Source organism: Clarias gariepinus, chromosome 17 (assembly GCF_024256425.1).
Source record: "Clarias gariepinus isolate MV-2021 ecotype Netherlands chromosome 17, CGAR_prim_01v2, whole genome shotgun sequence".
Lineage (NCBI taxonomy): Eukaryota > Metazoa > Chordata > Actinopteri > Siluriformes > Clariidae > Clarias > Clarias gariepinus.
The window spans coordinates 25,177,406-25,249,494 of record NC_071116.1 but is presented as its reverse complement, the minus strand read 5'-3'; the positions used below and the strand labels follow the sequence as shown (position 1 = coordinate 25,249,494).

General features: G+C 39.6%; 2 protein-coding genes across 2 annotated transcripts; both read right to left on the bottom strand.

The window, feature by feature from the left end:
* Nucleotides 1-21,817: 21,817 nt before the first annotated feature.
* Nucleotides 21,818-24,811, bottom strand: LOC128545511 (beta-microseminoprotein A1-like). Its single transcript, XM_053515823.1, has 3 exons — nt 24,720-24,811; nt 22,117-22,234; nt 21,818-21,932 (listed from the first exon to the last, which is right to left on the bottom strand). The coding sequence occupies exons 1-3, from the start codon at nt 24,808-24,810 to the stop codon at nt 21,818-21,820; spliced, it is 324 nt and encodes a 107-aa protein (XP_053371798.1). The 5' UTR covers nt 24,811.
* An 18,845-nt stretch (nt 24,812-43,656) lies between these two features.
* On the bottom strand, nt 43,657-49,920 carry LOC128505732 (beta-microseminoprotein E1-like). Its single transcript, XM_053476301.1, has 4 exons — nt 49,849-49,920; nt 49,025-49,118; nt 46,280-46,397; nt 43,657-44,695 (listed from the first exon to the last, which is right to left on the bottom strand). The coding sequence occupies exons 1-4, from the start codon at nt 49,849-49,851 to the stop codon at nt 44,584-44,586; spliced, it is 327 nt and encodes a 108-aa protein (XP_053332276.1). The 5' UTR covers nt 49,852-49,920; the 3' UTR covers nt 43,657-44,583.
* Nucleotides 49,921-72,089: the final 22,169 nt, after the last annotated feature.

The window sequence follows — 72,089 nt, the reverse complement described above, 5'->3', positions numbered from 1 at the left end:
TTTAAAACGAATTAGTCCGAGCAGACCTACATGAAAGGTGAGCATTGAGTAACTGAGCGCGCTGTTGCGGTGTATATACTGTACAACACGCGTTTATCAACCTTTTGATAAAAATGCTGCCTTTTGTAAAGTGAAAGAACTTTACAAAAGACAAACAGCTTTATTTCAGTCATGAATTCACAATCACATCACATTCCAGCTATTATTTCCTGCCGTGGTTAAATAATGGATGAACTAATTATTAAATGCTGGACACAAACAGCAAATATGATGATTATTATAAAAAGCCAGAAGAAGTTTGTGGTCATAAAATAATATTTACTTAATATTATAATATATATAGTTCATTTATGTTTTCTGATGATGTCGACACATTTTTACGTTTTAAATAAGATATGTTGGCATATTCACAAATCAGGACATTCGCATAGTTAAGACTATCAGATAGCCTACTATCAGGAAATTAAATTAATTTCAACACCATGTAAACCAAGACATTGCCATGTCTTTCACTGTTTTCACTGTTAAGACATTACAAAAACTATGTAAGAAACTTTTAAAGCACGAATTTGGGCATCTCATTTCATCATTGTGAAAATAATATGAAGCACACATACACACATCCATCATGACAGATCTGTTGTAAAACAAAATTAAATTCATGTTTGCTTCAGCATTGGAAAAAATATTGTTTTAGGCTAAGTAATTATACACAGTTCTTCGTTGTACAGTAGTTGGTCCGGCTTTTAGATAAAATCCTTCCATGCGCCATCTGGCGGATATTCAGTGAAGCGCAACACATTGCGGCCTCTCGCGGGAAAACATGCGCAGTCTTAATGGCCACATCTGTATATATGCTGTATCTAAGAGCATTCGTGTGATGTGTGTATTTACCCATCACAGCATTGCATGGAATCAGTGTGCACGAGCAGCTTTGACACCGTTTGTTATTTCAGGTGGAGTCAACTAAATGCCACTTTTCATCCAAATCATCCTTACAGTGAGTCATATATTAAACAGAGTCAGTGAACAGCATTACAGTGTTATGTGAATTAACTGGACACTTTATGATTGCACACATTATGAATACTTATAAATACTTACTCATAGTAATTATGCATTATCCATTTAACTTAGTATGGGGCAGCAGCACAATGCATAAAAATAATACAGACCCAAATAAGGCACATACATCAAGATGGAAAAAGCAGACATCACATCTTTTTTTTTTAGTCTGTAACTGTCTGGTACATGTATTGTTGAGCCTGTGTTCACTATTGCCTCATATTCATATTGATGGCTGACAAGAGTGGATCTCAGGTTGGTGTTCAGCTCTGTGTTCAACACAGTTATAGAGTGTTTATTTGAGTTACCATATGGATTTTTCTTTTCTTTTTTTACCACCCTTTCTGGCATTGTCAACCCTATCACTTTTTGTGAGGTCACATCAAATTAGATATTACACCTTATTTTGTTTTATTTGAAATATGCATATTTTAAAATTTCTGTTTCAATAAGGTCAATTTTAACACAATCCCTGAGAGATAGTGGGATGAGACGAGCAGTGCTGGAGAATCTAAGGTAACAGGGCAAGTGGTTGCTGGGCCATTTTTAGCTTTGTAGGCAAGCATCAGGGTTTTGAATTTAATGCAGGCAGCAACAGGAAGCCAGTGCAGGGAGTGGAGAAGTGGGGTGGTGTGGGACAACTTGGAAGTCTTGAAAACAAAACGTGCAGCTGCATTCTGGATCAGCTGCAGAGGGTGAATAGTGGACAGAGGAAGACCTGCCAGGAGTAAGTTGCAGTAGTCCAGTCTTGAAATAACAAGAGACTGAACAAGCACCTGATTAGCCTGTGAAGAAAGAAATAGGTGGATTCTTCTGATATTGTAAAGAAGAAATCAACAAGAGCAAGCAAGGTTAGCGATATGTGGGGAAAAATAACAGATAATTACCCCAAGATTGTGGGCAGTTGCTGAAGGAATTATCTGGTTGTTGTCCAGGAAGATCACAAGGTGTTCACTGGGGGATGAGTCACAAAGGATGAACAGCAGTTCAGTTTTACCATGATTGATCTTAAGCTGATGAGCTGCCAACCAGAATGAGATGTCTGCCAGACATGCTCAGATCTGGGTGGAAACCTGACTGTCTGAGGAAGGAAAGGAGAGAATAAGTTGCGTGTCATCTGCATAATAATTGTATGAAAAGCCATGCGATGATATGACCTTACCAAGAGACCAGGTATAGAAGAAGAAAAGAATAGGACCAAGTACTGAGCCCTGTGGGACACCAGTAAAGAGTCCGTGTGGGGCAGCCATGTCCATGTCACCTCATTGGACCTATCTTTTAGGTAAGAGGCAAACCATTGCCATGCTGTTCCACAGATTCCAAGGCTTGAATGAGATAATAGATTCGTGTAGTTCACTGTGTCAAATGCAGCTGACAGGTCCAGGAGGATAAGGACAGATGATAGTTTAGTTGATCTAGCAGCATGACTGTTAGTGATGACAGAAGGGCAGTCTCTGTGGAATGTGCCACTTTAAATCTGGATTAGTTGGGATCACTAGGGTTGTTTTGTAAGTGATAAAGAGACATTTGGTTAAAAACAGTCCTTTCAAGCATTTTGGAAAGAATAGGGAGGGGGCTTAGTTGCTGACATCTTTTGGATCCAGGGAGGTTTCTTAAAGATTGGAATGACCCTTGACTTCTGGAACATGACCAGATGATATGTAAAAAAAAAAAAAAATATATATATATATATATACAGTGGAACCTCGGATTACGAGCTTAATTCGTTCCGGAAGTGGGCTCGTATTCCAAAACACTCTTAAACCAAATTTAATTTTCCCATAGGAAATAATGGAAACTTAAATTATTCGTTCTACAGCCCCAAAAAATAAATACATAAATATAATTAATACAAAATATAAAGTAAAAATAAAACAAATTAACCTGTACTTTACAAAATGTAAAATGAAACCCCGACAGATAAGGGTTTTCGTTTGTGCATGCAGAGTGTATGTGTGTAAAATGTGCGCGCGCACACACACACACACACACACATTAACGGATAGACCGTTTTTAAAACCATTTAAAAATTAGCAAGGAACATTCCTAGTCACACTCACGTGAGCGCATACTAACAGGATCACTGCTGTAAGTAAAACAACAACAAAAAACAAATTAAACAGCTCCTCACCTTTGAAAACAATCGCGACAGAGAGAAGTTTGTGTGTTTATTTGGCATCCTGAGAGGAGGGGGGGATGAAGGGGGGCTCGCTCGCGTTTACGGCCCCCTTCTCTCAGGTTGCCAAATAAACACACAAACTCTCTGCCTTACACAGACACAAACACGCGCATGCAAAAACACTGCAAGCACTAAGACCCAGCAGGGGAGACGATAGGTCTCGGCTTTACAGCTCCCCTTCTCTCAGGTTGCCAAATAAACACACAAACTCTTCTCTGTCGCGACTGTTTTCAAAGGTGAGGAGCTGTTTAATTTTTGTTGTTGTTGTTTTACTTTACAGTAGTAATCCCGTTAGTATGCACTCACGCGAGTGTGACTAGCGATGTTCCTTGCTAATTTTTAAACGGTTTTAAAAACGGTCTCTCCGTTAATGTGTGTGTGTGTGCGCGCGCGCACACGCACATCTCACACACACACACACACACACACACACACACAGCGTGTGTGTATTCACCCAGCAGGAGAGACGATTACCTACAATTCTGCTGCAAGAGAGAGAAAAACCGTTGGCTCACTTGTGATGACGTAACGCTCGTTGTTAAAACAAGAAGCGCATGCGTGAAACATGATACTTGGTGCTCGTTAACTAAAACAATGCTCGTTTTTCAAGTAAAAAATTATTAAAAATTGTTGCTCGTCTTGCAAAACACTCGTAAACCACGTTACTCGTAATCCGAGGTTCCACTGTATATTTATATATATAAGTTGTGCAATAGTAGTGGGTAATATTGGTGTTTAGTCAAGCTGATGCAGAAGGTCAAACAGGTAAATGTAGGTACAGTACAGATTTTTAAATGTGATAAGTTTAAAATGTCATCGTATATTTAAAAAAAAATATGTATATGTGAGTGTACTTTAATATGTTAGGACTTAAGGGTAATATATGGCATTCTGTAACAGATATGTGATTTTATAAATTGTGAAAATGTTGCATGTATTTTAAATTTTTTTTGTTGTTGTTGTTGTTGTGAATTCAGGTGTAAAACCGACTGATGTTTACAGAAGTTATGCACAGTAAAATGATTGGACTCTTAGTTGCTTTAAAACATTTGAATGGTGCAAAGTTTTAAAGATGGCCGAATGTCCGTAAATCCCAAAGCCCACTGCAACCATTTCCATGAACATTCAGCAAGTGGATAACTCACAGGAAAAAAAAACTGAGATTTTTTCTCCCACATACTGGTAGTTGGATTAGCTACATTAAATTGCCTATAGAAGTGAAGGAGTTTGTGAATGTGTACTTACATGTTGCTCTGTAATGTCTTGATATGTTATTTTTTTTACAATGTTCCAAAGATGGACTTAATTAAATTATTTGTTATTTTTAAATATAAGTCTAAATGTAAATGTCAAATGTACAGATGTTACTCATGCAGTATTCTGGTTTTACCGTCACGCCTCACGGTGGCAGCATTTAGATTTGTGCGTTTGCTGGCTTCTACCGCTGAGTGGCGCTATATAACTATAGACTGATACCTCGGGCATCAGTTCATTCTATCAAGGATTAATGAGCCGCGCTCCGTTAGAGCTGCACGTAGTAGTGGATAAAAGCAAGTGAAATATTGTAGTTAAATGAATTCATAATCACAGTATTAAAATTACAGTACAAATGTAGAATTTAAATTAAATTAAATCTTATTAGGATCGAATTTAAGCAAAGTAAACATTACCACAGCCTTTAGATTTTATCATGTGTAATTAGAAAAGCTACGCATGTATGTTTTTTGTCATCGTATGTTTTGTGTTCTTTAAATTTGTAGTAGATTTATTAACTGAAATTAACGAAAATTAATGACCATAAAAATTCTAACATTGTCAGGACGTGCTACTGCATCAGCAGATGTCGATGTGTTTTTGTATTATTATAAAAATTAAATGCAGTAGGCTGTTATGATAATCATAATGTTCTTTAATAAATTATGAAAACATTTTAACAAATTACATTTTTACATCCCAGCACCCCCGTTGCGCTGTATCACCGCCGGCAAAAACCTTATAAAATACAAGTGAAACATTAAACAAATTTATCATCACAGTACTAAAATTACAGTACAAATTTAGAACTTAAATATAGGCATTTTTTTGTTCCATCGAATTTAAGCAAAGTAAATGTAAACACAGTGAGCCTTTATATTTTACCATCTGTAACACTCGCGTAGCCAGAAAACTGGCTGTGTGTATCAGAAAACGTGGCTAAGTCACAGATGTTGTCAGATTAATGGGCAAAAACTATATAATAAACCTATATAAGCTACATAGCCTTTATAAGACTTTACTTTTATTTAAGTGCACGCACAATGACGAGAAAACGTTATGATTCTGTAAAATAATGAACGCAAACAGGGATACAGCGCTATTCAGTATCGGTTTCTGTGAACTTAAGCGCATCAGAAAATAAACCGAAACTTCATTTATACTCGCCTCACAGACGTGAAAAATATATACTTACAGAAAGCAAAATGTCTTGTAAGGGCCATATTTCATTCTTGTGATTTGTTGTTACGTTTATCTTATTTCAGTTTATTAGTTAAGCATTAAGCATTGAGTATCATAAATATAATTTGTATTGTGACATCACTTCATGGGTTGTTCTGTGACATCATCCCACAGTTATGCAGTTCCATGTCTATCACGCACGTTAGTTGTAGTTGTTGTTAAGACACGGAAGGATACAGAAAGGTGTGGAGCACACAAGCTTTTGACCGTGAGACAGTAAGCTAAAAGGAATACAGTAAAATAAGTTGTTGTAACTGTAATCTATCGAAGCTACAGAACACAGCAAGCGACTTGTCGTGACCACAGTGGATTCATGCAAGAAACTGTAACAACCGTTGTTTTTGATGTTGAAAATAAACAAGAGACAAAGAAATCAACGAAACGTCTGATGTCGTCAGTGACACTGTGTAACTAAAGACACGCGTCAGAACTTGTGAATAACATGCACCTACATTAAAGTCAAAAGCTTGGCTCCGCCGCAGAAATGAAGATAAGTGACTTAAGATTGTGAAGAGCGCGCGTGCGACTTCAAAAACGCGCATCAACCGAAACCGAAAGCGAGAAGAGGACTTGCCTGCCTTAAACTTCACCATGTCACACGGCGAGGACAACGCCGCTATCGCCGAATCTGAGCAGGTGATGGTGCTCGACGAACTGAAGAGCGCCAGAGAAGGCAAGTGGAGTCAGTTGACTGTATTATACAATGAACTAGAGGCGCTTATGGACAATGCTTGTAATTTGCATGACGTTAAGGCCAAGAGCCGCCAATACAAAGCGCTGCTAAACGACTTTATTGAAAGTAATGTAACAGTGCGATCGTGCGTAAAGGATGAAGAGCGTGAAACCGATCAGCACCACTGGTATCACCCTAGATTAACGCGCTGCACGGAATTCATGATAAGAGTGGAGTCGTGGATCGCGGACACTAGTAACCGCTTTAAGCCGTCTCAAACAGTTGACGATGGAGTTTCGCCAAACGACAGTGTGTCAATGGCGGAGCGTAAGACGCCCGCCCCCCAAAGGCAAGGAAGCGTAACGTCATCGGCATCCAAGAGGTCCTTAACGTCAGCAGCATCCGAAGCTCGACTAAAAAAGGCAGAAGCCAACAGAGCAGCTTTGCTGGCTAAAGCAGCAACTTTGAGAGATCGGCAGGCGCTGGAGCTGGAGGAAGCACGATTAAAGGCACAAAAGGAAAGGCTGGAAATGGAAACGGCGCTTGCAATGGCCGATGCTGAACTAAATTCCTACCAGAACCGCAAAAAACAACATCCTGCCAGACGGAGCGTGGTCGTCGAAACGAGTGGTGCACGCCCCTCGGAACCAGAGCAAAACGACCACTGCAACCACAGTTCGGCAACGGAATACCTCGAGCTGCCATCACGCCTCCGAGCAACCCACTTAAGCATGCCAGTGAGTGCCAAACCCATAATGTCAAGCACCCTAATGGAACGGCCCACCCAAGGTAACGAACACTCACTTTACAACACTGACATAGTGGAGCCTCAGGGTAGGATGCCACTTCAGGCAGATCTTACAGAAATGTTTGCAAAGAGTCAGAGGCAACATTCCTTACCCTCGCGCAACGTTCCTCCATTCTATGGTGACCCTCTTGAGTTCACGTCCTTCGTAAGAGCCTTTAAACACGCCATCGAAACCAACACTGATAGCAATCATGATAGGCTGTTCTTTCTCGAGCAGTATACTGAAGGACAGCCTAAGAACCTAGTGAGAAGCTGCCTGCTCATGCCAGAACATCGTGGCTACGCAGAGGCTATGAAACTGTTACATGACAATTTCGGAAATAGACAAATAATCGCTACAACGCTGATGCAAAAAGCACTCAACTGGCCGGAAATAAAGTCAGAGGACGGAAAGTCGCTAAAAACCTTCTCCCTGTTCCTAGTAGAATGTTACAATACCATGTCAAGCATCGACTACATGGATGAGCTAGACAATGCTACCAACTTGAGAGGTGTTGCCTCAAAACTGCCCTACAAATTGCGTGAAAAATGGAGAAGCCACGTATACAAGTACGAGGAGCGCAATCAGGAAAGAGCTAAGTTTGTGCAGCTGATGAAATTCGTAGAACGAGAAGCAAAGGTAATGTCCAACCCACTCTTTGGAGACCTGAACGTTTCAACTAGTGGTACAACGACTAGTGGTAAAAAACACAGCAGCAAATCCTCTCCAGGATTCAAGCAAAAAACTGAAGAAAAGAGGGGCAGCAGCTTTGCGACCGGCGTAAAACAGGTTGGTAAAAATCATAGAGACTCAATCACAGTAAAGAGTAGTGGTGCATTAGTTATTAGTGCCTTCACTAAACCTTGTGCATCCTGTGAGCAAGATCACACCCTAGACGAATGCCACAAGTTTAACAATGAGACATATAAGGTCAAATTGGACTTTCTAAAAAAGAATGGATTCTGCTTTGGCTGTTTAGTAAAAGGACATTTAAGCAAAGACTGCACGAAGAAAATTACCTGCCAGTTGTGCTCAAAGAAACATCCTCGCATGCTACACATTGCAGCAAAAGACACAGCTCAAGCGATCGCAAAGGCTGACGAAACCGAACCAGTTCAAACATTGCCTGTTGCAGCGAGTCACGAAACGAGTGCGTGTATCGGGGCTGGAGATGACTGTATTCTCTCCATAGTACCTGTTAAAATAAAGTCCAAAAAAGGCAACAAGACAGTAAAAGTATACGCCTTTATGGACCCAGGTAGCTCTGCTACATTTTGTACAGAGTCACTAGCAAGGCGATTAAACGTACAAGGTAAAAAAATTGAAATCATGTTAAGCACCCTGAACGCGAAGAAACAAGTAAAAAGCTACGTGCTTACTGATCTAGAGGTTAGCAGTCTGGAAGAAAACACCTTTGTTGAACTCCCCAAAGTGTTCACACAAAAGAGTATCCCAGTCTCAGTGGAAAATATTCCACAACAGCACGACATCGATAAGTGGCCATACCTCAGCGAAGTAAAACTGCCTTACATTAATGCTGGCGTTGAAATTCTCATAGGTAACAAAGAGCACAGGCTCCTAGAACCATGGCGAGTGATTAACAGCAGGCACAATGGGCCATATGCAGTAAAGACTGCTCTCGGATGGACCATAAATGGACCTCTTCGAGAGTCGGTCGAGGAAGGCACATGTGACAATGAGCAAGTGAGCGTTGCAGTCAACAGAGTCTCCATCGAAAGTGTAGAACAAATGCTGATACAACAGTACAACCATGATTTTCCTGAACGGAACTGTGATGACAAAGCTGAGTTGTCACAAGAGGACTATCAGTTTTTAGACTCTGTAACTAACTCCCTGCAATTTACCGATAATCACTTCTACATCGGTCTCCCATTTAAGAAAGCAGCTATTCAAATGCCCAATAACCGAAGCGCAGCCATGCAGCGCGCTCTGAACCTCAAACGGAAGTTTAAGCATAACCGCTCCTTTCACAAAGAGTATTTAAACTTCATGAATGACATGTTTGAGAAGGGTCATGCAGTCAAGGTCCCCACACCCCACCTAAGTCGACAAGACGGGCAGGTGTGGTACATACCTCACCATGGTGTGCACCATCCTCAAAAGAAAAAGCTAAGGGTAGTCTTTGACTGTGCTGCTAGCTATCAGGGAATATCATTAAATAGCGAGCTTCTGCAGGGACCCGACCTGACAAACTCACTCATTGGGGTGCTCGCACGCTTTAGACAAGAAGAAGTTGCCATGATGGCAGATGTGGAAGCCATGTACTATCAGGTCAGAGTTCCGGAAAAGGACACAGACTTGTTGCGTTTCCTGTGGTGGCCGAACGGAGACGTGAGTCAGGACTTGGTTGAGTATAAAATGGTTGTTCATTTGTTTGGTGCAAAATCATCTCCAAGTGTAGCTAACTTCGCCCTTAGGAAAACAGCAGAAGAAAACCGCAGCAATGCATCTGCCGAGGCAGTCAACACAGTACTTAAAAACTTTTATGTAGACGACTGCTTGAAGTCTGTCTCTAGTCATAGCTAAGCAGTTGCGCTATATAGTAATCTCACCAAACTGTGCGCAAGTGGAGGGTTTCACCTCACCAAGTGGGCAAGTAATAGTCGTACATTGCTAGCTTCCATCCCTGAGGGTGAGAGAATTAAAGACATGAGGGACTTAGATTTGAGTAAAGACGTACTCCCTGTTGAGAGGGCTCTAGGGGTGCTGTGGTGTATTAATTCAGACACGCTCAAGTTCAAGATTAGCTTAAAAGAGCGGCCTGTGACTAGAAGAGGAATCTTGTCAGTCACTAGGTTAATTTAGGCCCCCTTAGGCTTCCTTGCACCAGTCATACTGCCAGCTAAGATCTTAATGCAGCAGTTATGTAAAGAGAGACTCGCTTGGGACGATGACATTCCCGAACAATTTATAAAAAGATGGAGGGCCTGGCTACACGAGTTGCATCAATTGTCTGAGTTTAGTGTAGCAAGATGCGTAAAACCAGTTGACTTTGGAGTCACAAATACGGCACAACTTCACCACTTCTCAGATGCAAGTGAAATGGGATATGGAGTCGTCTCATATATTAGGTTAGTAAATGCTGATGGACTTACACACTGTGCATTCATGATGGGGAATTCTCGCGTAGCGCCCTTGAAACAAACTACTATCCCCCGAATGGAATTGACAGCGGCAGTGGTCGCCGTAAACAACGACAAAATGCTGAAAGGTCAACTGGAAATAGAACTGCTGGACTCTGTGTTTTGGACCGACAGCACAACTGTTTTGAGATACATTGTTAATGAAAAACTTCGCTTTAAAACCTTTGTCGCTAACAGAATCTCCATCATACGAGAGTCAACCAAGCCACAGCAGTGGAGGTACGTCAACACTTTAAAAAACCCAGCCGACGCTGCTTCCAGAGGAGTTTCCTGTGAAAAATTCATGAAAAACAACAATTGGATCCATGGTCCGCCCTTTCTTAAAACACCAGAGAGTAAATGGCCTGAAAACATTCACGATCTGTCGACGAAAGAGGATGACATTGAGATTAAACACTCAGCCTCAGCGAACCTCGTAAAAACTACAGAGAGCACAGATGCCGTGAGTAAACTGATTAACTATCACTCCGACTGGTATAAGTTGAAAAGATCTGTTGCCTGGATTCTTTGCGTTAAAGACATGCTTAAACAGAGAACGAAAAGGATTAAGGGACAGGCAAACAACTCAATAATAGAAAACCATAAGTCTCTAACAATTAAGGACTTAACAAGGGCAGAAAACGAAGTCATTAAGTTCGTTCAAAACCAAAAATTCAAAGACGAAATTTCCATGTTACAAAAGGGTAATGCTTCCGTAAAAAGAAACAGTTGTCTCTCCAAACTAGATCCAGTACTGCAGGATGGAGTGCTAAGAGTAGGAGGACGTCTTGGTAGGTCTGCGATGCCTGAGCATGCAAAACACCCTGTCATTATACCCAAAGACTCACACATTACAACCCTAATCTTAAGAAACACTCACGAACAGGTCGGACATTGTGGAAGGAATTATATGCTTTCAAAATTGCGGCAGAAATACTGGATTCCGACAGCAAATTCCCTTGTGAGAAAGTTTCTGTCCAGTTGTGTGACATGCAGAAAGATCAGAGCGAAAAATAGTGAACAAAAAATGTCAGAACTGCCACCCGATAGAATAACACCGGATCACCCACCGTTCACTAACGTAGGGGTAGACTATTTTGGACCCTTCGAGGTCAAACGGGGTAGAAGTAATGTTAAAAGATATGGCGTATTGTTTACTTGTCTGACAACAAGAGCCGTGCACATTGAAGTCGCGCAGTCATTAGATACAGACTCCTGCTTAAATGCTATTCGACGCTTCATGTGCAGAAGAGGCCAGGTGTCAGTTATGAGAAGTGATAATGGAACAAACTTCATAGGCGCTGAGACTGATTTGCGTAAAGCTATCCAACAGTGGAATCAGTAAAAAATTGAAGGCGTCCTCATGCAAAAGGGGATACAATGGATATTTAATCCTCCTGCTGGGTCTCACTTCGGTGGAATATGGGAAAGGCAGATAAGGTCAGTTAAAAAAATCTTGAGGTCTGTACTAAAAGAACAAACACTAAACGACGAGAGCTTGCACACATTCCTGTGTGAGGTGGAAGCTATAATAAATGACCGTCCCCTTACCACTGCTACAGACGATCCCACAGACCTGGAGCCCCTGACACCTAACCACCTGCTGCTGATGAAAAAACAGCCAAACTTGCCCCCTGGTCTTTTCAAAAAAGAGGACACTTACGCACGTCGCAAGTGGAAGCAAATTCAGTATCTTGCCGACCTATTCTGGAAGCGATGGGTGCGTGAATATTTGCCCTTGCTTCAGGAGCGCCAAAAATGGTCTCAGGTGAGAAAAAACCTCTCGATTGGAGACGTAGTTCTAATAATTGATGAGTCTTCTCCAAGAAATTCATGGGTCGTCGGACGGATCACGAAAGTGTTCCCTGATAAAAAAGGACTTGTGAGGCGTGTACTGGTCAAAACTAAAACCAGTACCCTGGAAAGACCCATCGACAAGCTGTGCCTGATAGGTGAAATGGACTGTTAATTACCTTATAAAGTAGTCATGTTCCTTTCGTTTGGTACGCAGCAATATGAATACCTTAAGTTAAACCGTTAAAAAATGTTTAAAGTGTTAAGAAAGTTAATTCTAAAGTGTTAAAAAAGTTAATTCTAAAGTGTTAAGAAAGTTAATTCAAATTTTAATCCAATAGTAAATGTTGTGGCCCAATTGTAAAAAAAAAGGAAAAAAAAACAACAAAACAAAAAAATGTGTGTAATTGTCAGTCTTCCTGCCTGTCAATTAGGGGCTGGAAATGTAAGGGCCATATTTCATTCTTGTGATTTGTTGTTATGTTTATCTTATTTCAGTTTAGTAGTTAAGCATTAAGCATTAAGTATCATAAATATAATTTGTATTGTGACATCACTTCATGGGTTGTTCTGTGACATCATCCCACAGTTATGCAGTTCCATGTCTATCACGCACGTTAGTTGTAGTTGTTGTTAAGACACGGAAGGATACAGAAAGGTGTGGAGCACACAAGCTTTTGACCGTGAGACAGTAAGCTAAAAGGAATACAGTAAAATAAGTTGTTGTAACTGTAATCTATCGAAGCTACAGAACACAGCAAGCGACTTGTCGTGACTACAGTGGATTTATGCAAGAAACTGTAACAACCGTTGTTTTTGATGTTGAAAATAAACAAGAGACAAAGAAATCAACGAAACGTCTGATGTCGTCAGTGACACTGTGTAACTAAAGACACGCGTCAGAACTTGTGAATAACATGCACCTACATGTCTGCTTTATATTAACTAATGGAGAAAAAATTCAGCTTATGTAATTCGTATAAAACGTGGATTACTACAGCGCATCCACTCACAGCCGAAACAAAAAGACATCAACTTATCAATGAATTATTAAAATGTCCAGTCAGTTTCCTTGCTGTTTTCCCCGACGTATTTATAATCATTAGTTTGCTTCTGCCGGTGCAGTGTTTCTTATCCCCAGCTCACACAGACAGCAAAGACAGCGCTTATTTAACACATAAATTTGTGTTTGTAATATTTCTGGGACAGAGAAATCTTTTATAAATCTATCCGCGCGCGTTCATCTGACTTTAGATCAAAACTCGGCAAAGTGAAAGTGCGCACGCGCCCCGCGGGTTCACGCGAACATTTTACATTTACTAAAAAATTTATTCACAACCACATTTCGGCCATTTACACACATGCATTGTGCTATGTTGTTTATACACACTTTTACTTTTCCCCTTCTAATCTCCCCTTTGAACAAAATGCTCCCGATATGTGCTGACACGAGCAGCTTTAAAGAGAGGTGACATATAACTTGCTGATTAAACACTGCAATTTTTTTAAGGTAGGAACGTGATGTGAGCAGCTTTAATTATTAATAATTAATTAATTATTAAATGGTGGACATAAACAGCAAAAAGAACTATTATTTTACTTTTTATTATTATTATCATGTTATTAAATGATTATTTGAAACTGAAGCCCTTCGTGTAGATACATGCCATGAGTCATTTTATCATACTGTACAAAGATTATAAGATTATTACGTTGTGCTCAGACCACTAAGCGTCTATAGATTCCAAAATTGACATTTTTACCGTTTTTTAATCACTGGAAGAGATAGAAAACGTCCTTATCATAAAATGCCTTGTATTGTTTTTAATCGCTTGATACACATCCCATCATTTTTTGTCATGTTTTAAGGAGGAAGCGAACGCAAATGCAGGGTTAGAAAAATAACGAGGGTATTCTTTAATGAGTCCAAAAAACACAAAACACAACGAAAACCGGACGGGGGAAAGCTTCCCCAGGCCGGGTCTGCAGGCGGGAAAATGAAGATAACTTAGGTCACACCAAACTAACTGGATTTACAGCCTTGCGATGAACTCAGCGCTGCCTCTAGGTCAGCCTTGAACTTGAACTTTTCAAAGAAAACAAAAAGGCCTGCAGACTCCCTCAGTCCTGGGTCAACACAAAAGAAACACAATGATTAGACACAGGGGATACACAAGACATGGTACAACAGTGAACAGACGAAGGGCTACGGGTTCGACTGGAATAAATAGGGACACACACGGGGTAGACACAGGTGCAGGTAATTTAGGAATCAGGGAGGACATGTTACACACGCAGACACACTAAGGGGAGACAAAGCGATGGCTCAGTAGACAGGTGAGCCAGATCTTACTCCCCAGGACTGAGGTGGCTCAGATGTGACATTTGTAATGCTATTTTACTAAGGTAAATATTAGTATTTTATTAGTATATTATATTTAAAATTTTATTTGGTTTATTTATTTATTTTTTAATAAAATCTAAAATTAAAACATAGTAGAGTAATTTAAAACAGTGTAGAGTGATTAATAAATATCATGTACTAATAAGAAAAATATTATTCCAGGGATTAAAAACAGTCACAATGTCAATTTTAGAATGTAGAATCCAGAAGATTTTAAATTCACACAAATTTAAGATGAGGCCTGAAGCAAGATCAAAGATCCTCCCCACTTTGCTGAAACCATGCACAGTGGGGAGGGGTGCATTGTACTTTCTCTGAGTGTAAATGTGAGAACAGCTGATTCACACCTGGGGAGGGTGTATTATTTGCATTTGAATGTGTCTGACATTGCAAAGCACACACAGTAACACTGCAAGAACAACAGCCTAAAGTAAATAGGGATAAGAGGCCCTGATTATACTGCATAAATAATATTTAGTAAAACAAAATTCCATCCGCGATAAACTATACTCTAACCATATTTTACCAAAGATAGAAGTGTATATTTTAGTTACTTTGATGTTGTATTCTGTAGGTCTATTTTCCCAGTTATTTCTATATTTAAATTTTGATGTCTTTAAATGTAATTTCTTTTATAATAACAATAAACCGTGAGCCGACAGTAACACATAGATTATGCATAGTGTGCATAACAGCGAGTAGGCCTAGCCAAGTCTGTCTCATGTGTCTAGTATTTTGCTGCAATTAAGAAACACAACCTAAACCACACAAATAGGACATGTCTATATGCAAAGGACGAAACATTACCGGTGTCAAATTCTGTAAAGATAAGCGCAAGACTCACCTTAGAAAAGGTCCTTGGAAATGTAGTCCCCGGAACCCTCTGCTCTTAAACACAAAACAAACTCACACCTTCGGCATCATTCTGGGAATACTGGCCTCGCAATGGGAGGCAGTCCTTTTATTATTTTATACTGCAAACAATGACAAGTTAAAGCAAATAAAACGAGGTAGATTTATGGTGAATACAATAGTAAATACTAAGCAAAGGGTTCAATGGAAAATAAAAGAACACAAAGGTTTGTGAACTTAAATTAACAGCGTATGCTAACACTGCCCAGGTACCAAGTAACAAATCAGGAGTACAACAGAACTCTCTTATATCCTGGTCCTGTGACTCATGTTCTAACAGGCTTATGCTACTAACCAATTAGCAGGCCTAGACCTTATAAGGTAAATACTGGCACACAAAGCTAAGCTTATACTGCTTCTAACGAGACCTAAGGCACACATCAAAATACATATTTTTTATCTCAGGGCTGGCTTCTTGCCAAACTGAAATACATTGTACAGCAGGAGCAAACGTGACTCTAGACAGTTCATCGTTAGGTGAAAGAAACGTTGCTGGTCACGGCAGCCTTGAAGAGGTCAACGGCTTCCTCTCTACGTGTTATACAGCATGACTGAACGTTGAACTTTTGAGGGGCCTCTGCTGCAACTTCCCTAGTGGGGCCTCGGCGCGTCTTCCTGTGTTTTCATCCCTGAAAAATATTTAGCTTCATGCAATACATCTCCCAAAGTAAGCTGAGACATATGACAACTTATTATATTAGCTGGTTCCATAACACTAGTCCCTTGTAGGTCAAGTCCCTAGTGTGTTTTAGTCTCCCTGTCTGTTTAGTTTGTATGTATTGTATTCGAGTTTGTTTAGTTTTAAGTAACTGTATGTTTTAAGTCTTTTTTTATGAGTTCTGTTTATAGCACGCTCCAAAGTATAGCCAACAGCCTTTGTTCATGTTTTGTTTTGTTTGTTTATATAAAGACTTTGTTTGCCACCTTATCCGCTCTGTGTCTATGCCTTGCCACACCTTAGCCCACAGTCCAACACAGTCCAGCTTCGGGTGCAGGCCGCTGCTGCATCTGGCGTCCGGGTTCAGCGGCAATTCAGACTCACCCTCCCTCCCACCCTGCTTGGGGAGCTAGCTCGTAAGCGTCACAAGTCGGGTGAAACGACCCGGGACATTGGGAAGAGTACTCAGGACCTCTGTTAGCGCTCCGGAGCGTTTTTAAGAAGGCTGTGAGGGTTTACCACCAGAGGGCACTGTTTTTGGTTTTGTAGTTTTTGTTTGTACATCAGTTTGCCAGAAGGCACCTCGGTCAGGTGATGCAGGGGCTCACCTGAACCAAGGCAGATCACTTTATGAATAGCTGGTTGTTCTGGGAAACTGGGTCGAGCAATAATTTCAGTTCTGTTAAGTGGATATTTGTTTAGTCTGGGTATGTTCTGTTTTAGTTTGTTCTCTTTTAGTTGGCAATTGTTATATGGAGCTATCTGGTTAAGTTTACATTTGTTTTAGATTAAGTATGTGTAAATGTCTCTTTGTCTCCTAGCAGGATTAGCCGCTAGGAGAAATAGCCTTTTGTCTGTTTACCCTCGTGTGTAAGTAACCTCCCCTGCATGTTTAGTTCATAATAGTGGTGGGTGATACTGCAAAATTTTGTGTCGATCCAATACCAAGTACATACAGGGCCAATATCGCCGATACTGAATTTTTTTTTATTTTTAGCACACAATATAAATTACATTTCCCTTCTTGCATAGGGGATATCACTGTATCACAATTTATGAAGTGATTTTTGCTGAATCTGAATACATCTGTGATTTGTGATGTGATTTGAAGAATTGAAAAACATTTGAAACCTTGAAGAATTTCAGTCAGGTTTCAGGCCCCATCATAGTACAGAAACTGCACTAGTTAAGATTGCAAACGACTTGTTTTTAGCTTCGGACCAAGGCTGCACCTCAATTCTAGTCTTGCTTGATCTTAGTGCTGCATTCGACACTATAGATCATAACATTCTCATAGATCGCTTACAAAATCACATAGGTATTCAGGGACAGGCATTAAAATGGTTTAGATCATACTTGTCTGATCGATACTATTTTGTAGACCTAAATGGATAACTGTCTGGTGTAATGCCAGTGAAATATGGGGTCCCACAAGGGTCAGTTTTAGGACCTCTGCTGTTCTCAATATACATGCTTCCCCTGGGTAACATCATTAGAAGACATGGGATTAGTTTCCATTGTTATGCTGATGATACCCAATTATATATCTCAACAAAACCAGACGAAATACCTAAATTGTCTAGATTAACCGAGTGTGTCCAGGACATAAAAGATTGGATGACCAATAACTTTCTTTTACTAAACTCGGACAAGACAGAGATATTACTCATCGGCCCAAAAACCCGCACACAACAGCTTTCACAATTCAGCCTGCATTTAGAAGGATGTACTGTTACTACTAGCTCAACAGTAAAAGACCTGGGCGTAATATTAGACAGTAACTTGTCCTTTGAAAATCATATTTCCAATATCACAAAAACAGCCTTTTTCCATCTTAGAAATATCGCCAAACTTAGGAGTATCCTATCTGTATCTGATGCAGAAAAGCTAGTTCATGCATTCATGACCTCCAGACTGGACTATTGTAATGCATTACTAGGTGGTTGTCCTGCATCCTCAATAAACAAGCTTCAGTTAGTCCAAAATGCAGTTAGTCCAAAATGAGAATCAGGTTCTCACCAGATCCAGAAAATATGATCATATAACCCTAATATTATCGTCCCTGCACTGGCTACCTGTTCAGTTTAGAATTAATTACAAAATAGTATTACTTACATACAAGGCTTTAAATGGTTTAGCTCCCACATACCTAACCAGTCTTCTAAAACGCTATAATCTGCCACGCTCCTTAAGATCACAAAACTCTGGACTTCTGGTAGTTCCCAGAATTTCAAAATCTACAAAAGGGGGTAGGGCTTTTTCATATTTAGCTCCAAAACTTTGGAATAGCCTTCCAGACAGTGTTCGGGGCTCAGACACAATTTCCCAGTTTAAAAGTAGACTCAAGACGCATCTCTTTAATCTGGCAAACGCGTAACTCATCCCATAACTTCATACTTCAGTACATCTATTCTGAATGGCAACTACGCTAATTCTCTCCATCTGTTCTGTACTTTTCTACCCATCCCGAGGCATCTGGAGATTGTACCAGCTTCAGTAGATAAAGGCCAACCCTGTGAGGATCCTGAGGCATCCAGAGAAGGACCAGCTCCAGCTGAATTCTGCCTTATTATGATTGGAGCTACACATCCTGCTCCTGTGCTCCCAGTGATCCAGACCCCATCTGCCCTCTGCACCTACTGACTCATCCCTATGCTGAACTGGACTTTATGTTAATTTAAATAATTTCTGTTTATATTGTACTCTCAGCTGCATAACACACATGGTGTTATATTATCTCTATCTGTTATCACCCAAATGAGGATGGGTTCCCTGTTGAGTCTGGTTCCTCTCAAGGTTTCTTCCTATTGACATCTCAGGAAGTTTTTCCTTGCCACTGTCGCCGTCACCCTTGGCTTGCTCATCAGAGAAATTTCATTCATTCATCTCGTTATTATCTAGAGACACTTTTCTCACACATACACAATTTATTATTATTATTATTATTTTTTTTTTGTGAATTTCTTTCATCTTTGTGAAGCTGCTTTGAGACAATGACCATTGTTAAAAGCGCTATATAAATAAAATTGAATTGAATTGAATTTGCTCCTAGTGTGCCTGTAATTAGTCATGTGTGTGGTTAACAAAAAACAGGACATTTTCAAATATGAAAAAAATATATATTATTGTAATAAAGTCAATATGCAAACATCAAACTGCGTGAAAATTACAATAGTAGTAAAATTAAGAACAGAAAAACAGAATAATACTATAAAATATACATTAAACAATAATAGTAACAAATCCCTAAGCCCTATGATAGGGAACCCCTTTTATTGCTCTGTCATCCTGTTAAAAACTACTTAGTAAAAAGGTTTTTGTTAAGAAACAATAACATGTTTACATGTTTTCCTTTTAATGCACTTCTTCTGTGACTTATTAACTGTCCGGCCTTTGAGAAAATTCTTTCTGCAGGTACGGATGAAGCAATGATTTCCAGGTGTTTCTTGGCAAGCTTACTAAGAGAGGGAAATGCTGGCTCATTAATTTTCCACCAAAGAAGTGGATCTTGGTCACGTGGAATTGTCTTCTCTTCTATATAACGGCGCATTTCAAATATGGCATCAGTGCTAGTTGTACGATGCTGCTGGGATGCAAGGACTTGAGAATCAAATTCTGCCCATATCCCACATTTTGCTGCAGGAGGGAAAGCAGCTGCTCCTGCAGGGGAGCTTGAGGTAGTTGCAGTAGCTATTGCTTAGGTAAAGCTGGTAGCTGGGGTTGAGGTTAAATCAGCAGCTGACACTAAAGAGGTAGAGCTTTGTCTCAATAGCTGAATTTTTGTAATGAGTCGCCTTTTCAGAGATTTAACATATTCCATGTCACAGAGCCCCAGGTTTTTAAATCTTGGGTCCAGGTAGGTACTGACAACAAGGCCATAAAAGGTTTCAATACCTCTGAAACGACGTTGACATTGTGCTGACAGTTCAGCAGCTAAATTGCTACCTTGGCAATCATTAGATGCTGTTGATCTCAGAAGTAGTGACACCAGGGGAATCACTTTAGAAACTGAAACATGTTTTTCTGTTGATATCTCTCTTGTGACTTTCTTCAAATGGTTTCAAAGCTTCAATGGAAAGAGTTATCATGGACCACTTTTCCTTACTTAAGCAAAGGGATAGCTTTCCAATAAGACAGAGGATTGTAGTAACAGCTTCCTTCTGCTCTAACAGTCTCTTAAACATATAGAACACAGAGTTCCACCTTGTTTCAACTGACTGTATCAGTTTGTGTTCTGGACATTTAAGTTGGTTCTGAAATTCTTTGAGCTTCTCTGCTGCTCTTGTGCTGTGATGAAAGAAAGTTACAATAGCACTGCATCTCTGCTGCATGTGAAGAAGATCAGGGAGAGCCTTATTAGAGTCTTTCACTACCAAATTTAGGGTAAGTGCAAAACATGAATAATGTGCCCAACCTGCTTTGCGCACAGCTGCAACAAAGTTTGCACCATTATCTGTGATTACAGCCTGAACTTTATGCCCCTGTCTGTTATGCCCCATTCCTGAGTGACCTTTTTCAATTCCGAACAAATATTTTCAGCACTGTGTTGTCCTTGAAAACTACAGGTTTGTAGAACATATGCTTGCATTTGCCAGTTCTTGTCAATAATATGGAATGAAACAGTTAAGTAAGCCTCTGTGGCCCTTGATGTCCAAATGTCTGTTGAGAGTAAAACACTATTTGCACCATTTACAGCTTTTTTTACTCTTCATACAGTTTTGGTATTTTCTCTTTCATCAATTGTTTCCTACTTGGAATTATGTAGCGTGGGTCGAGTATCTTCACTAAATTCCTAAAACCCTCATCTTCAACAATGGAGACAGGTTGCAGGTCCTTTGCGATCATTTCAGCAAGGCTCCTTGTAATATTGATCGCTCTTGGGGAATTACAATTATTCATTTTACCAATCAAATAACGATTATTCATTTTAGTCTATAGCCTATCCACTTGTAGCTTAAAAAAGCAATTTTATAGTGTCCCTTTCATGGTTAAATTAAACACACACACACGCACCATGAACACAAACTCGGCGCAGTGCAGTTATTTGTTAATCTTAGTTTTCATTAAATAACATTAATGAAGATTCATAAATATTGTAACAAATGTATTATTTGTTTTTCCATGAATACATTGTTAACAAATGACACTTTATTTGTAAAGTGTCACCATTTTTCAACACCAGCAAAATATACACTTTAGATAACCACATTTTGTGGTGTATAAAACCGCAGTTTTACAAAAAAATACCACATTTAAACCATGGTTTTGTTTTGTTACAACAACTATGGTGATGACACTTGTTATACTTGCTGATCCAACACTAGTTATTCGCTATCATTGCTCCTGTGGATCCTACTAAGATAGACTGATGTGAGTGGTTTTATAAAGCAGAAAAGGTTTTGGAGTCAGCTGCACCAAACATTACAAGAATGACGCTAATCCTAAAGTGCACATGTTCTGTGACTTCCAGTTTCCATGTTGTCTTACTCATAAGAGCGATTTCTTTGTTGATATAATATTGATTTCTTTTATTATTTAAAAGAGCACAGTCAGGTTTCTTGACAAATCAGATCACAAGTCTTACTATCAGTAATGCTTCATCAAGGCTTTATTATTGCTTTAGATCAAAGTAACAAATGTCATATAATTTTGTGTCTCTGGCCTCTTAGTCCAGTAATAAACGTTTGTTCAATTCACCTTCACAATTACTTTCCAACCAAGCCACATGGAGCATGTGGATTTTTTTGATCTATCACTTTAAAAGTACAGGTTTTGTAATCATGTTTAATGATGCAGTCTCCAGATGTGCCTGTTGGCCACCTGTAAAATAAGAAAGAAAATGTAAGTGCATTATATTAAATACGTATTGTTACAGGAAGATGCTCAGTGATAGGGGTAATGTTATGTGACCAGTCAATTAAAAAATGTCCTTCCAGCAGAGAAATAAATCGTGGTTGTAATACTGTATATATTTTACATATAAAACATTTTGGCATGTATTTACCCATTACAGCAACGAAGGGCCTTGGAGGTGCATGAGCACTCGTCACACCTGCTGTTCTTCCATTTGGATCCAAACCGATGCTGGGTGTTATCCACATCATCCTGACAGTGAGTGGCATCTTGAGAAGACCAACATTTATTTTAAAATGCAATGTATACACCAATTAGCCATAACATTAAAACTTCAAAACATTATGCCCAGTATTATGTCTACGGTATATGTCACCCAAACACTTCTGATCCTTTAATCCTCGTGTTACCGCATGATCTGATTATCAAGACCTCCGATAGTGTGTTGTGTGATCTGGCACCAGGACGATAGCAGCAGATCCTTTGCATCAGATAACCCTCCTGTTATTTTCAAATTTCCTAATTTTTTTTTATCCTTGGGGTCAATTTGGCCCCAGCAATTTCAACCTCCAGAAAAGTATTAATAATTAAAATTGTTCCCCAAGTTTATGTATAAAAGTGACATATATATATATTTGCTTCATATTAAATCATTAGTTTTAAGACTTTAAACTTTGAATGGGGTCAAAATTACCTTACAGATAATAGGGGGTTTAAGCCGTTTAAGTTGCAAGGAGGGGCCTAGATTGGATTAGAACATGTCCAGCACATCACATGGATACTTGGTCGGATTGGCATCTGGGGAATTTCGAGGCCAGTTTAACAACCTTGAGCTATTTGGCTACTAAGCCTCATATACAGCAAGCTGTAAGGCACTAAATGTCCTGATACTTTTTTGTATCGTAGCTAGCATTAAATGTCTTTTATCAATTTTTGGTACATTGGTTTTCAGTGGGATTGAACTAGATACACACACACACACACACACACACACATACATACACACACACACACACACACACAGACACAATATCACTCAGATAAACTCAACTACCTCAAAATATTGAGACTGGACAGATTAAATTACCACATGCACAAACACACTGATCTACAGTATACTACCAAACTATTGTACACAATAAACCTGTAAAAAATAAAATTGTACAAAATAATACGAACCTGTAAATGTCTTTTTGCACAATATTCATTATTTGGTAATTTTCACTAACTATTTATTTTTACTGCTACTTACGTAATGTATACTGTTTACTGCCCCCACCCCCCATTACCTCAACTCATCACCTCATTACCACAAAGTATTGCAATGTTAATGTTTGTCACATTGTCAATTTGTTGCTCTTGTTTTTACATTTGTATGTGCACTTTATGTTGTCTTAAAATTAATGTTAACTTATGTTAACCTAAAATTCCAATCTGTCTTGTCCCAGCTAGCCAGCTAATTAGGTTTCTTAGTTAGCTAGTGATTTTTTGTTCATTTTTGTTGTAAATTTATGCTGCATGTAGCACCTTGGTCCTGGAGGAACCTTCTTTCATTTCACTGTGTACTAACTGCACATGGTTGAATTGACAATAAAGCCTACTTGACTTGAATAGATGGGCTGGTCTTTGCTCAATGCAAGGATAGATAAGCCTTGGGTGATCCTGTCACCAGTTTACTTGTATACATACTGCCTGGCCAAAAAAAAAAAAAAAAACTTTAGGAGTGTTAAATTATTGGTCCAACACTTAAAAAAAACTCTAAGGGCTGTGCTGAAACTTCAACTTTGTGGAAGAAATGAGAGAAAAAACAATCATGAATGGAGATCACTTAAACTCTTAGAAAAGATGCATGGTGGAAAAAAACTGATAGAAATCATGCTTTAGTTGCTCAGGTCTACACTCAGCAACATTATTCAGCTGATGACCTGAATGTACTGAAAGACCAGGAATGACCACATGTATGGAGTTTCTCTTCCCTGATGGAACAGGCATATTCCAGGATTCAAATTGTGAAAGAGTGGTTCTGGGGGCATGAGGAATTATTTAAACACAATGATTTGCAATGAAACTGTGCACTGTAGTCGAAGCTAAATTAGGTCAAAGACATCTTGGGAGTGTCTGGGCAGAGTAATTAATAACAAATGTCAATATATTGTTATGTGTGAGAATGGCTTTGGAATATTTCGATCATAAGCCTTACAGGTTGATGTGAACAAGTTGTCATCAGAATGAGTATCCTATAATAGATTGATGAATTAGTCATGTGAAAAATAAAAACACATGACAAAATAAAAAAACTGTAGTAATTTTTTGTGACCTATCTGTAAGGACAAACACTGTTTGGTGTTTTCAGAGTGGGTGCAACGGTATGATCTTGTTTAAATAGTAGATATAAACTTCCAGAGAACTCTAAGGAAGAACCGGCTCTTATAGCATCTGTTAAAAAAGGAGGAACAAATTGTATGGTAATAAACTAAAGACTTTGTTCTGTATATGTGAGCTTAATCATTACAGGAATAAAGATACATATGAACAGACAAATTTTAGCATGTTTGTTTATGATAAAACTAAAATAAAGCAGAGAGATAAGGCTTAAACACTTGGGAGATACATAGTTTGCCCCGCATCACTGTGAATATTTGTAAAGACCATACAATAAAAAAAAGAAACTGTTAGCCTTGATTCTAAAGCCAGTTATAAGGATTGCTTGTGTGTATGTGCGTGGTGGTGGTGGTTGTGTATGTGAACATTTACCTGGTTCCACTATTTTTATCCAGCAGGCAGCATGGCTCATATGAAAGAGGGCAAACAAAGGAAACCCCACAAACACTAAACTTTTCAGCATAGACTTTGGAACAAAAACAAAATGAACAAATTGATTAGTGTAACAGGTTAAAAAAAGGTGCTTCCACTTGATTGAATTTTTAGGTGTATGGCCCTTTAAACACAATAAACCAGCACTCTTTGTTCATTGGCTGGTGCCCTGTTGGAAATTGCTTTCGGTTAGGTCATTAATATTCGCGCCAAGCAAGAGAGTGGTTGTAATGGGTGAGTGCTCCTGAAAAATGTACATTACTTAAATATACTTTTTATATTTTGACAATGTATTTTTTTCAAATTTTGAAAAATTATATTGCAATAGTTATTGTGCACCTGTCATTGCAGGACGTCTTGAGAAGAATGCTTTGAAAATTGACCACTACATATAAATGTTTTTTATCAGGTACATTTATTTAAGAGCACTGTAATTTGCAAACTGTATTGTATATTTACTGTCAAACGTTTATTAATATTCACGCCAAGCAAGAGAGTGGATGGGATGTCTTGAGAGAATTGCTGTGAAATTAACCACTCCATTGAAATATTTTTTATCAGAATTAAATATCCCACCGAACGCGTGAAATGGTGTCAATTGTCGCAGTGATTACACACATTGCAGATTGGAGTCGTTACATCAGGACAAAAATAGCTTTTTTTTTTTTCAAGAGAACTTCGTCAAAAGTGAAGATTTGACAGTGAAGTTTTTTTTTTAAAACTCCCTTGTCTATGTGCTAGTCTCCTTGATTTTATGTCAGCTTTGTTTATGAGAATATTTGGGCATTAGTGAAATATCACTGACTGTGTTAACGTTGCTTACTGGACTATTTACATGCATGTACATACATGCACAGTTAATTACACATTACAATAACGAACAGAGGTGTCTGAATATACTATAAAGCTCACTGCCACTACATACAAAACTCCAAAGACTCCGCAGACAGCAAGAAGCGACAAAAGTTTAAAAATCTCAGTTTTTAAAAATTGACGGCTACATGTGGACATGGCCTTATGGTTAATATAACAATATTACTACTGCCAGGTACAAAAATAAAATGCTACATTTCTAACTCTCCACAACCATTATAGCAGCATGCATGAAGTATTTGTCCCTTTTAACCTTAACAAATTTTGTGTTAAAAATTAGCCATATATAAAAATGTTTACAGTAGAAAACTTAAAATTCAAATTCTATTTGTCACATACACAGTCATGCACATTAGGATTATATATAAAATAAGAAATAATATATATAAAACCTTGGGCTATAGACAATATAGCTATAGAAGATAAGAACAAAATATGAAAAAAATTGTCTGCTCAAATATAGAAAATGTAGAAAATATAGAAAACGTGCATGTAAAAGTGCATGTAAACATCAGAGGTCTAAGTAATAGCCATTAGAGCAACCATTTAAACGAAAGTGTGCACAAAAACTGCCATTCTGTACAAACCGAAATTAACTTCAGGTCATTTCCAGAAACGTTAATGAAACCTATGAGACATTTACAGATAATTAATTCACAATAATATAATTCACAATAAATTTGTTAAGTCAACTCACCATTTTCCTCTCTAATGCTGGAAATGTATGAACTGAAGTGGGTGCCTGGGTTTAAATGCAACAAAAAGAGGGCTGGGATTATCAGTATTATTCAAACTGCCAGGAAACACTCCAAATCAGAATAAGTTGTGCAATAGTACTGGGTAATACTGGTGTTAGGTCATATTTGATACACTTAAGCTCCCCCTGCTGCTCCATGAGGCCAAACAGGTAAATGTAGGTACAGATTTTTAAATGTGATAAGTTTAACGTCATTGTATATTTAAATGTACGTATATGAGAGTGTATGTCAACATATTAGAACTTTAGGTTAATACACTCAACAAAAATATAAACGCAACACCTTTGTTTCTGCTCCGATTTTTCATGAGATGGACTTAAAGATCTAAAATTCATTCCAGATACACAATATTACCATTTCTCTCAAACATTGTTCACAAATCAGTCTAAATGTGTGATAGTGAGCACTTCTGCTTTGCTGAGATAATCCATCCCACCTCACAGGTGTGCCCCATCAAGATGCTGATCTGACATCATGAGTGGTGCACAGGTGTACCCTATACTGTACTGCCCACAATAAAAGGCCACACTGGAATGTGCAGTTTCTTCCTTTTTCGGGGGTCTGGGGACTCAGAACCGGTCAGTATCTGGTGTGACCACCATTTGCCTCATGCAGTGCAACACACCTTCTTCGCATAGAGTTTGTCAATTGTCAATTGTGGCCTGTGGAATGTTGGTCCACTCCTCTTCAATGGCTGTGTGAAAGTAAGCACATCCCAAACATGCTCAACGGGTGACATGTCCGGTGAGTATGCTGGCCATGCAAGAACTGGGACATTTTCAGCTTCCAAGAACTGTGTACAGATCCTTGCAACATGGGGCCGTGCATTATCTTGCTGAAACATGAGGTGATGTTCATGGATGTATGGCACAACAATGGGCCTCAGGATCTCATCACGGTATCTCTGTGCATTCAAAATGCCATCAATAAAATGTTGACAATCTGATAAACTCTATGCGAAGAAGATGTGTTGCACTGCATGAGGCAAATAGTGGTCACACCAGATACTGACCGGCTCGAAGCCTATTTCAGTTGTTTCTATGAACATTCAGCAAGTATATCATTCTCAGGAAAAAAAACAACCTGTGATTTTTGCCATTTTCCTCCCACATACTGGTAGTTAGATTAGCTACATTACATTGCCCATAGATGTGAAGGAGTTTGTGAATGTGTATTTACATGTTGCTCTGTAATGTCTTGATATATTATCACCTTTCTTTCGATGGTACAAAGATGGACTAAATTAAATTGTATGTAATTTTTAAATACAAGTTTAAATGTCAAATGTGTTAAATTTAAATGTTAAATTTAAATTATAGTTATATATTCAGGAATATGCTAATTTTCTCCTGCCTTTCTAAGATTTCTTCCATGGGAAAACATGCCATTGGAAAGATTTCCACTTTTGCATCATATTGCGCTAGTTAGCATAATACACAAGTGTAGCAGTTTTTTCCTGATTGTGAATGCAATGCTATCACAACAATTAGTCTTTCATTTAGTTTAAACTTTAAAATTATAGACGTACAGAAGCAAAAATTAAGTAAAGAGTGCATAAGCTGTAGCTTACCTGAATGTGTCAGAATGGCCACAAATATTCAAATGTGTCAAAAAGAAACAATTAAATATTTACTTTTGCTATCTCATATACATGCAGGGATTTTGCATACTCTAATTGGTGCGCACTTGAAAATATGCACATATGAAAAGCATGTTAAATCCAATTTTAAGCAATTTCCCTCTGGGATTAATAAAGTTATTGGATTCTTGAATTTTCTCTGATGCACGTGTGCTTAAAAAATATAATTAATTATAATTTTAAAAATCCAGCAGCAGATCTATAGAAATTTTAAATGATGGCAACTTTAAAATAATGAATAACGTTTTGCAATTTTCTAAACTGAGATTTTGAGTCCAGATGTTTAACTTCATTATATGTTGCAATTCATATTACATAATTACCCTAAAATATAGAGTATTCCTTTCTCTATCTTTATTTATATCACTGTACTCCAAACCGCTATTTTCTATTACCACTGACTTTTCCTGTTCCTGTGAATTGTTTAACTATTTATAATTATTAGAAAATTGAGCAGCACAGTGTTTTTGCTTAATGTTGAGTGCTATGCTCATTGTAGGCTGTAGCTTCTAATGGACAACCAGGTATCTTGTTAATAAACTACAGTAGTTAGTGCGACACAAAGTACTGGTGGCCCAGAAGTATGCTTGCTGTGTGAATTATTGCAGCACATCACATTTCTACAAATATGCTTTACAAAAAACTTGCCAAAAATCAGAGACAAAAAGTCCTTTGGCTCTTTGGAAGCAAAATATGAAGTGTCTTGTGGCTCAGGACTTTTTCACAGTATTGTACATACAGTAATTGTAATTTCTCACAAACAATTCATGCACTTGAACCTTAACAACTATTATGGTAACAACATATTTTTAAAAGTCATTTCAAAGAGGTTCTTCTTGAGGGTCACAATTCATGTATTCTGTTTAGAGACCCTTTTTGGAGAAACTTGGAGTCATGGGCATTCGTCCTAATTGTCAAGTTGTGATAATGGGCTTCCTTAGTAGCTGTTGGCACAATCAATAAACAGAGTGAGCTAAACTTGCTCCTTAGAATACATCCCAAACTCCAATAGATCCAACCCTAGTTATTCGCTATCATTGCCCCTGTGGATCCTACTAGGATGGACCCAAGTGTGTTCCATAAAGCAGAAAAAGATTTGGTGTCAGCTGCACCAAACAATACAAGAATGACATGGGTCTTCTCAAAATAATTTTTAACGCTTATTCTAAAGTGTACATGCTCTGTGACTTTCATGTTGTCTTACTCATAAGAGTGATTCCTTTGTCGATATTCTATTGATTTCTTCTATTATTTAAAAGAGCGGAGTCAGGTTTCTTGACAAATCAGCACTTAAGGGCCTTGGGGGTGCATGAGCACTCTTCAAAATTGTTATTCTTCCAACTGGATCCAACCAGATGCTGGGTGTTATCTACATCATCCTGACAATGAATGGCATCTTAAAAAGTATCAACATTTATTTTATTAATTTTGAGACTTTAAACATTGAATGGGTCAAAATTACCAAATTACCCTACAGATAATAGGAGGGTTAAGTCGTTTAAGTTGCAAGGAGGGGCCTAGATTGGATTAGAACATTTCCAGCACATCACATGGATACTCGGTCGGACTGACATCTGGGGAATTTGGAGGCCAGTTCAACAACCTTGAGCTATTTGGCTACTAAGCCTCATATACAGCAAGCTGTAAGGCACTGAATGTCCTGATACTTTTTGCATCTTAGCTTGCATTAAATGTCTTTTATCAATTTTTGGTACATTGTTTTTTTTAGTGGGATTGGACTAGATACACACACACAAACACACACACACACGGCCATGGACACAATATCACTCAGATAAACTACTGTACCTTAAAATATTGAGACTGGACAGATTAATATACCACATGCACAAACACACTGATCTATACTACAAAACTATTGTACACAATAAACCTGTAAAAAATAAAATTGTACAAAATAATACGAACCTGTAAATGTCTTTTTGCACAATATTCATTATTTGTTCATTTTCACTAACTATTTATTATTGCTCCTACTTACGGAATGTTTACTGTTTACTGCCCCCACCCCCCAATACCTCAACTCATCACCTTATTACCAGAGAGTATTGCAATGTAATGTTTGTCACATTGTCAATTTGTTGCTCTTGTTTGTACATTTGTATGTGCACTTTATGTTGTCTTTTTTGTGTAAAAACTTAATGTATAAAATTTCAATCTGTCTTGTCTCAGCTAGCCAGCTAATTAGGTTTCTTAGTTAGCTAGTTAGTTTTTGTTCATTTTTGTTGTAAATTTATGCTGCATGTAGCACTTTGGTCCTGGAGGAACCTTATTTTATTTTACTGTGTACTAACTGCACATGGTTGAATTGACAATAAAGCCTACATGACTTGACTAGATAGGCTGGTCTTTGCTCAATGCAAGGATAGAAAAGCCTTGGGTGTTTATGATCCTGTTACCAGTTTACTTGTATACATACTGCCTGGCCAAAAAAAAAAAAAAAAACACTTCAGGAGTGGTAAATTATTGGCCTGCATCAAGTACTCAAAACAATTAAGGAGATTTTTAATGATTGAAATTAGGTTAAGAACTGTCCAACACTTTAAAAACCTGTACCCAATAAACATTGGACGTCGGATAGACGTGCAGATCACGTCTATATTGGGTCCGTCGGTCCATGACCAGTTCTGGACATCTATTCGACATCCAAACTAGGTCCACTATTTGGACGTCCAACCATGACCCAACTTGGACGTCATTTTGATGACCTAATCTGGCTTTTTTTTTTTTTTACGTCATTTTGACGTCCAAACTAGGTCCACTATTTGGACGTCCAACCATGACCCAACTTGGACGTCATTTTGACGACCTAATCTGGCTTATTTTTTTTTTATGTCATTTTGACGTCCAAACTAGGTCCACTATTTGGACGTCCAACCATGACCCAACTTGGACGTCATTTTGACGACCTAATCTGGCTTTTTTTTTTTTATGTCATTTTGACGTCCAAACTAGGTCCACTATTTGGACGTCCAACCATGACCCAATTTAGACGTCTATGGCAGTGGCAGTAAAAGTGTCTTACAAAGTAGTGCCTATCAACACATGATTATACATATGAATACAGATTATTTATAAACAAACAAGATTTATTATTTGTATGACTATTTATTTATTTGGTACACCATATATAAATATTTTTTTACATTTTCCTGTTTCCCTAACAGTTTTTATTTTATTTAAAGTAGCCTATAATCAAGTCATTAAAATTTTGATTTTATATTGTATTGTGGCGTAGGCGGGGCGGCGGCTGACGACCATCATGCATTGCGGGAGGGTTTCTGTGTGTTCACCATGTTCGGGAAGTTTGTTTGGGCTAGTGGCTTCGGCCATGTTTGTGTATAAGTGTGTGTATGACCTGTTAAATGTTCCCTGGTTCATGCTTAGGCTGAATTAGGTGTAGGTTCCGGGTGAATGTGTTGCTCATGCTATAGAGTGCTGTGTGTAAATAAAGTACTCTCAGCAATTAGCATTGGGCAGCAAGCTCACTTGTTCTCCAAAATCCTTCCGGCGGTAAACCGCTGCAATATTAAAATAAATAAATATATATATTAAATTATGTAAATTATATTCTATATAAATAAATCATGATAGCCTATCCACCTTATTCCTATCTTACGAAAGACTGTAATTGGACGTCCAAAAATGACATGGAAAAGACGTTCCACTGACGTCAACATTAGACGTGCGGTAGTCGTCGAAAAAAAGATGTCGCCTGGCGTTATAAAACAACCCCCATCAATAGAAGGAAATTGGACGTCCAAAAATGACATGAAAAAAACGTCACTACGACGTCACATTGCGCAGTGGGTAAGGACTGTGCTGAAACTTCAACTTTGTGAAAGAAATGAGGTCAGCGAAAACAATCACTTAAACTCTTAGAAAAGACGCATGGTAAAAAACTGATAGAAATCATGGTTTAGTTGCTCAGGTCTACGCTCATCAACATTATTCAGCTGATGACCTGAATGTACTGAAAGACCAGGAATGACCACATGTATGGAGTTTCTCTTCACTTAAGGAACAGGCATATTCCAGGATTCAAATTGTGAAAGAGTGGTTCTGAGAGCATGAGAAACCATTTAAACACAATGATTTGCATTGAAACTGTGCACTGTAGTCAAAGCTAAATTAGGCCAAAGACATCCTGGGAGTGTCCGGGCAGAGCAATTGATAACAAATGTTAATATATTATGTGTTATGTGTGAAAGGGGCTTTGGAATTTTTTCGATTATGTGCCTTACAGGTTGAGTATCCTATGATATATTGATGAATTAATCATGTGAAAAATAAAAACACTTGACAAAATAAAAACACCAGAGTAAACATGAAGTGTGTCATTTGTTGTGAATTATCTGTAAAGACAAACACTGTTTGGTGTTTTCAGAGCGGGTGTGACAGTATGATCCAGTTTAAATAGTAGATATAAACTTCCAGAGAACTCTAAGGAAGAACCAGCTAATACCGACTGTTATAGCATCTGTTGAAAAAGAATGAATAAATTGTATGATAATAAATTAAAAACTTTGTTCTGTACATGTGAGCTTGAGCATTAAATAATAAAGAATAAAGATGCATATGAACAGAGAAATTTTAGCATGTTCGTTTATAATAAAAACAAACATGCTTTTTTATTTTTAGAGATGTGTGGGGGAAATGCTGTTGCATTTAGTATGCCTGCTTATGTCTGCTAAGGCCTCCTGTCTAAACAGGACATCTGACATCTGACGATGGAAACTTACAAAATCACAAATGTAAATGCAGTTTGTTGATCCGATGTTATATGGCAAATCCCTGTATTATGATAAGGTGCTGTCACTAAAAAACAAGCAAAACTGAAACTTGTAGGGGATGATGCTACACATTATTATTTACTTATTTTTATTGTTTTGAATGCTTCTCATGATCTTTTGCAAACTTTGTAATTATGAAATGGACCAAACTGTAGCGGGTGGAGTTATAGCAGTTTGCAAATCATCCAAACTTTAGACTGAATTTAAAGCAAAAAAAAAATAAAAATTAAGCAACTGTTTTCTAACAGCATGTAGTAATTCTTCCTTCTTTTTGAATATATAAATTTTACACTGAAACTGTTTTGCATAGCTTACATCTAATCACCTTTTGACTTTTGTGTAAGTTCCCCAGACTCCATAAAACATAATTTGCATTGCAACAACACTGTGGACACTTGCAGTTGGTTCAGCAGAATCCAACCCGGTAGCATGTCCTGTTCACACGTTCGTGCTGATGATTTAAATCTAAACTGGAGCCAGTGTCCAACTTCGTAGTAAATGTTTTAAATATTGATATTTGTTTAACCTGGAAATGACAGTTAATGAGTACAAACACAAGACTATACAAACTGTCATTTGACTATTATTAGTGGGCTTGTGTGTTTGCAACAAGACCTTTTTCCTGGCCTTTATTTATTTATTATAGGAGTTGCCAGGTCAAGGTCATTTGATCTGCAAGGTCTGGCACAGTCTGGCATGCTGAATGTCCTTCCTGTTGCAACTCACCCAGTTTTTCTACTCTTGGAAATGACACTGAATCTCAGTGGCCGTGAAAAGATTTAAGCAGTTGGGGTTATTAAGGAACCAACAGTGGTGACTTGGCGGTAAAGGGCTCAAAACCCCCCACCCTTATGATCAGCAACCATCAGCAACCTCAAATGTCTAAAGCACTACTGCCCCTGTAACAATTTCTTAATACAGCACCTACTATTTTCTAGTAGTGGGGTATTCAAATAAAATGTATAAATGGGCAGCTATTTTAAAGTTATGTAGTTATTAAAGGCCCAAACAAGCATCTTGCATAATACCTACCCATTGTATTGAAGATGTTTGGTTTTGTTTCATTTTGGCACTATATTAATATCTTTTTTCTGAAGCCACATACCCTGAATGTATACTTGTGGAAAATAGCCATACATTTCTCTGCCCAGTCAACTTAAATTATTCTATTTTAATTGTCAACTTTTTATTAATGAAGTCAAAATGTCATCAAATTTTCTAATACGTCCTCTTGTGCAAGGAGCTGGTGTTGGACCATGAACAAGCAGATAAACCAGTACAACATGGTAACAAATTGATCTGAAAGTTGAAGTTGAAGTAGGCTTTATTCTTATTACAACCATATACAGTTAGTACACAGTGAAACGAAACAACGTTCCTCCAGGACCAAGGTGCTACATGCAACATAAATTAACAGAAACACTAAACTAGCTAACCAAGAGGCCTAGTTAGCTGGCTAGCAGAGACAGGACAGAAAGACCTAACATAAATTACAACATAAAGTGCACGTGCAAATGTGCAAACAAGAGTAACAACAACAAAGTGACAGTGCGCAACCACAACATAACAGAACATAAAATATGGTGTTGAGGTAGTGGGAAAACATAAACATTCCTTAACACAGCAGCAAGAATTGAGGAATTAGTGCAAAAAGTAGTCCAGTAACGATCATTTGAAATAAAGCATTTAGAGGTTGGTGTGTACGATAATTTGGTGGTGTAGGTCAGTGTGTCTGCACTTGTGTTGATTAGTCAGTGATTAGTGTGTGTGTGTGTGTGTGTGTGTGTTTGTGTTTATCAGTCTAGTCCCTTTTTGTTGAGGAGACGGATGGCTTGTGGAAAAAAGCTGTTGCACAGTCTGGATGTGTGTGAAATATCTATATCGTCCAAGTTTGGACGCTGCGAGCAACCAGGATGGGGGAAGACACTGCCTGAAGAGATTGTCTGGCTTGGAGTTCTTTGACCCTGGATGATTGAAGAGGATGAAGTTATACATGCAAATAAAAGTGACCACAGAGCCTGGTGAGAATTCAGGCTCTTTGCGCTCTATAAATATTTCAGGTTTTGTGGTCGGTCCAGACCATGTATGGGATCCCTGTCCCAACGAACAAGTGTCTCCATGCCTTCAGGGCAAGCTTGATGGTCAGAAGCTCTTGTGCACTGATGCCATAGTTCGCCTCATTTGAGGGGTTAAGCGGTGTAAAAAAAAAAAGGCAGGGTTGCACTTTCTAACTCCATGCTCGTTCCTGATTTTTATTTCTTTCTACATTGTAAAGGAATGCTGAAGGCGTCCAAAAATGCATTAATCTCCTTTGAACAGTTATTGAACGCCTCTAATCTGAGGTGCTGTTAATTGGTCATTTTTCAGGCTAATAACTCTAAATGAACTTTTAGTCTGCAGCAGAGGTAGGTTTTGGTCTCGCCCTCCTGGGATGGCCTTCATGAGAGCCAGTTTCATTATGGTACTTGACGGATTTTGCAAATGCACTTGACAATACTGTTCTTGCAAGAACTACAGTATTACAGAAAGGCTGACCTCTGTGTCTTAAAATAACAACTAACTTTTGTTTTTGTTGTTGTTACATAATTACCTAATTCCATATGTGTTATTTTATAGTTTTGAAATCCCCAGTATTGTTGTAGAATGTAGAGAATAAACCACTAAACAAAAACAAAAAAATTTGCAAGTGACCCCAAACTTTTAAACGGTAGTGTATATTGTTACGGCGATGCTATATACTTCCGGTGTTTTGAATATTGTGACAGTGATTGGTAAATGGCGTGTTTTACGCTAAGCTCTCTCTACGTGTATTGTTTTGGTCTGACTGCGCCCAGTACGAGTTCTTGGACGTACCTCCAATTCACGGTGTCGAGTCCAGGTTAGTATGCCTTAGGGTTTATATAAGCAGAAGATAGAGTAAGACTTTGTTTAGACACACTAGATAGGAGTGAGAGCTAATTGTTCTACTTACGTTTTGGGCTAGTCAATGTAGTTAGTGGGGATCCCACGTCTTGATTTTGTTTTTTTAGTTTTGTTTATAGGTTAGATTGACTGCCGCGCATAAGTTAGAAAGTGTTTTATTTTATTTATTTATTTGATTTAAGCTCCGCTTGTGGCTCCCACTGTCTTATGTGTTATTCGATCTTTCTGTATAAATTTTCTGTAAATATTATTTCTTTCTCTGCTTGTACTACTGGTTTCCACTGTAACCATAGAGCAATTGGGTGTGTGTTTTGGTGCTTTGAATTACTAAAGTTTGCTAAAACTCAGTGCTACTCTCGAGTCTGTCTCATCATTGTACACAAGTGACTCTTCTAATAGTAATCAGTGACGGTCTTAAATATATTAACCTTCCTTTTAAAATTTTTTTCTTATGTCAGCCTCCTATCTCCCTTAGACAGCAAAAGCAAATGTAACGACTAAATAGAAAAGTGTAACATAATTAGGGGCTTGTCCTAAAAAGTTTACTTTTTACGTTAGTTGAGGAGGCATTCTTTAAATTTGAACTTGAAATTAAGTGGCTCATCTGTCTTTTAGATGCTTAGACAACCTTAGGGTAAATAACGTACCTTAAGAAGCATCAACGCGAATTAGAATATTAAGCTTGACCATGGCATTTACCCTGCAAAGTTTTATTGACAATCCCACATGGGAGGTAACTGAAAAATGCAGGAAAGATGACTTGCTTATAATAGCTACCCACTATCAGATTCCTGTTTCAAAGCAATCCTTAAAGAAACAAATTAAAGCAAAGTGATAGATCGGCTATGCGAATTGAGAGTTTTAAAATTAGCTCATGCGGAAAGAAAGACTGATCCTAGTGGCGAGGGGCAGGATGTGCTTGGGGCAGGTAAAGGGGAGATAGAGACGGCCGAGTTAAACACTAATGTGGACGTCGGACCTGTTGTGCACCTTTCTTACCATTTTCACCAAGTACTTTGAGTTCGAGGGAGGAGTTACATACAAAGGGGAGCTGGCACGGCTCTGTCTGGTGGCAGAGGATCGAGCACAAGCCCGCCAAGCAGAGTTGGATCCACGTCTAGAAGTCCGCAAGCTCGAAATTTAGGCCGATAAGGAAGTGAGGTTGCATAAATTGGATATTGAGGCAGCTATAAACCCTTAGATCCCTCCTGTGCACCCAAGCCTCTCATCGGTGAGTGATAATTTGACTAATTCTGGGTACACCACATTTGACATGGGTAAACGCATTCCTTTGGAATCCCTATTTAAGAGAATCGGAAATGGACAGCTATTTTAACGCTTTTGAACGAATAGCGAACTCTTTGGGTTGCCCTAAAGATGTGTGCCGTTTACTCTGAAAGCACACCTCTGAGGATGTACAAGGCCCATTACTCCCACTTTAAAAACACAATGACCTATTCTGGTAACAAATCTGCTTGGTGCTGAAGCTGTACTATTTTAAACCTTTTGAATATGTACTGGTCAGCATGAATATACACATGGATGCGGATATTAAAAGTATGAGGGCTGTTCAAGTCAACCCAGGACTTTGGATTGTGGATGTTAAAGAACAATTAGTTCACATGTTCATTGATAATCAAATTGAATGGTGACACATTTGTTGCCCATTTGTAAAGTGGATAAAAGGAAGGCAAATAGGAAACCCCAAAATGGTGGGGTTTTTTTCAAGTACATTGTTAAGCGAATCATTTTTATCAAAAACCAACCAAACAAAAAAAAGTTAAAAACATGTTTTGAATTGTACATATTTTCACACCACAGCAATTTGCACACCATTAAAAAATATCAAAGAATGAGAGATTGTACATTTTATTATTTTATGGTTATGTTACTGTAAGTGTACAATTTTCATGAAAATATTTTTTTATATTATTCTGTTATGGGACACCATCATTTATTTTATTTATTCTTTATTATTATTATTATTATTATTATTATTATTATTATTACCAGAGGTACAATTTTCTTAACACCATTACAACAATGGGGCTTTTTGACTCAGCTACAGCATGAATTCAGGATACGCTAATTACAATATAGTAATGCATTCTAATTTGTGTTTATACTTACTTCTAAAAGTGAGATATGTGCATGCTTTAAAAAAAAAGTAAAAAAAAAAAAAAAAAACTCCACAAAAATAACACCACATGTCCCTATACCGCAGCTATGAGCTTAGGCTTTTTAATGTCGGGTTGCCAGGCAACTCCATCACGCAGGTAATTAATGAAAATGAACTACACCTGGTTGTGCACATTTTATAAACCCACGGTGTGCTTTATTTAGTCACAAAAATCATATGTAGATCTTTGAGTTATGCTGTGGTAAAAATCTAATTATTAGACTGAAGTCATCTGTGTTTTCTGGTATAAAAAATAGACTTTATTTAGGTACAATAAAGCCGAGTTTGTCTGCCAGAGCAACAAACTTTTATCGTTAGAGGAGGGATTTTCTTCCCTTCCATTAATTTTGTTTACATTCCAGACTGCTCTGTGTATGTGCTACTCTTTACCACTAAGTGTATTATAAGTAAAAAATAACATTGACTTTATTAGTGTGATTTTGGTGATATATTTTGTAAAATATAAAGAGTTTTCAATGTAAAAAATTCAAATTTTATTCATCACATACACAGTCATACACAGTATAATTTGAAGTGAAATGCTCATACGACTGCTGATGACCTAAAATTTTAAAAACAAAGTTGCAGTAAAAAATAAGAGAAATAAGGGAATTTTACAAATTAGAAATATAGAGCATTGAAACATGGAAAAATATGAAGATAAACTTTAGCTGTAAATGACTTTTAAGATTTACATTATGTACAAATAATAATAAAAAAAATAGAAGAATAAAAATAGAAATCTAAAAAAATAATAAAATAATGAAATACAATAAATTGAAAAATAAAAAAAGTTGAAATGTAATGTATAACCTTGTCTGGTTATAGGCAAAATAAGTTTACAGTGGTGTGAAAAACTATTTGCCCCCTTCCGGATTTCTTATTCTTTTGCATGTTTGTCACACAAAATGTTTCTGATCATCAAACACATTTAACTATTAGTCAAAGATAACACAAGTAAACACAAAATGCAGTTTTTAAATTTTGGTTTTTATTATTTAGGGACAAAAAAAATTCAAACCTTCATGGCCCTGTGTGAAAAAGTAATTGCCCCCTGAACCTAATAACTGGTTGGGCCACCCTTAGCAGCAATAACTGTAATCAAGTGTTTGCGATAATTTTGCAACGAGTCTTTTACAGCGCTCTGGAGCAATTTTGGCCCACTCCTCTTTGCAGAATTGTTGTAATTCAGCTTTATTTGAGGGTTTTCTAGCATGAACCGCCTTTTTAAGGTCATCCCACAACATCTCAATAGGATTCAGGTCAGGACTTTGACTGGGCCACTCCAAAGTCTTCATTTTTCTTTCAGTTTTTCTTCAGCCATTCAGAGGTGGATTTGCTGGTGTGTTTTGGGTCATTGTCCTGCTGCAGCACCCAAGATCGCTTCAGCTTGAGTGGTCGAACAGATGGCCGGACATTCTCCTTCAGGATTTTTTGGTAGACAGTAGAATTCATGGTTCCATCTATCACAGCAAGCCTTCCAGGTCCTAAAGCAGCAAAACAACCCCAGACCATCACACTACCACCACCACCATATTTTACTGTTGGTATGATGTTCTTTTTCTGAAATGCTGTGTTACTTTTACGGCAGATGTAACGGGACACGCACCTTCCAAAAAGTTCAACTTTTGTCTCGTCGGTCCACAAGGTATTTTCCCAAAAGTCTTGGCAATCATTTTTTAGCAAAATTAAGACGAGCCTTAATGTTCTTTTTGCTTAAAAGTGGTTTGCGCCTTGGAAATCTGCCATGCAGGCCGTTTTTGCCCAGTCTCTTTCTTAAGGTGGAGTCGTGAAAACTGACCTTAATTAAGGCAAGTGAGGCCTGCAGTTCTTTAGATGTTGTCCTGGGATCTTTTGTGGCCTCTCGGATGAGTTGTCTCTGCGCTCTTGGGGTAATTTTGGTCGGCCGGCCACTCCTGGGAAGGTTCACCACTGTTCCATGTTTTTGCCATTTGTGGATAATGGCTCTCACTGTGGTTCGCTGGAGTCCCAAAGCTTTAAAAAAAAGCTTTATAACCTTTACCAGACTGATAGATCTCAATTACTTTTGTTCTCATTTGTTCCTGAATTTCTTTGGATCTTGGCATGATGTCTAGCTTTTGAGGTGCTCTTGGTCTACTTCTCTGTGTCAGGTAGCTGCTATTTAAGTGATTTCTTAATTAAAACAGGTGTGGCAGTAATCAGGCCTGGGGGTGACTACAGAAATTGAACTCAGGTGTGGTAAACCACAGTTAAATTATTTTTTAACGAGGGGGGCAATCACTTTTTCACACAGGGCCATGTAGATTTGGAGTTTTTTTTCTCCCTTAATAAGTAAACCTTTATTTAAAAAGTGCATTTTGTGTTCAATTATGTTATCTTTGACTAATAGTTAACGGTTTTTGATAAGCAGAAACATTTAAGTGTGACAAACATGCAAAAGAATAAGAAATCAGGAAGGGGGCAAATAGTTTTTCACACCACTGTATGTGCGGAATGTGCAGAATAGTGTGCAAGGTTATAGTTCAAAGTTTACAGTTCTTTGGTGTGCAAAATGTGCAAATATGTAATGTGTAAATGTGTGTAACTTCTATGTCGCAATTCAAAGTTTGCAGTTCTGCGGTGTGCAAATGCAAGTGGGCATGTGACTAGTAGTGAAAAAACAGCTCAGAGTTTCCTACAGTATGTGGTACTATGATTGAGATTCCTTATAGCCTATGGGAAGAAGCTTCTCCTCTGTCTCTCTGTGTTGGCCTTTAGGGAGCAGAAGCGCTTTCCTGACCGCAACAGAGAGAACAGTCCATTGTAGGGGTGGCTGAGCTCTTTCACAATCTTCTTGGCTTTGGTCTAGCACCACTTGTTGTAGATCAAGTGAAGGTCAGGGAGCTTGGCTCAGCTGATCCCACCACCCTCTATAGAGCTCGTCTGTCCTGCATGGTACTGTTCCTGGACCAGGTTGTGATACTTCCAGTCAAGATGCTCTCTATAGTGCAGGAGTAGTAGTTTCTTAAGCACCTTAGAGGGCAGTATAAGATCTCTAGCGTCTGAGGTGGTAGAGATGCTGCCAGGCTTTTTTCACAGGCCTTATCCACCCACGGCCAACTTTCTGATGGTCAATTTTTGCATGGTATCATCCCTTTATTTAGTTTTATTAGTTTGCTGATGAACTGCTTCAATAAACACGTTGATGCCAGAACATGTCGCAGTCTGCATCATCGAGTGCATCCTGTAGAGCGGCCACTGATTAGTCTGTTCAGTGCGCAACCTTCCTCTGAGCCGGAAATTCCTGCTCAAGCCTGTTTATACGGTATTTTGGATGGCGGCGTGGTCGGATTTTCCATACGGTGGTCGAGATTGTCCCTTGTAGCCATCTTTGGTTGTAGTATTAGTGGTCCAGTGTCCTTTCGCCCCTGGTGTGGCAGGCGATATGCCCTCTGATCATGGTTGTGTAACCATGCTTGTATGACTCGACCTCAGTGCAGCTTTTGACACCATTGATCATAGTATTCTTCTTCACAGGTTAGAAAATGTAGTAGGAATTAAGGGTACAGCCCTCTCCTGGCTCAGATCCTATTTGACCGATCGGTATCAGTATGTAGACTTAAATGGTGATTATTTTAAATGTTCTCTAGTGGAGTTTGGTGTTCCACAGGGTTCAGTTTTAGGCCCATTGCTTTTTTCCCTTTACATGCTTCCTCTGGGCAACATAATCCGTAAGCATGGTATTAGTTTTCACTGTTATGCTGACGACACACAGTTATATGTCTCAGCAAAACCTGATGAGATAAACCAGGTTACTAAAGTTGAGCAATGTGTGCAGGAAATAAGAAATTGGATGTTAATTAACTTCCTTTTGCTTAATCCAGATAAGACAGAAGTTCTAGTCATAGGACCGCATACAGCTAGAAGTAAGATTCTAGATCACTCTGTAACCTTAGATGGCCTTTCATCAAGTGCAACAGTAAAAGACCTCGGTGTGATTATAGAGTTCAGCCTTTTATTTGAAGCTTATGTACATAATATTACCAGGATAGCATTCTTTCACCTCAGAAATATTGCCAAGATAAGAAAGATACTGTCGCTAAACAATGCAGAAAAACTAGTTCATGCTTTTATCACCTCTAAGTTGGACTATTGTAATGCCTTACAAATAATGTCCAGGCTAAAAACCTATTTATTTAATTAAGCATTTTTATAAATAGATTTGTCTTGGGTAAAGGGGCAGATCTGGGGGACTCATGGGCGTAAAGTATTATGGTGACCTGGTTTGTTTAGATGCTGTCTTACCCACTCTTATTGATTACTCAGGTTTGTTGACGGTGAGGTGATTGTTTGCTTTACATCTCAGGGAGCCCTCATGTCTGTGTTTCCTTCTGGCTTTTTTAGTTATGCTGTTATAGTTAGTCCTGCCGGAGTCTCTGCTTGCACTCTACACTAAATATACATTCACATTATTCATTATGTGACTGCGACCATACCTAACTGTTATCTCTCTTCTTTTGCTCTCCCCTCTTCTGTTCTCTCTCCTTCCTCTCTCTCCTCCCTCTCTCCCCCCCTCTCTTTTCCCTCTCTCTGTCGAGCTACACATGAGCTGCCAGTGATCCAGACTCCCTCTGCCCTCTGGACCTTTCTGACCCATCCTGGTGCCCCGCTTCTGGTTGGAAATCTCATCGCATGGATGCCCTTTATGTCTCTTTGGGATCTGTCTGGTGTGTGGGGATGGTTTCACTCTACCATGAAGATGGTGTTGACCTCGACTGGTGTTGACGGCTGTTTCTCAGAGGACTTGACTTGGCTGCAGTTGCTAGATGGTTCAAGACTGGAATTTCCTACAAGTCTTCCTGAGTCTCCAATAACTACCTGGACTTCATATTAACATCAATTACCATCAACTGTTATAGCTGAACTGCCTGCCACCTAAATATAAATGCAGATCAACAGTATAAATGCAGATCAACTCCTGCTTTCTGTTTCACCCAAATGAGGATGGGTTCCCTGTTGAGTCTGGTTCCTCTCAAGGTTTCTTCCTATTACCACCTCAGGTAGTTTTTTCTTGCCACTGTCGCCAGCGGCATGCTCACCAGGGACAATCTGCTCATCTTGATTCATGCACACTTACATTTCATACAAACTTAAATAATTCTTTTGATTGTGTAAAGCTCGTTTGCGAGCAATGACAATTGTTAAAAGCACTATACAAATAAAATTGAATTGAAAAAATTGAATTGAATAACCTATGTAAATATATATTTTTCATATCTTTCTATTTAAATTGTGTTTATTTTAAAGGAATGTTAATTGTTCATACATATTGTCCCAGTGTTCCTTGTGCCTAATGATAAGCGGAAATGGTTGCCGTTATGGAAACGTGCGAAATGCTTCCCCTGTGTGCTCCACTCTGCCCAGCGCCGCCTTTTGCCAACCGTGTGCCCGCATGCCAGCTGGGCACTGACAACGGACCTGCATGTGTACACCTTCAACTATCTTTCTCCTTTTCTTTCCATACTCCCTCCTTTTGACTGTAAGACCTCGCCTCGTGCCTGTGTGACAAATCTTATTATGATCGAATTTGAGCAAAGTAAATGTTAACACAGGGAGCCCTTAAATGTTATGTGTAATTAGAAAAGCTACGTGTGTAGGGTTTTATGTCTTCTTATATTTTGTGTTCTTTAAATTTGTAGTAGATTTATTAACTGAAATAAATGAAACTAAATGACTATAAAATTTATTCATTTTCAGGACGTGATACTGCGTCAGCAGATTATACTGTAAGAATAAAATGCAGTAGGCTGTTATGATTATCATAATTTTCTTAAATAAATATGGTTACACACTAGACTTGGTGCTAATCCATTGCAGGGCACAGACACATGCAAACTATGGGCAATTTGTGAATGCCAATAAACCTAATATGCATGTCTTTGGACTCTTGGAGGAACCTGGAGAAAACCTACCAAACATGGGAAGAACATGCAATATCCATGCACAAAGAAGTGGGAATCGAACTCAGACCCTAGAAGTGCAAGGTGATAAAGCTAAAAACAAAAATTGTATAATCTTTGTTAAGCAAATGGATGCTGCATTATTCTAAATGAAAAAGAAAATATTATTAAGATTGTTAAGAAACCAACATTAAATCACCAATGTTAGTACAGCAACATTGTTCTAACATAGAAACACAAGCAAATAACAATGGTCATTCAACATTATTCAATAATGTTGCTGCAATGTCAATTCAGGTTAAATTTACACTCTTCAACATTTGATTGCATTAGATTACAGGAATAATATGTGAAAAGCTTGTGAAAATAAATCAAGCCTGTTATGATCATGTTAATGGTAATCACAATTGCTGTTTATAGCTCAGTTTTGTATTTTGCACGGTTTAGCAAAATTTTAATAGTTATATTGATCATGCTTTCTGTCATAGCCAACTTTTATTTTAGAACTCATTCATATATTTTTCTGTACTTGATCCAGGATTGTCTTCTATTAAACTCTAGGGCTTAGCCTGTATATTGTATTATTAAACCATATAATGTAAGTCTACAATGCTTTATTGTGCTTTAACGATCAAAGTTTAATCAAAGTTATCATTGTATTATTTTTGTGATGACCTTAATTCAGTTTATCTTGACAATCACTTCCCAGCAGCGCCACATGGAACACTTTTATCCAGATGAATCAGTTCATATGTACATGTTTCATAATCATATTTAATGCTGCAACCTCCAGACACACTTGTTGGCCATCTGTAAAATAAAATAAAAGATCATTTTAAACTAAATCATCAAATTAGTAGAAGTATATTTTACAATTTAAAAAAGTTAAATTCTTGCAACAATTTGCAATTATTGAGCATAAAATTAGAAACAGAGCACAAAAATTAGTAAATATGCTCGCATACAAAATATCAGTACACGGGCACCAACGACCTACACTTCCTTTTTTAGTTTGCATTTTCTGTTCGGGTTGTGACAATTAATTTAAAAAAATAGTCGAAATAGTGATACTTATATTGGTGCTAACTTTAAATTTAGTCTCAAAGTCTTGATCCTGTAGAGGATCAAGGAACATCATCTATTAAAAAGTATTTATTTACCCTTTTGTTTGTTATTTTGTTAGCTTAGTTGTGTCCTATTGCAGTATACACACATAGGTATCATTATCCATCCATACTGTCAAACACTGTCCTATTAGTTTTGCAGAATTTGGCTAAATCTCAACAGAAAGTATACAACTGTACATGTCAAAATTTATCCTAGTACATCTATTAGCAATCACATAACCAATAGCATCCATAAATGTCCATGTCATAACACTACTTCCACCATGTTTGATAAACGATGCAGTATCTTTTGGATTGTAAGCTCCTCCTATCCTTCTGCTACAAGCTTTCTGTTCTTGAGTGTTGGCATCTTGAGGTACATAAACCCACTGTATTTTCATTCACAAAAGACTCTTTTGGTAGACTTTAACAATAATAAGAATAAGACCTCTAGAGGGTAGGGATTATTCTTCCCCAAAAAAGTTTACCTGTGCATTTCTTTTTTAAGGAATGTTTAAAGTTGTTGATTTGGTGACACCTTAAGTTTCTGATACAGTAGCTGTCTTTCTGGTACTGTAGGTCTGTTTTGTGTCTTCCAGCTTAAAGATAGCCTCTTTCACTTGCACTAACATCTCTATAAATTTGCATAAACATCTACCAAATGTAAATTCACACAGATTCTAATCCCTTAATTTGTTATGGAATTAATTAAATTTGTTATGATATCAGCTTCATATCAGTAGGTTGGCTCATTAGTTTGACTGTGGCTGTAATTCCTGAAGGGTCAATGCAATATTTTTGGTAATCCTCTAGGTGAGATCTTTATTGGCTGCTACTTTTAAACATCCCATCCATCCCATCATTGTGACAAATACACTATCTAGGGATGTGAGAAATGTAAAGTTCTACTGCACAATGAGTGGTACAAGATATACTGTACCATGGACAGTAAAAAGGATATAAAATATTTCATCTATAACAATAATATAAAATGTGGCAATGTACTTTGTTACAATAAAGCAACCATGTTGACGTACAATAATTGTATTTATTGTATTTGCTCCTGTTATTTATATAAGGGTTTTAAATGATTTGTAGATTTGGGTGTCCTGAATTCTCACTTCTTTCTGTTTAACACCAGATTAAATGAAATCAGTTTTTAATTGCAAAAAAATTACACTTAAGATTGAGTGCTAGTGGTCGTTAAAGGCTCAATAACCCTACATATGTCCATCCGTTTATATATGCTGCATCTAAGAGCATTTTGTTGTGTGTTGTGTGTATTTACCCATCACAGCATCCCATGGAATGAGCTGTGCATGTGCATCTTTGACACAGTTTGTTATTCCAGGTGGATCCGACTGGATGCCACTTGTTATCCAAAGTATCCTTACAGTGAGTCATGCCTTAAACAGAGTCAGTGATCAGCATTACAGTAATATATGAACTAACTGGACACTTATACAGTAAATACTTATACTCCTAGTAAATTGTGCAGTTATCTATTCAGCTTGTTATGTGACAGCAGCACAATGCATAAACATAATGCAGGTCCAAATAATGCAGATAAAAAACATAAATCAAGATGGAAAGTTTGAAGACATTATTATCTGTAATTGGCTAGTACTGTTGAGCCTGTGTTCACTTTTGCCTCATATGCATGTTCATTTGGTGGTCAACTCTATGTTTAACACAATTATAAAGATTGCTTATTTAAGTTACTATATGAATTTTTTTCTCTTTTACCATGCAGTTACTGGCACCATTTAATCCATTAAAGTTTCATTTTAACACAAAGTAAATGTATCATGTCCAGTTGTTGATAAAAGTGTGAATGGGTTTATGGGGGTTGGGGGGGCTTTTGATATCCCTGCTACACCTAAAAACAACTTTTCTCAGTGGCATGGTAAAAGGAACATTTTTCTATTACGGCTGGAGCTTTTCGGATTGAAACTTTCTTAATTGTGTTAAAGGACCAGGAAGATAAGGTATTTATCAACTGATTATTGGTGCTGGACCCCATGTTGCTATGCTTTGCTGGAATTTGTAAATGGAAAGACATACATGCAATAACAGGTGTAACATTGGTTTTGCACTGTCCTGGATTTAATCAAAGCAGGAAGTATGAACCCAACTGGTAGGATCTGTGATGGCAGGACGCTCCCCACTCATAAGTATTAGTCTGTTTTTTTTCTTTTTCACCTCTGTTACATTCACCAGGGAAGATGCTCAAGAGGTTATTCTGGAGGCCTTCACTGAATTTAAAACACCAGTTTACATTATTTTACTGATAAAACCTTATTAAGGACACTAGGATTATTGGTGAACCCATCCCTAAACCCCATATTGGTATTTGTACTGGATCAACAGCTATAGGGGCAGGACCCATGACCATGCAAAATGCACAAATCACATTCCAGCTAGGCTACCACCTAAAAATCTTTTAATATAAGGATAATGGACCTTTACTTGGTTTATTTCTATCTCTGTTTCCTGATGTTTCCAGAGCTACAGTACCTCAAAGGCATTCAAGTTTGATCTACAGTACAACCACTGCAGATCAAGTAAAGTTGTTCCCAAGTGCCCAGGACTATTATGATATTATGGAAGATGTTGACTAATGTTGGCTCGTAAAACATTTGATTATGTCATTAATCTGCTCACTTCCCCTATGGATAGTTTTTTCTCCCTGTTGCCATCAGAACACAAAGCTATGGAAGACCACATTAAAGATCACCATGCAGCATCTCCATTGTCAAAGGCTAGCTCAGTAATGAGAGGTTCTGCACCTCTACCAGTGCTACTAAGCCCATCAAAAGCTGTGGACATTGATACACAGCAGTAACAATACTGTTCTCTGAAGTTTAAGCTATGGTGCCTTTCATTTGTTTTGCTGTCCAATCTTATGTGGCTAATTACTATGTACAGTACAAGGTCACACTATCCTAAGACAATTAGGTTGGAGAACCTGGTGAGCACACAAATGTGGAAATCGTTTGAAAAACCTAGATGAACAGCAGTGAGTTGTATGGGAATGGAGCATATTCTCTGCCTACTGTATATCAAGCCTTGTGGAGCAGTACAAATTGTGGCGTGCACCTAAATCTCTATCATTCCTCGCTCACTTTGGAGCATACCAGGTAGGTGGCCTCCCCTTCTGCAGGAATGGGCACCGGTTGGTGATTGTTTCTCAGTAATAGACTTTGGGCTTGTCCCTGCATTATTAAACATGGGGAGGAGTGTAGCTCAGGGTCTGTTGGTCTGTTTGTCTCTCACTCTATTTCTGACTGGACCTGAAAAACTATAGAGCTGACTCGCGCTTTTAGCATCTGCCGCACAACTCAGCTCTGTAGTTTTTCAGGTCCAGTCAGAAATAGAGTGAGAGACATTCCCATGGCCCCACCCTCCCTCTTACACCTGCAGAAGGCGACCTACATAGTGAGCTCCAGAGTAAACGAGCAGTGATAGGAGATTTAGGCGCATGCCACAAAATGTACAAAGTAAGAATGCATTTGACACTCAAAGAGTCCTGATGCCCCTTCATAAAAAACGTGTCATCTTTAGCAAGCTAGCGGAAATTAACAAGCAAGGTAAAAGCTTACAATTTCAGAGGAAGGCAATTAAGAAACTTGCTAAAGGCTGTGGCTAAAGTCACAGTGACTTAGTCACCATTTAACATATACCCCAATCAAATCATCTGGGGGTGGGGCTGTCTCAGCTGATTGTGTTTTGTGATAAAAGGCTAAATCACCCAATGAGGCCAGGGTACACAACTGTACATGTGTCTGACTGGTAGAAACATCGGCAGTTTGCTACCACCAGTAACCAGTAAAGTTCAGCAGGTTTCTAATCTGGTATGGTTGTACATACTAACATAGTTTGGTACATGTCCTGTATCAGTGTAAATATACAAATATTTACCATACAAGACCATACAAATTTGGTTTTAAAATCCTTTGCTTCTAAAGCCAGTTATAAGGATTGTGTGTGTGTGTGTGTGTGTGTGTGTGTGTGTGCGTGTGGTAACATTAACCTGGTTTCTGTATTCCACTCCAGCAGGCAGCATGGCTCATATGGAAGAGAGCAAACAAGAGAAACCCCACAAACACGGAACTTTTCAGCATAGACTTTGGAACCAAACAAAAATGAACAAATTGATCAGGACAAAAGTTGCTTTTTTTTTTTTTTCAAGAGAACTACAGCAAGTTTATTTTAAACTCTTTTATCATTTTGACTTTAAAGGTTATTTTCCATGACCAAACTTATATCTGTTATTACAATATTACTGTATCACTAGCAGTTACAAAATTAAAATGCTACATTTCTAACTCTGCACAACCATTGTAGCAGCATGCATAAAGTATTTCTCCCTTCCAACCTTAAAAAATTTTGTTGGGTACAAAATGTGTACAGTAGAAAAACTTAAAATTCTAATTCTATTTGTCACATACACAGTCATACACAGTACGATATACAATGAAATGTTTATACGACTGCCCGTGACCTTAAAAAAGATTATAAATAAGAAATAAATTATAGAATAAAATAAGAAATAAAATATAGAAAAACTTTAGCTATAAAAAATATAGGAGATAAGAACAAAATATAAAAATATAAAAAAAAACTTAGCTGTACAAATATTAAAAAATTTGAAAATGTGTGTAAACATCAGAGGTCTAAATAATAGCCATTAGAACAACAATTTAAACAAATGTGTACACAAATGACATTCTGTATAAACCAAAATTAACTCCAGGTCATTTCAAGAAATGTTAATGAAACCTACTGTATGAGACATTTTACAGAAAATTAATTCACTGTAAAATAATTCACAATACATTTTTTGAGTCAACTTACCATTTTTCACTCTAATGCTGGAAATTTATGAACTTTAGTGGGTGCCTGGGTTTAAATACAACTGAAAGAGGGATGGGTTTATCAGTATTATGCAAACCGACAGGAAAGACTCCATGTCAGAGTAAGTTGTGCAATAGTATTGGGTAATATTGGTGTTTGGTCAAAGTGTAGAAAAGGGTAATGGGGAGAACAGCTATGACACAATGAACACTCGAAAAGTACAATACATTCGAGCTCCCCCCGCTGATTCATGAGGCCGAACAGGTAAATGTAGGTACAGTACAGATGTTTAAATGTGATAAGTTTAACATGTCATCGTAGGTAAAAATGTATGTAGTGCGAGTGTACTTCAACATGTTAAAAGTTTAGGTTAATACATGGCATTCTGTAAAAGATATGTGTGTTTTATAAATTGTGAAAATGTTGTATGTCTAAATACAAGGAACATTTAAACCAGGACCTAAACCCGTGTTCAATTTTTCGTGAATAAAGGTGTAAAACTGACTGATGTTTACAGAAGACTTCAAGCACAGTAAGATGATAAGTCTCTTAGTCGCAGTAAAACATTTGAATAGCGCAATTTCTAAAGACGGCCAAACATCTGTAAATAATGATGCCGGCTGAGATTGCTTGAAGCCCACTGCAGCCGTTTCCACATGATGTGTTGTGTATCACATGATCACAGCTGAGCCAATGGTTTTTCTCTCTCTTGCTCTGCAAAATTGTGGGTAATCGTCTCCCTAGCAAATTTGATTTGATTTGGTCTTAGTGCTTGTCTCTCACTAGTATAATCAACATCCGTGCACATGTGTACTGTTTACTATAACACTGTGACCACATCTGTGCATGTAAAGCCTCTTTCATTTTGTTTTTGTATGTGTATGTGTGTACAGCACGCGTGTACTCATTTTTAAAACACATGTGTGCGCGTGTGTAAAGCATAAGCAAGTGTCATTAAAGATATTAAAAATCCATTTTATCTTACTTTCTCTCTCTCAGCCTGCACTGATTCCTTTAATGTGTGTGCGTCCGCGTTATTGGGCACCGTGCCTCTCTCCTCCTCCTCTCCCCTTCACACACACCCAGCCTCCTCTCGCCGTCACACACACCCTCTTCGTCTCATCTTCACACACACTGTCACGATTCTTTTTTAAGGTAAAGTACAGGTTAATTTGTTTTATTTTTACTTTACAGCAGTGATTCTCTTAGTGCTTGCATGCATTCGGGTGTCAGAGATGCTTCTTGGTAATTTTCCCAATGTGGCAGTGTTTCCGTGTGTGTGTGTGTGTGAGAGAATGTCATTCCGCACAGTAATCCTCCCTCCTTCCAGGGTTACTGTGTAGGACTAGATGAGAGAGAGGGTGTCATTCCTCCTCTTCTCTTACCTTAGCTTCACACACACGCACACACATACCTAGCGCGTGCGCGCACACACATACACACACATTCACACATGCACAGGGCATACACGCACAAACACATGCACAGGCATGCTCACGAACACTAACGGAAAGTTATTTGTCAGGATTAATTTTTACTTTTTTCAAAGGTGCAGGTTGATTTGTTTATTTTTAAAACTTTACATTTTGTATTAATTATTTTTATGTACTTATTTTTTGGGTTGTGAAATGAATAATCTGATTTTTTTTTTTTTTTTATTATGGAAATTATACTTGTAAGGGCCATATTTCATTCTTGTGATTTGTTGTTATGTCTATCTTATTTCAGTTAATTAGTTAAGCATTAAGCATTAAGTATCATACTTATAATTTGTATTGTGACATCATTTCATGGGTTGTTCTGTGACATCATTCCACAGTTATGCAGTTCCATGTCTATCACGCACGTTAGTTGTAGTTGTTGTTAAGACACGGAAGGATACAGAAAGGTGTGGAGCACACAAGCTTTTGACCGTGAGACAGTAAGCTAAAAGGAATACAGTAAAATAAGTTGTTGTAACTGTAATCTATCGAAGCTACAGAACACAGCAAGCGACTTGTCGTGACTACAGTGGATTTATGCAAGAAACTGTAACAACCGTTGTTTTTGATGTTGAAAATAAACAAGAAACAAAGAAATCAACGAAACGTCTGATGTCGTCAGTGACACTGTGTAACTAAAGACACGCGTCAGAACTTGTGAATAACATGCACCTACATTAAAGTCAAAAGCTTGGCTCCACAGCAGAAATGAAGATAAGTGATGTAAGATTGTGAAGAGCGCGCGTGCGACTTCAAAACGCGCATCAACCGAAACCGAAAGCGAGAAGAGGACTTGCCTGCCTTAAACTTCACCATGTCACACGGCGAGGACAACGCCGCTATCGCCGAATCTAAGCAGGTGATGGTGCTCGACGAACTGAACGTCAGCGGCATCCAAGAGGTCCTTAACGTCAGCAGCATCCGAAGCTCGACTAAAAAAGGCAGAAGCCAACAGAGCAGCTTTGCTGGCTAAAGCAGCAACTTTGAGAGATCGGCAGGCGCTGGAGCTGGAGGAAGCACAACTAAAGGCTAAACAAGCACAATTAAAGGCACAAAAGGAAAGGCTGGAAATGGAAACGGCGCTTGCAATGGCCGATGCTGAACTAAATTCTTACCAGAACCGCAAAAAACAACATCCTGCCAGACGGAGCGTGGTCGTCGAAACGAGTGGTGCACGCCCCTCGGATCCAGAGCAAAACGACAACCGCAACCACAGTTCGGCAACGGAATACCTCGAGCTGCCATCACGCCTCCGAGCAACCCACTTAAGCATGCCAGTGAGTACCAAACCCATAATGTCAAGCACCCTAATGGAACGGCCCACCCAAGGTAACGAACACTCACTTTACAACACTGACATAGTGGAGCCTCAGGGTAGGATGCCACTTCAGGCAGATCTTACAGAAATGTTTGCAAAGAGTCAGAGGCAACATTCCTTACCTCCGCGCAACGTTCCTCCATTCTATGGTGACCCTCTTGAGTTCACGTCCTTCGTAAGAGCTTTTAAATATGCCATCGAGACCAACACTGATAGCAATCATGAAAGGCTGTTCTTCCTCGAGCAGTATACTGAAGGACAGCCTAAGGACCTAGTGAGAAGCTGCCAGCTCATGCCAGAACATCGTGGTTACGCAGAGGCTATAAAACTGTTACGTGATAATTTCGGAAATAGACAAATAATCGCTACAACGCTGATGCAAAAGGCACTCAACTGGCCGGAAATAAAGTCAGAGGACGGAAAGTCGCTCAAAAATTTTTCCCTGTTCCTAGTAAAATGTTACAATACCATGTCAAGCATTAACTACATGGATGAGCTAGACAATGCTACCAACTTGAGAGGTGTTGCCTCAAAACTGCCCTACAAATTGCGTGAAAAATGGAGAAGCCACGTATACGAGTACGAAGAGCGCAATGAAGAAACAGCTAAGTTCGTGCAGCTGATGAAATTCGTAGAACGGGAAGCAAAGGCAATGTCTAACCCACTTTTTGGAGACCTGAACGTTTCGACTAGTGGTACAACGACTAGTGGTAAAAGGCACAGCAACAAATCCCCTTCAGGATTCAAGCAAAAAATGGAAGAAAAGAGAGATAGCAGCTTTGCGACCGGCGTAAAACAGGTTGGTAAAAATCATAGAGACTCAATCACAGTAAAGAGTAGTGGTGCGTTAGTTATTAGTGCCTTCACTAAACCTTGTGCATCCTGTGAGCAAGATCATACCCTAGACGAATGCCACAAGTTTAACAATGAGACATATAAGGTCAAATTGGACTTTCTAAAAAAGAATGGATTCTGCTTTGGCTGTTTAGTACAAGGACATTTAAGCAAAGACTGCACGAAGAAAATTACATGTCAGTTGTGCTCAAAGAAACATCCTCGCATGCTACACATTGCAGCAAAGGACACAGCTCAAGCGATCGTAAAGGCTGACGAAACCGAACCAGTTCAAACATTGCCTGTTACAGCGAGTCACGAAACGAGTGCGTGTATCGGGGCTGGAGATGACTGTATTCTCTCCATAGTACCTGTTAAAATAAAGTCCAAGAAAGGCAACAAGACAGTAAAAGTATGCGCCTCTATAAACCCAGGTAGCTCTGCTACCTTTTGTACAGAGTCATTAGCATGGCGATTAAACGTACAAGGTAAAAAAATTGACATCATGTTAAGCACCATGAACGCAAAGAAACTAGTAGAAAGTTACGTGCTTACTGATCTAGAGGTTAGCAGTCTGGAAGAAAACACCTTTGTTGAACTCCCCAAAGTGTTCACACAAAAGAGTATCCCAGTCTCAGTGGAAAATATTCCACAACAACACGACATTGATAAGTGGCCATACCTCAGCGAAGTAAAACTGTCTTACATCAATGCTGGAGTTGAAATTCTCATAGGTAACAAAGAGCACAGGCTCCTAGAACCATGGCGAGTAATTAACAGCAGGCACAATGGGCCATATGCAGTAAAGACTGCTCTTGGATGGACCATAAATGGACCTCTTCGAGAGTCGGTAGAGGAAGGCACATGTGACAATGAGCAAGTGAGCGTTGCAGTCAACAGAGTCTCCATCGAAAGTGTAGAACAAATGCTGATACAACAGTACAACCATGATTTTCCTGAACGGAACTGTGATGACAAGACTGAGTTGTCACAAGAGGACTATCAGTTTTTAGACTCTGTAACTAATTCTCTGCAGTTTGCCGATAATCACTTCTACATCGGTCTCCCATTTAAGAAAGCAGCTATTCAAATGCCCAATAACCGAAGCGCAGCCATGCAGCGCGCACTGAACCTCAAACGGAAGTTTAAGCATAACCGCTCCTTTCACAAAGAGTATTTAAACTTCATGAATGACATGTTTGAGAAGGGTCATGCAGTCAAGGTCCCCACACCCCACTTAAGTCGACAAGACGGGCAGGTGTGGTACGTACCTCACCATGGTGTGTACCATCCTCAAAAGAAAAAGCTAAGGGTAGTCTTTGACTGTGCTGCCAGCTATCAGGAAATATCATTAAATAGCGAGCTTCTGCAGGGACCCGACCTGACAAACTCACTCATTGGGGTGCTCGCACGCTTTAGACAAGAAGAAGTTGCCATGATGGCAGATGTGGAAGCCATGTACTATCAGGTCAGAGTTCCGGAAAAGGACACAGACTTGTTGCGTTTTCTGTGGTGGCCGAACGGAGACGTGAGTCAGGACTTGGTTGAGTATAAAATGGTTGTTCATTTGTTTGGTGCAAAATCATCTCCAAGTGTAGCTAACTTCGCCCTTAGGAAAACAGCAGAAGAAAACCGCAGCAATGCATCTGCCGAGGCAGTCAACACAGTACTTAAAAACTTTTATGTAGACGACTGCTTGAAGTCAGTCTCTAGTCATAGTCAAGCAGTTGCGCTATATAGTAATCTCACCAAACTGTGCGCAAGTGGAGGGTTTCACCTCACCAAGTGGGCAAGTAATAGTCGTACATTGCTAGCTTCCATCCCTGAGGGTGAGAGAATTAAAGACATGAGGGACTTAGATTTGAGTAAAGACGCACTCCCTGTTGAAAGAGCTCTAGGGGTGCTGTGGTGTATTAATTCAGACACGCTCAAGTTCAAGATTAGTTTAAAAGAGCGGCCTGCGACTAGAAGAGGAATCTTGTCAGTCACTAGTTCAATTTATGACCCCTTAGGCTTCCTTGCACCAGTCATACTGCCAGCTAAGATCTTAATGCAGCAGTTATGTAAAGAGAGACTCGCTTGGGACGATGACATTCCCGAACAATTTATAAAAAGATGGAGGGCCTGGCTACACGAGTTGCATCAATTGTCTGAGTTTAGTGTAGCAAGATGCGTAAAACCAGTTGACTTTGGAGTCACAAATACAGCACAACTTCACCACTTCTCAGATGCAAGTGAAATGGGATATGGAGTTGTCTCGTATATTAGGTTAGTAAATGCTGATGGACTCACACACTGTGCATTCATGATGGGGAATTCTCGCGTAGCGCCCTTGAAACAAACTACTATCCCCCGAATGGAATTGACAGCGGCAGTGGTTGCCGTAAACAACGACAAAATGCTGAAAGGTCAACTGGAAATAGAACTGCTGGACTCTGTGTTTTGGACCGACAGCACAACTGTTTTGAGATACATTGTTAATGAAAAACTTCGCTTTAAAACCTTTGTCGCTAACAGAATCTCCATCATACGAGAGTCAACCAAGCCACAGCAGTGGAGGTACGTCAACACTTTAAAAAACCCAGCCGACGCTGCTTCCAGAGGAGTTTCCTGTGAAAAATTCATGAAAAACAACAATTGGATCCATGGTCCGCCCTTTCTTAAAACACCAGAGAGTAAATGGCCTGAAAACATTCACGATCTGTCGACGAAAGAGGATGACATTGAGATTAAACACTCAGCCTCAGCGAATCTCGTAAAAACTACAGAGAGCACAGATGCCGTGAGTAAAATGATTAACTATCACTCTGACTGGTATAAGTTAAAAAGATCCGTTGCCTGGATTCTTTGCATTAAGGACATGCTTAAACAGAAAACAAAAGGGATTAAGGGTCAGGCAAACAACTCAATAACAGAAAACCATAAGTCTCTAACAATTAAGGACTTAACAATGGCAGAAAACGAAGTCATTAAGTTCGTTTAAAACCAAAAATTCAAAGACGAAATTTCCATGTTACAAAAGGGTAATGCATCCGTAAAAAGAAACAGTTGTCTTTTCAAACTAGATCCAGTACTGCAGGACAAAGTGCTAAGAGTTGGAGGACGTCTTGGTAGGTCTGCAATGTTTGAGCATGCAAAACACCCTGTCATTATACCCAAAGACTCACACATTACAACTCTAATCTTAAGAAACACTCACGAACAGGTCGGACATTGTGGAAGGAATTATATGCTTTCAAATTGCGGCAGAAATACTGGATTTCGACAGCAAATTCCCTTGTGAGAAAGTTTCTGTCCAGTTGTGTGACATGCAGAAAGATCAGAGCGAAGAATGGTGAACAAAAAATGTCAGAACTGCCACACGATAGAATAACACCAGATCACCCACCGTTCACTAACGTAGGGGTAGACTATTTTGGACCCTTCGAGGTCAAACGGGGTAGAAGTAATGTTAAAAGATATGGCGTATTGTTTACTTGTCTGACAACAAGAGCCGTGCACATTGAAGTCGCGCAGTCATTAGATACAGACTCCTGCTTAAATGCTATTCGACGCTTCATGTGCAGAAGAGGCCAGGTGTCAGTTATGAGAAGTGATAATGGAACAAACTTCATAGGCGCTGAGACTGAATTGCGTAAAGCTATCCAACAGTGGAATCAGTTAAAAATTGAAGGCGTCCTCATGCAAAAGGGGATACAATGGATATTTAATCCTCCTGCTGGGTCTCACTTCGGTTGAATATGGGAAAGGCAGATAAGGTCAGTTAAAAAAATCTTGAGGTCTGTACTAAAAGAACAAACACTAAACGATGAGAGCTTGCACACATTCCTGTGTGAGGTGGAAGCTATAATAAATGACCGTCCCCTTACCACCGCTACAGACGATCCCACAGACCTGGAGCCCCTGACACCTAACCACCTGCTGCTGATGAAAAAACAGCCAAACTTGCCTCCTGGTCTTTTCAAAAAAGAGGACATTTACGCACGTCGCAAGTGGAAGCAAATTCAGTACCTTGCCGACCTATTCTGGAAGCGATGGGTGCGTGAATACTTGCCCTTGCTTCAGGAGCGCCAAAAATGGTCTCAGGTGAGAAAAAACCTCTCGATAGGAGACGTAGTTCTAATAATTGATGAGTCTTCTCCAAGAAATTCATGGGTCGTCGGACGGATCACGAAAGTGTTCCCTGATAAAAAAAGGACTTGTGAGGCGTGTACTGGTCAAAACTAAAACCAGTACCCTGGAAAGACCCATCGATAAGCTGTGCCTGATATGTGAAATGGATTGTTAATTACCTTATAAAGTAGTCATGTTCCTTTCATTTGGTACGCAGCGATATGAATACCTTAAGTTAAACCGTTAACAAATGTCTAAAGTGTTAAGAAGGTTAATTCTAAAGTGTTAAGAAAGTTAATCAAATTTTAATCCAATAGTAAATGTTGTGGCCCAATTGTAAAAAAAAACCAACAAAACAAAAAAATGTTTGTAATTGTCAGTCTTCCTGCCTGTCAATTAGGGGCTGGAAATGTAAGGGCCATATTTCATTCTTGTGATTTGTTGTTATGTTTATCTTACTTCAGTTTATTAGTTAAGCATTAAGCATTAAGTATCATACATATAATTTGTATTGTGACATCATTTCATGGGTTGTTCTGTGACATCATCCCACAGTTATGCAGTTCCATGTCTATCACGCACGTTAGTTGTAGTTGTTGTTAAGACACGGAAGGATACAGAAAGGTGTGGAGCACACAAGCTTTTGACCGTGAGACAGTAAGCTAAAAGGAATACAGTAAAATAATTTGTTGTAACTGTAATCTATCGAAGCTACAGAACACAGCAAGCGACTTGTCGTGACTACAGTGGATTTATGCAAGAAACTGTAACAACCGTTGTTTTTGATGTTGAAAATAAACAAGAGACAAAGAAATCAACGAAACGTCTGATGTCGTCAGTGACACTGTGTAACTAAAGACACGCGTCAGAACTTGTGAATAACATGCACCCTCGTAATCCAAGGTTCCACTGTTTTGCAGCACATCACATTTCTACAAATATGCTACAAACTTCTAGTAATATCACAATGACCCTGGTCATATAAAGTACTATGCAAAAGTCTTGAGCCACTCCACATTTCTTCATATTAAATTAGATTAGCGGTAAATTAAGTAATTAGGTTAACAGGTTGCCAAAAGTTGCCTAAAAATACAATTTAAAAATTGGTTGTTCAAGTAAAAAATTTTTGCTGCAACCTCATTTCCCCCCTCTTCTTTCTACAACTCAGCATTCAACCTTAGCAGTATACCAATCACCGGCCTGATCATTTGTCATCATCTGCACCTTTTTTTCACTGGTTCATACCTAACGTTGAATATAATTCGTAGGTCACTCTAGGGTTTAAAAAACAAAGTCTGGCTCTTTGGAAGCAAAATATGAAATGTGTGGTGGTTCAGTACTGTACATTATTATGGCTTTTTTTTGTGGCGAAGAGTCATTTTAAAGAGATGTATTCTGTGTAGAGAGGCTTTATTGAGAAACTTAGAGTCATGGACATTTTCTCCCTAATTGTCAAGTTGTGATGCACAACTGAACGATCAAAAGCTTCCGTAGTAGCTGTTGCAACAATTAATAAACAGAGTGAGCTAAATTTGTTCCTTTGAGTACAACTCAAACTCCAATAGGTCCAACCCTATTTAAACGATTCACAGGTTTTTAGCTATCATTTCCCCCTGTGGAACCTACTAAGACGGAAACTTTTGTGAGTGGTTCCATGAAGCAGAAAAAGTTTTGAAGTCAGCTGCACCAAACATTACAAGAATGACATAGATCTTCCTAAAATCATTAATAACACTAATTGTTAAGTGTACATGTTCTGTGACTTAGCCAGTTTCCATGTTAACTTACTCATAACAGTGATTACTTTGTCGATATAATATTGATTTTTTTTCTATTATTCAAAAGAGCACAGTCTGGTTTCTTGACAAATCAGATCACAAATCTTATTATCAGTAATGCTTTATCAAGGCTTTATTATAGCTTTAGATCAATGTAATCAATGTCTTATTATTTTGCATCTCTGGCCTCTTATTCCATTGATAAACCTTTATTCAATTTATCTTGAAAATCACTTTCCAACCAAGTCACATGGAACATCTGGGTTATTTAGATTTATCACTTCATAAGTACAGGTTTTGTAATCATGTTTAATGATGCAGTTTACAGATGTGCCTTTTGGCCACCTGTAAAATAAGAAAGAAAAGGTAAATGTATTATATTAAATACATATTGTTACAGAAAGATGCTCAGCAATAGGAGTGGTGTGATGTGACTGATCACTGCCAGTCAATTGGAAAATATCTTTCCAGCAGAGAAATAAGTTGTGGTTGTAATAATGTATATATGTTACATATAGAACATTTTGCCATGTATTTACCCATCACAGCACGTAAGGGCCTCAGGGGTGCATGAGCACTTATCACACTTGCTGTTCATCCAGCTGGATCCAACCAGATGCTGGGTGTTATCCACATCATCCTGACAATGAGTGGCATCTGAAAAAGAGGTAAGATTTTACTTTAAAATGCAATGTATACACCAATTAGCCGTAAAATTAAAACTTCAAAACATTATGCCCAGTATTATGTAGGTATCCCTTGTGCCATTAAAACAGCTCTTGGAGCATGACACCTTCAAGAACTCTAATAGTGTGCTATGAGATCTTCCACAAGGATGTTAGTAGAAAATCCTTTAAGTCCTTTGGGTTGCAAGGTGTGGGCTAGATTGGATTAGAACATGTCCAGCACATCACATGGATACTCAGTCGGATTGAAATCTGGGTGATTTGGAGGCCAAATCAACAACCTTGAACTCCTTTCCTGCTAAGCATACAGCAAGCTGTGATGCACTTGATGTTTTGAGACTTGTTTTGAGGGAAAAACAGATGCCGTCATACACCTTGCGCAAATGCACCCACTCGGAATTTTTGACAGATTGTTAGCTTCCTTTTGGATCTCATCGGCCCGCTCACAAAATTATTAAAAGGACATTGCGCACATACAACTGCCCAACTCAACCGCTTAAATTCCATCCAGGTGATCAGTACTCTTGCTCCTTCCCAGTGTTAACTGCAAATTCCTACACAGTAATAGAAAAAGTAGGACCAGTGAACTACCATATGCAGCAGCCTGGTAAGAAAAAAACGCAATGAACTTTATCATATAAATTTACTTAAACGGTGGATTGAACCACTTTTGTGCTTTTTAATGGCACAACACCAGGATCTGAACGAACTCCTCGATCAGTTCCAGGATGTATTCTCCACCGACCCAGGGCTGACACATCTGGTACAGCACAACATTAAAACTCCGCCCAGCATAATCATTCGTCAAAAACTGTACCGAGCCCTGGAGGCCAGTTACCGTGCCATTAAAGCTGAGGTGGAAAATATGCTTCAGAATGGCATTAAAGAGGAATCACCTAGTCCCTGGTCCAGCCCTATAGTGGCAGTACCTAAGCCCAATGGATCGCTCAGGCTTTGTAATTAATTCAGACGTCTAAATTAGATATCAAAATTTGATGCTTACCTCCACTCTGAGTGGATGATCTCTGCGAAAAGCCAGATTTATATTTACCTCACAAAACGATATTGGCAGGTAGCTTTGACATCAGAGGCTAAAGAGAAAACGGCTTATTCCACCAGTCAGAGACACTGGCAGTACCATGTGCTACCATTCCGGTTCCACGGGGGCTCCAGAGGTGGTCATCCACTCAGGGGACTGGAGTAATCACTTACACCACCTCAGGGCAGTACTGGAAGAGCTCCGGAAGGCAGGTCTTACCGCTAACCCCAAAAAATGTCACCTGGGGCTGACCAAGGCACAGCACCCAGGGTACAAAATTGGACATGGTCTGGTAAAACCACAGGAGAAAAAGGTTAAAGCACACCGTAAGTACCCGCAGCCAACTTAAAAAAAAAAAAAAACAGTTACGTGCCTTTTTGGGACTAGCGAGCTACTAAAGACTTTTTTTTTTTTTTTACCTCTATTGCAGCACCCCTCTCTAGCTTTCTAAAAAAGGATCTTACAGAAAAAACACTGGACACAAGAAGCAGAGACAGCTGAAAACCCACCTCATCAGCTCCTCTGTCCTCCAGAACTCCGACTTTGACTGCCCATTCAACATGCACATGAATGCATCAAAAAACATCTGTCACAAGAATTAATTGGAGAAGAACACACATTCTTGTATGTAAGCAGGAAACTCTTATTAGCAGAACAAAAATGCGCTACTATAGAGCGAGAGGCCATTGCCAGTAAGTGGGCTGTAGAGGAGCTAAAATATCATTTAACAAGGTAAAAAATCACGTTGGTCACAGACCATGCTCCTCTACAGTGGTTGACAAGGGCTAAATATTCAAATCCTTGCACCACACGCTGGTTCCTCTTACTGCAATATTTGTTCTTTCAGTTCAACATAGATCCGGACTACAACATGAAAATGCAGATGGTTTATTGAGACAACATGCACTCTTCTTCTCGACAAAGATGAGCTCGAAGCTGAGTGGGGGGTGGTTTGGTGACGGCATCATAGCCAGTGCACACCATAGAAAAGCACCTTCTCACTTGCCAGAAAACTGGCGAGGTTTACTGCAAACCAAGTTAGCACGTTGAACTGATACCGACAAGCTCAAAAAGGGGCAGGGTGCCACAAATCATCAGCACTGGTCACTGGTGTATCTCGTTGCAGACTCAGACACAACTTTCCACATACTCCTCAGAGAAGAGGACAACAGCGTCACGCGTCCCAAGCCTCGGCGCGTACGTCTCCCGCTTCGGCTTACACAGTATGTCACGTCACTTCGCCTGTGTCTGGTCTGTACACTGGGGACTGTTACCTCTGCACACCTCCCTACTCCTCGACCGCAACCTGAAGTAACGAATCCTATTATCGCAAAGACTTTAGTTTCACTTTCTCTGTGTTTTTTTTTACAAAGCACTGAATCAGCTCTGATCACCACTTCAGGAGTGTCAAATTATTGATCTTTACAAGTCCTCAAAACAATTTTAAATTACTGAAATTAGTTTAATACCTGTTCAACAGTTCAAAAACCTTTAAAGACTGTGCTGAACCTTCAACTTAGTGGAAGAAATGTGTTCAGAAAAAACAATCACGAATGGATATTGTCTCAGGTTACTTTGCTGTAACCCTGTTTCCTGAAAAAGCGTGAACGAGATGCTGCGTAAAACGCTATGGGAGCATTTTTGTGTTGCCGGTTCTGAAGCATATGTGTATGTGCCAAATTTTGGCTTAAATAACCTTGGTCAGGTGACGTTATCTGATGATGTGCACCTGCAGGTTATAAATAGGAGTAAATTTAGTAATTTAGTAAATTTACTAATAGGGGTAAACCGGAAACATTCCTCAGATCAATTTTGTCTGAAAGGACGTCCAGTCACGCAAGGAGTGCGGCATTGGAGTGCAGCATCTCGTTTCCGCTTTTGCAGGGAACAGGGTTACAGCAAAGTAACCCAAAACGTTCCCTTCAAAAGCTACACTCGATGCTGCGTGAAAACGCTATAGGAACAAGAACACCAACGCCGCCGCACTGCAAGTGTCTGGACCCCCAGGGTTGTGTTGCGTGTGCGCACCATTGCCAAAGAGGTCTCAAATCTGGTTCTGGAAGGCTGACTTGAGGACCTGTAAGCCCGGAGTAGCATGAACATTCAAACTATAGAATCTAACAAATGTGTGCAGCCAACCTGCGGCAATCTCCCTGGACGAATGAGCCCTGATGCCTAGAGGCGAACTGTAACCACGCGCATCGTAGGCTAGGGCAATTGCATCTCTCTTGAAAGAAGTAACTATAAGAAAAATCATGTTAAGAGTCAGAAGCCAAACAGGCGTTGACTAAAGTGGTTTGGAAGGGGTGTCAACCAGACCCCATTAGTCAGAACATGACAAGCCGAAATAGCGGCTATGTACATTCTAAAGGTACTAGGGCATAAGCAACTTTTTTTTGCAGAACTCCAGCACTGAAACAATTCAGCAGTGAACTGGGTCTACATGTTTCGACATGCACCAACTTTCAAATACCCTCACCTTGAGGGCATTAGTTCTTCTAGTTTGTGAAAGTTCCAGGCCTCCCAACTTTATATGCCCTGAATTATAAATCGCCTTGAGGGACAGAAACTCTTCCTGTGCCCAAAGCAGAACCCGGTGCGCTAGCTTATTCAAGTGGCGCGGGCACAGTCCGCCCTGGTGATTATGTACGAGACTACCATGGTGTTGTCCACCCGCACTAGGACATGGTAGCCTCAGCTGCTGAAAAAGGTGTTTCAGGGCCAAAATAAAGACTTCATTTCAAGGCAATCGATGTGCCACGCGAGAAGATGGCCTCTCCAGCTCTCTTGGGCTGGACGGCCATCTAAAACCACACCCCAGCCCATGAGGGAGGCGTCTGAGGTTAGCGTCTCATGACAACAAAACGCACCTAGAGTGGAATCCAAAGTCAGAAACCGGGGTCTGAACCACATAGAAAGGGTACGAAGCCCTTGGCGCATAACCCCTATTTGCCTCCGGGGATTGGCCCTGAGTAAAATCCCTTTGCTTTCAGCCACAACTGAAACAATCTCATGTGCAGAAGGCCCAAAGGTATCTGTCGAATTATCTGGGAATTTGCACATCAGCCTCTGCTTCAAACTCAAAAAAAGCCATGGCCAACTACAGGGGACACAGGAATCAACTCTGGAATTACTTTTAATTCTTGTGTCTGACAGCTTTGCAGGTTACACAACAATTGTTCAAAATAGATTTGACTAAGTGAGGGAGAGAGAGCAAGGTCGATAACCTTAAATGAAAATCAGAAAAAAGGTTACATCACTATTCCTGGTAAATAACGGTTAAATTACTACTTCTAAACCACAACAGTTACATAAAATGTAAACAAATACACCAACAAAATTATTTAACTAAGCTTCTAACACAACTAACTCATACTATTCTATTAATCCTTTAAAGGACATGTAATACACATCATATTACATTTTTTGTGAATACATTTAAAACTTAAACAGCAATCACAGCATACCATAAGTCACTCTTTTTTTTGTAATGAGCACTATAGTGAATTAATTAAATATCAAGTAACTCAATCAAGATTTAGATAATCAACCCTTCGTATAAGTAAAGAGCGGTATTATCATACCATCAGTGTCCCTGAGATAAACAGCAGTCGATGCGCATCCATGTCTTGCATGTTACTGACTGTAGTTACATCATAGTAGATACTGTGAGGTGGCGATTCTCTGTCACAGATGGTGTTTGTATGTTGAGTCTGTACCTTTGCTTCATTAGTGACTGTGAGGTGTTGCATACTGTGATGTCATACTCTGACCATGTCAGTTGTTCCTTGTCGATTGACTTCAGCTCCATTATTTCACTTATTTAACTTTACAGTATCACTGTAGATGCAGCTGCCATGAGACCTAAAAATCTCTGAAAGTGATGAACAGTCACTTTTTGGCCTAGCTTGGTTTCCTTCAGGGTCTTAGAAATGGATTCGACATGTGCAGGAGACACCTGTGCCCGCATTGCGATTGATTCCTAAGTGACACCCAAATATGTTGTGTTCTGAGCAGGAAAGAGAACGCTTTTATGGCGTTGAGTCTCAATCCTAAAGAATCAAGATGAGCTAGGACGACATGACTATGTCTGAGTCAGAAGGTGCGCCCTTTCCGGTTTCACAGGATTGGAGACCACGCCATTGAAACATGGAGGGCGATGTGCGAGAATACTGTAGCCTCTGTCAAGAACTAACCCGAGGAGAACAGAAGACGTAGCTTTAGCCGTTAGCCCAGTGTAGCGTAAATGGTAAACCCAAACGCGGAGTGACACGAATAGGTAGGATAATCATGCTGTTTAGTCTAAGGACTCTCACGATTGGGGAGTAAGGGATACCATAAAGTGAGTACTCACGAATTGGTGAACGCATCCAAGGCGATATCGGTGAACTCAATGACTGAGTGTTGTGCTGTGGTTTGTTTACTCCTCTTATAGTTCCTGATTCGCGACCGCATTACTTCCGGGTCCTAGTGCCGGTCGCGGATTGAGTGTGCATGACAGTCCCCCTTTACAGTCTTTAATGCCCAAGGTGATATACCAGGCAGTAGCTTTCACGCTGCCAGTTTCTCCAAATGAGGCACAAGTTTAGCACTTCGGCTGGACAGGGGAGTTGGGGAGGGGGGGTGTTAGAAGTTCGGCATCCTGAAACATGGCAGGAAAGGACTGAAAAACTAACATCTCGTTGAAGATCAGTGTTGTCCGAAACACCAGTGGCTTTGGAAAATAAACAGCTTTGTGAAGAACTCCTGCGACTTCTAAATAAATAAATAGCTTTAAATGGTACTTCAGCGTAGTAAAAGTAAATATATATGGGTGGGGCGGCAGCTGACGACCAGCATGCCTTGCAGGAGTTTCTGTGTGTTCACCCTGTTGGGGAAGGGTGTTTGGGGTAGTGGCTTCGGCCCTGTTTGTGGTGTGTGTGTGTGAGAGAGACGTGTTGAATGTGTTCCGGGTCATGCTTAGGCTGAATTGGTTGTAGGTTCTCGTGTGAATGTACTGCTGATGCTATAAACGCTGTGTGTAAAATAAAGTACTCCCAGCCATTGCATTGGGCAGCAAATAAGTTCACTCTTCTCTCCAACATCCTTTCCGGCGGTAAAACGCTACATTGGTGTCAGAAGTGGGATAGAGAATAACGAGTTGGACCTACCAAAAATCCAAGCAGGCCGCCGTGTAGCGGAGCGACTACTCGCGAAGAAAAAGCTCTTTCCCGACGGAGCTAGCGCAAGCACACCACGGCGACCAAAGCGGAGCGGCAAGATAAAAATCCCGGCACTGGATCTAGGGGCGGAGGCCGGCGCTGTGCAAGCGCCGGAGCAAGCTACAGCTTCCCTTTTTGAGGCGCTGCGCGAGGCTGAGCGGGCTGAGCCCATAATGCAATAGTAAGGACTTCATGAACTTTTTTAATAATAAAATTGTAAATATTAGGCATAAAATTGAGGTTTTGAAACCGAACAATGTAATTGATGCAGATGTTAATCTAGCCATGTCAGATCAGAACCTAGAATACTTTACTCCCCTCGAAGAGAATGAACTAATTTCACTCATCTCTTCTTCAAATTCATCAACCTGTATATTAGATCCTGTACCGACACATTTTCTTAAACAGATAGTACCAGCAATAATAGAACCCCTGTTGAGAATAATTAATTCTTCACTCAGCATTGGATATGTTCCAAAATCTTTTAAATTAGCAGTTATCAAACCAATAATTAAGAAACCTGACCTCGACCCCTGTCAGCTGTCCAGTTACAGACCAATATCAAACCTCCCCTTTATCTCTAAGATTCTGGAAAAGATAGTAGCGGAGCAGCTATGCTCATATATACATAGAAATGGCATACATGAACTGTATCAATCAGGATTTAGGCCTCATCACAGTACAGAGACAGCGCTCGTTAAAGTAGTAAATGACATTCTATTGGCCTCTGATCAGGGTTGTGTAACTATGCTTGTACTACTTGACCTCAGTGCAGCTTTTGACACCGTTGATCACGCTATTCTTCTTCACAGATTAGAAAATGTAGTGGGAATTAAGGGTACAGCCCTCTCCTGGCTCAGATCCTATCTGACCCATCGTTATCAGTATGTAGACTTAAATGGTGATTATTCTGCATGTTCTCTAGTGGAGTTTGGCGTTCCGCAGGGTTCAGTTTTAGGTCCACTGCTTTTTTTCCCTTTACATGCTTCCTCTGGGCAACATAATCCGTAAGCATGGTATTAGTTTTCATTGTTATGCTGACGATACACAGTTATATGTCTCAGCAAAACCTGATGAGAAAAAACAGCTTACTAAAATTGAGCAATGTGTGCAGGACATAAGAAATTGGATGCTAATTAACTTCCTTCTGCTAAATCCGGATAAGACAGAAGTTCTAGTCATAGGACCGCATACAGCTAGGAGTAAAATTTTAGATCAATCCGTAACTTTAGATGGCCTTTCCGCTCCATCAAATGCAACAGTGAAAGACCTTGGTGTGATTATTGATTCCAGCCTTTCATTTGAAGCACATTTAGATAATATTACCAGGATAGCATTCTTTCACCTCAGAAATATTGCCAGAATAAGAAATTTATTGTCGCTAAACGACGCAGAAAAACTAGTTCATGCTTTTATCACCTCTAGGTTGGACTATTGTAATGCCTTACTGTCTGGTTGTTCAGCTGGATGCATAAATAAGCTTCAGCTAGTCCAGAATGCAGCAGCGAGAGTCCTCACCAGAACCAGAAGATATGAGCACATCACCCCTATCTTATCTTCACTCCATTGGCTCCCTGTGAAATTTCGCATTGATTTTAAAATACTACTCTTGACATATAAAGCATTAAATAGCGAACTGCTAGTGTCTTACGATCCGCCACGCCTACTTCGATCAAAGGATGCAGGCTGCTTGTCAGTACCGCGTATTATGAAAAATACAGCTGGGGGCAGAGCTTTTTCTTACAAAGCCCCAAAGTTATGGAATAGTCTTCCAAATAGTGTTCGGGACTCAGACACAGTCTCAGTGTTTAAGTCCAGTCTAAAAACCTATTTATTTAGCCAAGCATTTTTATAAATAGATTTGCCATAGGTAAAGGAGCAGATCTGGGGGACTCATGGACGTAGAGTATTATGGTGAACTGGTATGTTTGGATGCTGTCTTCCTCACTCTCATTGATCACTCAGGTTTGCTGACGGTGAGGTGATTGTTTGCTTTACATGTCAGGAAGCCCTCATGTTTGTGTTTCCTTCTGGCTCTCCCTTTTAGTTATGCTGTCATAGTTAGTCCTGCTGGAGTCTCTGCTTGCACTCTACAGTTAATATACATTCACATTATACATTGTGTGACTGTGACCATACCTAACTGCCATCTCTCCTCTTCTTCTCTTTCCCCCCCTCTTTCTTTTTCCTCTCTCCTCCTGTCTCCCGCTTTCACTCTTTCTCTCTCTCTCTGTCGAGCTACACATGTCATTCCTGAGCTGCCAGTGATCCAGACTCCCTCTGCCCTCCGGACCTGTCTGACCCATCCTGGTGCCCCGCTTCTGGCTGAAGATCTCGTCACATGGATGCCCCGTGTGTCTCTCTGGGATGCGTCTGGTGTCTGGGAATGATTCTCTCTACCTAGAAAATGGTTCTGGCCTTGACTGGTGTTGGCAACTGTTTCTCTGGGGACTTGACAGCTCGATAGTTCATGACTGGAACTTCTTACAAGTCTACCTGGGTCTTCAATAACTACCTGGACTCCATATTAACATCAATTAACATCAGCTATTATAGCTGAACTGCCTCCCACCCTACACACTGTATTAATGCAGATCATTTACTTTGTTTCACCCAAATGAGGATGGGTTCCCTGTTGAGTCTGGTTCCTCTCAAGGTTTCTTCCTATTATCATCTCAGGGAGTTTTTTTCTTGCCACCGTCACCCTCGGCTTGCTCACCAGGGACAAACTGACCATTTTGATTCATACAAACTTAATTCTTTTGACTGTGTAAAGCTGCTTTGCGGCAATGAAAATTGCTAAAAGCGCTATACAAATAAAATTGAATTGAATTCAATTGAATAATGGCGAAACATCAAGGCGAAGGACCCGAGCGACCGCCCGCAGCTCAGTGGCGCTTGGTAGGTGAACCTAGATGGGGACAGGGCTACCCGTCGCGGCTAGGCAACGAGCACGTCTCAGAGGCTTTGCGGCGATGCCGAGGCACGGGACCTCGGGACTACCGCTGCAACATTCTCAGGCCTGAGGGACAGCGTACTCCAGCAGCTGCTAAACTAGCGCCGAGGGGACATTTGGGAAGCCGTGCTGGGATTTACGTCAACTGTGTGCTGTTAGTAGCACATACCCGGGGGGGCGGAATATCCGGTAGCAGATCGAGCGGGAAACCTACACGCTAATGCCGCAGTTTTATCCCGACGGCCAGCAGCAAGGCACGTGGTCGGTACTGCGAGCGAGTAAAGCACCATGGCGACGAGCCAGTGTGCAGCCGAGTTACTGCGTCACCCGTAGTCGCTTTGCCGGTGTCACAGCTGGACTGTAATCCGCTCATCGCCAAGCAGGAGAAAGGCCCCACCCAGCGCTCACGGTCACCGCTGCAGGATTTTCGGGAGGGGGCACCTTTGGTGCATATGGGCGTGGACACTCACAGCCGGGGGCGAGATTTTGCTATTGGACAGCAGGTATGCTTGTGTTCCTCTGGAAAGAAGAAGGGTCTCGTAAAACGCTACAATATATAAATGCGTGTTTAATTAAATTCTTACCATTTTAATGGTTAGTGATTGTTGCAGACATTCACACTAATTTCGGCGGAAGAGCTTGGCTTGTACAGGCTACTATACGCTAATCAGCAGTCAGCGCCTCGCTGTAACCAGCAGATCAAAGGAGCAGTTATCTGCTATGACACGTAGCTTCTGAGTTTGGAGGCCAGGGTTGGTTGGTTGGAAGCACGTTTGAAGGAGAGGATAACGTCACAAACACACACACAAACTCTACGTGCACACACACACACACACACACACACACACACAATCTCTCCGTGCAGATACACCGTGCAGGAAACAACTTCACTTTGTAATACACCTGGCCATAAATAAAAATGAATATTTAGGCCTAAAAAGATGCTTTAAAATTCATCTAAAATTCATTCATCGGCGTGTATAAACCCGCAGCCTTAACAAAAGGCAGCGTTTTGATCAAAGGGATGATAAACGCGTGTGGAAAAATGCAAACATAAAGGACTATACTCGACAAGAATATAGAGAATAAAAATCATGTTTATAATAAGATAATTAATTAAATAATAAAATTATATCAAATAAGAACTTTATCTAAAAGCCAGACCGACCAAATTTCTCATTCCCTGCTGAAGCAGTTAAATACGCTTATACTGTAGATGCGTAGGTTACATTTCAAAAGTACAATCGCAAGTAAATTACAAAAGGCATGTAATGTTGTAAAATATGAATGAAACAGTATTAGACACAAATATATGATATGGAAGTATATATGCAATGAAAAAGCTATTTACACATGAGTGCTCAAATGTAATGCAAAAGCGATTATTAATTTATTGTGTATATTTACATCTACAACTACATCTAGGCATTTGGCAGACGCCCTTATCCAGAGCGACTTACATTTATTTTTATATATTTTTTTTATCTCATTACACATCTGAGCAGTTGAGGGTTAAGGGCCTTGCTCAAGAGCCCAACAGTGGCAACTTGGTGGTTGTGGGGTTTGAACCCGGGATCTTCTGAACCGTTTAAGGTTTAGGAAAAATAACGTTCCTAACAGCCTACTAATATTTTCTGTTCAAATTTAAAGATGTCCGCGTGTGTGTGCAAATGAATACAAAAGTGTATAACCTTAAATAAAGTTAGCCTAATACAATATTGTTTCCAATGCTGAAGCAAACATGATTTTGTTCTAGTCTATTCTTTGAATACAACGTGACACTTCGAGGTAAAGCGCACCCACAGAACCCCCAGTTATGCCTCTTCTCACCTTTCATTCATGAAAGGTGTAAAGTTATCAAACCGGGGAATTCGCAGAATTGGGGGTTTAAAACAAGGACCGAGCAGACATCTCTGCCTAAAATGTTTTATACCAGCAAAACACCTCTCTCTCTCTCTCTCTCTCTTGATATATAGGTCATTATATATATATATATATATATATATATATATTGTAGCGTTTTTCACCGCTACGCAGGAACTTGGAGAGACAAGTGAGCTTCCTGGCTGCCCAATGCAATGGCTGGGAGTATTTTAATTAGCTTGAGACACAACGGCACATTCACAATAAACAAATCACAAACCACAAGACACACTTCTAACCCACACACACACACAACCTGGCCGAAACCACCAACCCAAACACCTTTCCCCAACAGGGTGACAACATAACAACCCCTCCCGCAAAGCATGATGGTTCCCAACCGAAACCCCGTCCACGCCACATTGCCCCCACCCGAGCTGTGACCGTCCCCGGTACACCATGGCGAACTCAGTCTAGCAGGCGTGACGGTAGTCGGCGCTGGCGTTGTGAACGCCGGAGTCTTTTTGCGGTGGAAGGAGGGGCGCAGCCCTCTTCCTGAGGCGGACCAGCCTCCACAGAGTTCTATGTTTCGCTGCGGTGGGGCTGGTAGGGTGTGAGCCGGTCCCGGTGGAGCACGACCAATCGCGACCGCCCTGTCAACCGCACCCGGTAAACTACGTCAGAGAGCTGGGCAACGACCGTGCATGGGCCCACCCAGTGCGACATAAGCTTAGGCGAGAGGCCCCTTTTTCTTCCGGGAAATACACCCAAACCTGCTCCCCAGCAGCAAAGTCTCGCCCCCAGCTGTGAGTATCATACAAGCGGCGCTGCTTCACCCCGGCGTTCGCCAAGTGCCTACGCGCCAGCTCGTGGACACTGAACAGTTTGTCTTTTAAAGAACAAAAGTAATCCATTCCCGGCTTCGCGGGTAAATCCACTTGTGGAGGAGGCCCGAACACAAGTCCACGGGTG

Coding starts and splice junctions, on each gene's coding strand:
- LOC128545511 (XM_053515823.1), bottom strand. CDS start 24,810: ATGCTGAAAAGTTTAGTGTTTGTGGGGTTTCCTTTGTTTGCCCTCTTT. Junction 22,235..24,719: donor GATAAAAATAGTGGAACCAG/GTAAATGTTCAC, acceptor GGTCTTCTCAAG/ATGCCACTCACTGTCAGGAT. Junction 21,933..22,116: donor GCCCTTCGTTGCTGTAATGG/GTAAATACATGC, acceptor CTTATTTTACAG/GTGGCCAACAGGCACATCTG.
- LOC128505732 (XM_053476301.1), bottom strand. Junction 46,398..49,024: donor GAGTGGAATACAGAAACCAG/GTTAATGTTACC, acceptor ACTCTGTTTAAG/GCATGACTCACTGTAAGGAT. Junction 44,696..46,279: donor TCCATGGGATGCTGTGATGG/GTAAATACACAC, acceptor TTTATTTTACAG/ATGGCCAACAAGTGTGTCTG.